Source organism: Puma concolor, chromosome B1, assembly GCF_028749965.1.
Source record: "Puma concolor isolate L17-30 chromosome B1, mPumCon1.1.hap2, whole genome shotgun sequence".
NCBI lineage: Eukaryota > Metazoa > Chordata > Mammalia > Carnivora > Felidae > Puma > Puma concolor.
The window spans coordinates 34,116,467-34,188,555 of NC_141670.1; the positions used below are offsets into that span (position 1 = coordinate 34,116,467).

Here is a 72,089-nt window from a genome sequence, read left to right on the forward strand (position 1 = left end):
GGCAATTACAGTAGTAGATGTTGTTGTGTTGTTGTATCGTGAGGAAGAGTACAGGATCTTGGTTCGGGTCCCGCTCTGCCACTTGCTGTATTATACAGGGATTGTGACTTTCTCATAAACCTTGATTATAGATAAAGTTAGGTTCCAAAGTCATGTAACGGGTAACTTCTAGCATTCTGCTTCGCTGGAGTTGACAAGGATCAGAGGCTATCATACATCTGAAAAGCATTTTGTAGACGTGCCCACAATACCGACTCCACACTTGGCCCTTCATCTCTTCCATGTTCGTGAGATGACCTTCCCTGGGCTACATGTTCCAGGACCATTGGACATTAATGGAGACCCCAACAGAAACGCAGGGAGGTTTATTCTGCTCTTCCCTAAAGTTGTTTAGATAACTGGTAGAGATAATATAGGTCCCTCCCCCCCCCCCACTCCTGTGCACCAGTGGTATCGCGAGATCTGTTAAATGTTAGCTACCAAGTAAGTGGACCCTTTGACTTTGCCACATACCCTCCGCAGATCCCCTCACTGTACAAAATCTGCAGACGCAGGTTTGGAGTTGGTGGAGAACGTCTGTGCAGCTGTCAGGATCATCATCCGCCAGATTCCCCCTTCAGTAAGTTACTCTGAATAGAACTCTGTGTAAACTGTATGCGGGGTCCTGCTTTGTGTTTTGGTCTCCAAGTGCCTTCTCAGTTTGGAGGTTACTCTGCTGCCTCTCCTCCATCTTCTAACAGTTGGCCAGCCAGCCAGGATATGGAAAAACGAAACAAGCATGGGTAAAGGGGCCCTTCCCCAGGGAAAGCCTCTTTCTTGTCCTTGGGGGAAATCCCAAGCTGGCCAGTCACCTCTATGTGGAGAGACTTGTCCCGGCTTTTTGACCAGCACATGAGTATAAGGACGCCCCCCAAAAGCCCAAGGGATTGTTAGATATCCTATTGGAGGGGGCGCCTGGGTGGCGCAGTCGGTTAAGCGTCCGACTTCAGCCAGGTCACGATCTCGCGGTCCGCGAGTTCGAGCCCCGCGTCGGGCTCTGGGCTGATGGCTCGGAGCCTGGAGCCTGTTTCCGGTTCTGTGTCTCCCTCTCTCTTTGCCCCTCGCCCGTTCATGCTCTGTCTCTCTCTGTCCCAAAAATAAATAAACGTTGAAAAAAAATTTTAAAAAGATATCCTATTGGAAATGGTGGAGGAAAGGATGGAAGGGAAAAGTGAAAGTGAACAAATTGTTGCTGCAGTGTTCGGCCATTGTTCTGTCTATTACAAGACATCACAGGGAAGGGATTACATGAGACAGCACTTTGAGAGCGATCTCCCTGTCTCCTTGCTAGGTAATCGTTGCTTTCAACACTCCCTTGGGTGATGTTCAATTTAAAGCGCCCCAAGCAGTGAATCCTTTGAGTTCAGTTACAGATTTGGGGAGCCAGGTGGGACCTCTGGCCTAACCCCTTAGGGTTCCCCCAGCTCCCAGTAAGCAATGCAGTGGGCAGCCGCAGCTCAGCTGGTCCAGCTCATCTATGTTGCAGGAGCCGGTGGTGGGGGGCATCGGAGAATCCTCCTTGGCACTTGATTTGTCTAGTCTGTGTACCTTGGTTCACTGAACAGGTTCAGTGGCCACTCTGGAGCTTTTAATAAGAGAATCCCTTCAGAGAGGTGAGAGGCAGTTACCCTACAAATCAGCTTTAGGGTTTTGCCCTTATCTAAAGCAGTGGGGGGTAAGGGAGATCTCTGGGGAAGTGTTTTAAGAGAAATACCCTTTTACGGAAAAAAAGAGAGAAAGAAAGAAAGAAAGAAAGAAAGAAAGAAAGAAAGAAAGAAAGACAGAAAGAAAGAAAGAAGAGAGAGAAAGAAAGAAAGAAAGAAAGAAAAGAGAGAGAAAGAAAGAAAGAAAGAAAGAAAGAAAGAAAGAAATTAAGAAAGTAAGGAAGAAAGAACAAAAGAAAGAGAAGGAAGGAAGGAAGGAAGGAAGGAAGGAAGGATGGAAGGAAGGAAGCAAACAAGCAAGCGAGACAGAGAGAAAGCCCCCCTTTGGTAAATGGACTGGCAGATTGAATACTTCTGTTCAGGCAGAGCCTAGAAATTCCCAGATGAAGAATGTCAAAAGAAAGTTTTAAGAAGATTACACTGAGGATGCCTTTAACACTCAAATGGCCTAAATGAAGATCTTTTAAAAGATATCTAATGAGTGTATACGCACACCCAAATTGAGAAAGCCAGCTATTAGACTAAACAACCTGAGCAGGATGCATATTTTCATTGGTACTTGGAAGCTTCTAAAAATACTCACAGGATGAAATGGAACCAGATGGGTATAGCAACCTACAATGGCTTTTGGGTTGACATCCCTTGAGGTATTGAAAGCAACTGTCCTTACCTTGCAACTCTTTGCAAAAACTAGAAATGAGGCCCCAGCAACAATACAGTTTTTCAACATGGCTGGGAACTCTTATCTAGATCATTCCCCATTCCTAAGACTTTAAAAAAAGGGAAAAAGAGGCCTTTTAAAATACAAAAGGCCAGAAAAGCACCTGATGAGGTTTTGGGGCGATGGTGGGGCAGTTTGGAGCCAAAGGCCAAGAAAGAATTCTTGAGACATCCTTGGTGCAAAAAAAGGTGATTTTATTATATGTAGAGCACCTGCCTAAGGAATGTGGTGAAAACCTCAAGGGAAGGCAACCTGGCTCTATGCGCATGTGCGACATTCCTCATGACTCTGTAACAGAGACCACCCATTCAGACTGTATGTTATCCTATACGGGAGACTTTAGGGTCTTAGCCCGCTGAGCCCCTGCTGCTTCCTGGAAAGAAAAACCTCGGTGTCCCCCAGGGACTCGCTATGTGTGACTCACCACTACAATTAAAGCACAGGGACAGGATTTGGGGGCAGGAAGAGCTATCCCAGGACCCTGAGGAGAGACTGATTATATACCTGGGAGTTGGGGAGGTAAAGTCAAGAGGAAGTTTTCCAAGAGATTTTCATACGCTAAAGAAGACACAGATGACTGGAGGCCTAGCTATTGTTAAGCTAAGGTTATTTTTCCCTCTAGCAAAACGTTAGCCTTAAGACAGTAAGGAGTTCCTGGAGAAAGCTTTACTCTGCCTTCCTCAAGTAGTTGTCAATGGCCTGCAGGTTATAAGGAAATTTCATTGTATCTGCCATTTCCTTCTTGCCTTCGGTCCCTGCGTCACTATGGAGGGGTGATGTTGGGGCTCCAGGAAACTGAGTCTGTTTCTGGTTCTTACTGGAGCACCAGGAAGATGTTACTGTAACTGTTTCACTTCCAGGACCATAATGCCTCTACTCCCGGGTTTTCTAGTCACTAAGGGCAGAAAAGGAATTACACATGTGGAAGATGATATCTTTCCTTGCTTTACGAAAATCTCTTTTCAACCCAGAATCCTCACTATCCTTTCTGCTTTCCAATTTAATTGTTTCAAAGACGGTCGTGTAGAAATACGAGCAGATGGTGTTAGTACCGGAACCAGGAGGAAAAGATAATTCGGTCCCCACCTACTTAGGCCAAGGATGCAAGGTCTTCCTAAGAGGAAGAGAGAAGGGAGCAAAGTCCTTCTGGGTGATCAGAGTATGCCAGTCTTCACATTAGCATGGATCATTCCATCTTTTTGTTTGTTTGCTTGCGTGCTTGCTTGTTTTATTTTTGAGAGACAGTGTGCAAAGTAGGGAGGGGGCAGAGAGAGAGAGGGAGAGAGAGAATCCCAAGCGGAACATCCAGAACTGACAGCGCAGAGCCCGACGCGGGGCTCGAACTCAAGAACTGTGAGGTCGTTGCAGGGATCCATTCTCGCCACAACCTTGAGAAGGAAGTAGCATTGAAAAACCAAAGACAGTTGATCTTTCCTAAGCATGTGGGACAAATCCTGGCACCCTTGAGTACAGGATCTTTAATATAAGTTTTCACTTAATGGAAACATTTCTAAACTGTCGTGCATTTGCAATTGCTTCTGGAGCAGACACAGCCATACCGATCCTTCAAGCCAAAGACGGACGATAAGGTGCCTGAACACTGAGGCACTGCCTCCACTGTTTAGCCTGCACCTAGAAAAGAACCGCTCAGAGCTGGTGCTGAGTCAGCGCCTCCAGGGATGCTATTAAAGGCTAATGGCAAGGGGCATACGGAGCGCAGGTTTTAACTTGGCTGGATATATTCCTTCTCTCTGTCCTCTGCACACGATGCACACATGTTGGAATTTCACCTAGTCACGTCTCTACCTCCACTTCCGGTAACAGAACAACCAAAAGCACAAACTTAAAGTGGGAACGTAATCTCCAAGAGCAGACAGACGGGTCGTCAGATTCAACATTTTTAAATATTTTCGTATATTTGAAACAAGGAATTCCACCACTGAGAATCACTCTAAGAAAATTGTCCGAGGTAGCAAACGGGTTTGAGGCAGCAAGATGTTAATTACATTATTTTTAAAGGAAAAGGTTAAAACCAAATTATCCCCCAAATACGAAAGTAGCTATGGAACCTGCTACACTGAGTGACATATTAAACCATTATTTTAAATTACCTGTGCAATGAAGTTTGGTACTATGGGAAGTCTCTACATTATGATACTAGAACAAAAGTAAAGCTATATACAAAATGATCAAAATCTGAATAGAACCTCACAAACCTATTTGGAATGAAAAACAAAAACAGAAAAAAAAACCCAAAATATTTGGAGAAGCTTTTCTTTTCCTATGTATTTATTTATTCATTTATTTACATTTTAGAGAGGGGGGATGGGGAAAGGTAGAGAGAAAGACAATCTTTTTTTGTTTGTTTATTTAGAGAGGGAGAGAAGGAGGGAGGGAGAGACAGAGAGAGAGACAGAGAGAGCATGAGTGGAGGAGGGGCAGAGAGAGAAGGAGAGAGAAATCTCAAGCAGGCTCCCTGACCCAGGTTTCAAGTTCATGAACCATGAGATCATGACCTGAGCCAAAATAAGTGTCAGATGCTCAACCGACTGAGCCACCCAGGTGCCCCTAGAGAAAGAAGCTTTTCTATACGTGCTGGGAAATGGGCGGTTTCTATCTCTTTCTTTCTGTATTTCTTGATTCTTAAGTAGTGGTTGCTATTTTGTTTTTAATAATTTAAACATTATATAATCAATACCAAAATATCAAAATATTTTACAAAATTATTGACAGGGCTTCCCTCCCCTAAACTGAGCTCTCCTTTAGGATGTGGGCTGGTCATCATCATATCCCAAGACCCCAGCGTAATTCTTCGAAACGACTAGCTACTAAATATGTGTTTGCACACTGAATTAATGGTTAGAGGAGGATCACTTAAAAAATAAGCAGAGCATGTGAACCACAAGCCATCAACAGCCGAGTCTTAGAATAAAAGGAGGAAAAATAGCGATTAGTCTTTTAAAACCAAAACCCCTTTAAAGCCTCAAGGTTCCCTTTTCTAACTTATCATATTCCTACCTGTGGTAAGTAGATACCATGACAGGAATGAAAGAAAGTGATTTGCTTTTAAGCTTAGTAAATACATTTTTACATAAGGAGGCAGAGAGATTTTGTTATCGCCTTTCAGGTACTGTATTTACATAAGAGTTTAGTTTCTTGCTTAGGTTTTGCTATTATAACCAGCCAATAACCCTCTGGCACAAAATTATTAGCTAGTTTAAAACCTGCTACATTCCATTAGGTTCTTTGTACAGGTATATCTCGTCTTACTGCACTTCGCAGGTATTGTGTGGGGTTTTTTTGGTTTTTTTTTTTTACAAGTTGAAGGTTTGTGGCCACCTCGCACCAATAAAGGCTATTGGTGCCGTTTTTTCCAACAGCATTGGCTGACTTCATGTCTCTGTGTTACATTTTTATTGTAATATTGTAATTCCTGCAATATTTCAAATTTTTTTCATTATTATTATATTTGTTATGGTTACCTGTAATCAGTGATTATGACTGGCTAAAAGCTCAATAACGATTACCTGTTTTTAGCAATAAAGTATTTTTTTTTCAACGTTTATTTATTTGTGAGACAGAGAGAGACAGAGCATGAACGGGGGAGGGGCAGAGAGAGAGGGAGACACAGAATCGGAAACAGGCTCCAGGCTCTGAGCCATCAGCCCAGAGCCCGACGCGGGGCTCGAACTCATGGACCGTGAGATCATGACCTGAGCCGAAGTCGGCCGCTTAACCGACTGAGCCACCCAGGCGCCCCAATAAAGTATTTTTTAATTAAAGTAGGTATGTTGTTTCTTTAGACGTAATGCTATTGCACACCTAATAGACTATACAGTACAGTGTAAACATGATTTTTATGTTCATTGAAAATCCAACAGATGTATCTGACTCACTCTATTGCCACATTCACTACATTGCGGTGTTGTGGAACTGAACCCACAATATTTCCTAGGTATATGCATAATACAACGTGGTCTTTCCTTTCCGCATGCAAAATCTGAATCTAAAAGCAATAGGTGATCAGCAGAGGCTTATTGGGTCTAATCAAGCTGATTCGCCATTTGCATAATCTAATGTAGTTAACAAGCAGACGAGGGCTTATTAAGTACCAAGGGCTAGAAGATCACTTTGTCATCCAGGTTCAGTGAGGATGGGCACTGTCCATCTTCATAACGGATCCTTCAATTTCTGTGCTCCATCCTGCACCCCCCCCCCCAGCCCTCCATCTGGCATAAAAACTAAAATTAAGATATGATATTATGCCTTCCTTGACATCTGGGGAAACACCAGAGGGCCTGGATTGGCCTAACTATGAGTTTCCCTCTCTACCCTTATTTCCGTGGGTCAGGCCCCCTTGGTTAACAGGACCAGACAGGCACAGTTCCTGCTTATCTCCTGAATAGCAAGCTTCAGTTCCCTATGAACCTACAGAATTACCCAAACAAGCCAATCACATACTTCCATGGGAACCGGGGCGGGGGGGGGGGGGGGCTCGGGGTGGTGGTGGAGAGTACCCCATCCCCTGGATACTACTAAGCCTACCTCTCACAATCCCTGGTTCACTCCATGCCCAAGTGCAACCCTTGGGTGTTTGGGTGTGGGGTGCATGCCATGGGCATTCTCCAGCTCTGGGTTGTGAGTATCTGTGACATAAATTGTTGTTGATCTCATCTTTCCAGTGTATGGGGTTATGTTTCAGCCATCCCCATAACAATAGGGCAGTAATCTCTCCCTCACCAATGGGGTAAGTAATAGGCATTATTAAGCACTCAGCACAGACATCTCCAGTAACAGTTACATCAGGTATTTGGGCTAACATAGCCTTCTCGATTAGAGGTAACCTGATCAGAAATTTTCGTTTTTCTCCTCTCTAGGACAACCTATCCCCCCTGTATTTTATTATTTTTTTCTGCTGCAATTATCACACACTAGCATTTTACATTATGCATTTGTTTACTTATTTCCTCATTTTTATTGTCTGTCTCCTGCCCACCTGAATGTCAAGTTCCATAAGGGCAAGTAATTGTTCAATAAGTTATTCCCAGGACTTGTAACTGTGCTTGCTTCAGAGCAAGTGTCCAATAAATATTTGTTAAAAATTTTTTTTAACGTTTATTTATTTTTGAGACAGAGAGAGACATAGCATGAATGGGGGAGGGTCAGAGAGAGAGGGAGACACAGAATCCGAAACAGGCTCCAGGCTCTGAACTGTCAGCACAGAGCCCGACGCGGGGCTCGAACTCACGGACCGCGAGATCATGACCTGAGCCGAAGTCGGCCGCTTAACCGACTGAGCCACCCAGGCGCACCTAAATATTTGTTAATATTGGTTAAATGAGTAAATTTAAATTAAAGACTGTTTACAGTTTTTCTAGGAAGAATTCTGTTACTTATTAACCTAGAATTGTGGTACAGATTTTTCACTTTAGAAAAGTTTTCAGTAACCCGTATGAGCCCTCCTTACACACTATTATCAGGAAGTCCATCGTATTTCTCTTTTACCCCCACTCCCAAAAATCATTCAATAACTTTTACAGCTTTACATAGTTGATAGAATGGCATGCCCTTCCAAGATATTGGACATAGAATGAGGATTGGATTCTGACTGGTCTGTTATTGCAATTGTATAGTTATTGATCTGAAACTTGTCCTTACTGTAGAAGCATTTTTATAGGCCCTGGACCTTCCCTACACTTCCCTACGATGGTGTTTCAGATAGGGCATTAAGGTTCTTAGGTCACATGGGCTTAGTTAGATGCTGTTCACATTGACTTGTTCCTTCCAGAGTAACTAGATCTAAAGGCGATAACAGTTCTATACTGCTCCAAACCTAACTCTTCTCAGTCAAACTTAAATCTTTATCTAAAGCCCAGCTCTCCAGCTTACATTCCCTTTTCTCGCGTGTGACGTAATTCAGAGGCCCGAAGCATTCCCTGAGTTGCCTCACACAATTCGGGAGGCTGGCAACTCCAAACTCTGCGGGGTATGCCAGCGGGCTGGAGCCCCAAAACAGCTGATGTTAGCTCAAGTCTGAAAGCAGTCTGCTGGCAGAATGCCATCTCTCTCAAGGAAGGTCAGTCTTTTTTCTATGAAGGCCTTTAACAAATTGGATGAGGCCCACGCATCATATTATGGTGGGTAATCTGCTTTACTCAAGTCTATTGATTTAAGTGTTAATCTCATCTGAAAAAATACCTTCACAGAAACAGAATATTGTTTCACCAAGTATCTGGGTACTACAGTCTAGCCAAGTTGACACATGCAGTTAATCATCACAGGGCATAGAGGTTGCGATTTGACCTTTTCCTCCTTAGAAAACCCACTGCTCTTTATTTACATCGTCACGTTTGCCACAGAGATCTACTGCATACCAAATGGGTATTGCAACTTTTTAACCATTAAAAAGAGAGAGTGAAAGGACTTGTTATATACTAATCCACTATTCCTAGAAAAATGTGTCCTACATTTGCATATCAAAGAAGGCCCTCCAAGTGATCCTTTGTAGGACAAGGAGGGCCAGCTTCTCCGGATTAGAAATCCTGAACCCATTCTACAAAGTAAGGGATACCCCCCATGTATGGGGGGGCTCCCCAAAGTATGGGAGCACCCCCCCATAATGCCTGAAGATGTGACAGGTTAGTAGAAATGAACTAAAAACAGCTGGAATTGAGCACCAGATGCTGATTGCAAGTCTTGAGTAAATATTTTTGTTTTTTGTTGTTTTTTGAGTAGACTCTGAGACCGAAATATGCTTCTTTTGAGCAGGTTGGGATCAATATAAGCCAGGAAGAACAAAAACTATATATTTCTCTTTCTGTATCTAACTTATTTCATTAATATAACTTTCCAGGTCCATCCATGTTTGTCATAAATAGTAGGATTTCCTTCTTTTTTAAGATTGAAAACTACTATATTGTGTATATATATATATATATATATATACACAAATTTTTCATTATGCATTCATCCATCAATAGACATTTAGGTTGTTTCTGTACATTGGAGGAACTCTAAGATTAATGGTGGGGGTCTTACTTTCAAACAAACTATATGGAAGAACATTGTTTGACGAGAGTAACTGTTCAACTAATTGATCAATTTTATATCTAAGTCATTTTACAAATTCTGTTTCTGTGTCACATGTTGCTGGGTTCCTAAGAAGTGTTCGGTAAGTTTGATAGGATCAAAATACAGGACAAAGCGATCTTTTCTGATTTCTCTGCCAACGTAACTAAGCAAAATTGTTAACCCATGCTCTTATCAATGTGTGATCATTTATACACTACATGTATCAATGCAAACCATCCAATTATTCATATATTCAATTAATTTTTGGATTACACAGGTGGCTTAATAGGTCAAGAATGAAGCCATATCTGAGAGTGCCTTAAGAAGAGAGGAGATAAATGTAACTAAATGTCAAGGAACTGAGAGAAAAGTGTTTGAAGAAATTAAAATTCAGAATATCGTTTAAAAATATTGATGGTTAATTTTATGTGTGACCTTGGCTGAGCCATAATGCCCACATATTTGGTCAAACATTATTCTGGATATTTCTATGAAGATATTTTTGATGAGCTTTACATTTAAATCAGCAGACTTTTTGCAACCACTTTACTGAAGTATGATTGACGTGTAAAAAAAAGCTGTACATATTTAATGTATACAAGTTGATAAATTTGGATATAAGTCTACATCTATGATATCATCACCACTATCCAGGACATAGACCTATCTAACTCCTCTTATAATTTTGTGGTAGGGTCCCCTCCCTAAGGAGAAGAAAAAAAGAGAGAGAGAAAAGAAAAAAAAAAAAAAAAAACAACTTCAAGGTAACCTGGCTATGCGCCTACGTGACAACATCCCTCATGTCCTTGTAAATTGAGACTACTTAATCAGACTACATGTTTGTGTGTGTTACCATATATGGAAGACAAAGAAATAGAAAATGTATAAAAAAAAACTATGCTGCTGGTCGTTTGGGGCTCAGTTCTTTGGGTGTGAAACCAATGAGTGGTTCCGGCATGAATAAAGTTGCTTCCTGGAAAGAAAAGCCTCAGTGTCACGACTCTCTGTGCGAAAATCCTGCTACCATTTCCTCCCACTCCCACTCCCATTACCATTATATTATTATTATTATTATTATTATTATTATTTTCCCAAGGAGTTTATTTGGGCATACCTGGGGAGAGGGAGGCTCTGCATCTTAAAGAAAGTGTTGGGGCTCTTGGTGGTGAAGCTGTGTCTTGTGCTGGTGATGCAGGGTCCAGGGGGGCAGTGGGAACTTGATTGCCAGTTCGGAGTTTGACCGGGTAGGAGAGCAGGATAACAAATTAGAGCCTTCACAGGCTGTTTTGCAAAACCAAGAGGGCCCGACATGCCTCCATTTAAGTCCCATGCACTGGTGCCAAAGCTGGATTAGAACACTAAGAAATGGAACATCTGAGAAAGTGATGAAAATAAAGAGGAGGGTGTTGTAATTGATGTGGCAATGGACAAAATGCCCCCTGCCTTCTGACCCCTAAGACAAAGGAAACATTAAATAGGAATCACCCCCAAACTCCTAGGAGAAAACTTGCATTCTTTCTCTGTCTTTTCAAGTTGAAAATCTTTTCCTGTCTTTGAAGATAACAAAAACGCTGCCCACAGAGACTAAGGAAAAAGAAGGGAGGGGGCTTTTAAAACGTAGAAATTCCCTTGTCAATTGCTTTGTAATGCACCACCACAACTAACTAAATACCAAATACATCCAAGTGTTCCAAAAGGGACTTGTATGGTTAAAAGCTGTGCTTTTAATCCTTTTGTTTTTTAGCAAGTGCTGCGGGAGGTCATTGAGAAGCCGTGACCACAAGATGACCCTTGAGGTGGACTCATTTCATTTGTCCTGGTATAATGCCATCAGTCATCATTTTGAAATGTAAGCATGTATGTCACAGAAATAATCAAATTCCTTTGTCAATTGCAATGTAATGAACTCTCACCACGTTTTTAATTGTGGCAATTTTTAAGTCTTTGGTCATTTGCAGACAATTATCGTTTCACTCTGATGCTTCGGAAAAAAATGTATTCCTACAAAAGTGCTTCATCTTCTGGGGCGCCTGGGTGGCTCAGTTGGTTGAGCATCTTGATTTCGGCTCAGGTCACGATCCAGTGGTTGTGGGATCGAGCCCTTCACTGAGCTCCACGTTGAGCTTAAAAATTGCTTCCTTCAGCGACATTCATAGAAATGACTTTAACAAGTACAGGTTTCTGATAACGAAGATCAATTTGCTTTCAGGTAGGAGGGACAATGATGAACTTTTCAGCTGCTCCCACAAGGCTGCCTGCACAGATACAGAATATGTGACGGGATAGTAGCTGGGACCCATCCCTGTTCTTCCTCCATCAGTAAAATGGGCCCATTACATTGATAGTAGAATGTTAACTAGTGAAGATTTGCCTCTGAAGCAGGACACCTTACAGACTTTGCTGGGCCATCTCTGAGGGCTAAGATGGGCAATAAACCCATGAAAAACTCAAGGCCCAGGCACCACTGTAAGGTTTTGGGAGTCATCTGGTCAGGTAAAATGGATGTTGTACCAAAAGTTGTGATTGATAAGGTCCAAGTTCATACAACCCTTAAGAATGTGAAAGAGGTTGGGGTGTCTGGGTGGCTCAGTTGGTTAAGTGACCAACTTTGGCTCAGGTCACGATCTTTCAGTTTGTGAGTTCGAGCCCCGTGTCAGGCTCTGTGCTGAGAGCTCAGAGCCTGGAGCCACTTCACATTTTATGTCTCCCCCTCTCTCTACCCTTCCCCTGCTCACGCTTTCTGTCTCTCAGTCTCCCAATAATAAATAAACGTTAAAAAAAAGTTAAAAAAAAAAAAAGGAATGTGAAAGAGGTGCAAGTCTTTGTAGGGATTTGGGGGTTTGGGAAGATTTTTAATCCACACCTGGCACAGTGCCCCCATCCCTTGTGCTGTCTGATAAAGAAAGGGCATGTGTGGGACTGGGAATCAGAGCAACAAGCTGCCTTTGAGAAGGCAACAATACCAACAAAGCAGATTAAAGTTCTGGGGTCCCCTAAGCAGGGTTAACATTTGAGTTAGCTGTGTCTTTGAATTTAGAAGGTATGGGCCAGACCCTCTGGTAGAGACAATAAGGGAGGAATGCCCCCAGAATTTTGGCCCCAGCTCTGGAAGGGGGTAGAAACCCAATATCCCTTCTGGGAGTGTTCGTGGCACTCCTCCAGCTAAAGCCTTTCACAAAGCCACCAGTAGGCTGAGCTCAGAGCAGTCTGGCTGGCGATCAATCCCTCAGGAGCCCTAAACATTAACCCTTTGCACTGACAATTGGGCTATTATAAAGGGATTATTCCTATGGCTTGGACAACTGAGGAGTGAAAGATCATAAATAAGCCCTTCTAGGGACAAGATCTGTGGAAAGACTTTGGGGTCTATCTACAAGAGCCTAAGGCAGCTGTCAGTGTTTTTCATATTTCCGCTCATAAGACACTGAGAGCCCCTGGTAATTAGGAAGTTGATGTCCTAGCTCGGGTATGAGTCCTAGCTATTGACCCCATCAGTACATACGGTAGATTGGGTATGTAAAAAGAGCGGCTACCATGGTGCCCAAATAAGATGGCATATTGCCAGGAATCCCAATTGCCCTTGAAGAATAGTGACTTGGTTAATGTAGTAACAGCATGTCTTGTGCGTTTTAAACAATGCCCAAGGCAACCAACCAAAAGAATCCTGAGTTTCCAACCAGTGAGGGATTGGCATACTGATTTTGTTGGCCCTTTCCTTCTGAGTAAGGGATCTAAATATGCCTTGATTTGTGTGGACACTACATCCAGCCTAACCTAAGCTTTTCTCTATTATGGTGCAGACTAGGCTGCCACCATTAGAGGATTATAAAAGGTATATACCACCTATGGATACCTTCATTGACAAGACAGTCCTTAAGGAATACATTTCAAAAGCCATAACATGAAAGACTGCTTTTATATTCCCTATAACCCACAAGCAAAAGGGTTGGCCGAGAAGAAAAAATGGAATATTAAAGCAGTAGGTTAAATTATTGACAGGTAAAAACCATCTCGGCCAGGTAGACTGAAGTATTGGTCCAGGCTTGAATACATGTGAATAATCACCCACTAGGTCCTGTTGCCCCACATTTCAAGCAGGGGACCCTTGCCAAGGCACCCAATACTGTGAAGGTATGGAGGTTATGGGAAACAACCATGGTTATGGAGGTTTCCACCATGGATAACCATGCTGCAAGATCATTCTGGAATTTACAGTGGGAGGTCTTGCTGAGATGGGTGAGTTATTCACACCCCCAGGTCAAGGGGAACTACTCAGTCTCCACAAGGATCCCAATGTCCTACTTCAGGCTGGACCTGCTAAAATGTCTTATACCTGAAATGGAGCACACATCATTGAAAGAGGGAAAAAGGCGGGGCTCCCGTCTGGCATATCCCACCCCTAGCCTATCACTTCATGCCTGATAATGCTGCTTCCCTTAGCCAACATGTACACTAGGCAAAGCCAAGTCAGGTTCCTAAAACTACTAGCCTCCCTCTTTTTAAGGCCAATGGATACTATATTCCACTAGTATGATCAGTTGGCAGCCATCTTTGTCTCCTTGATTTGCCTGGAGGATAGTATAGCGCACATAGAAGCCTTTACTAAATTCACCCAGCAAGCCATAACCGCTAGCCAATGAAACCCATCCTTACTGAACACTGAAATGTCTCTCATGAGAAAAACTGCTTTCCAAAACGAATAGCCTAAGACATTAGATAGATAGATAGATAGATAGATAGATAGATAGATATAGATATATATGCCTCCAGGAGACATCTGCACCATTATCTAAACAGAATGTTGTGTGTTCATACCTAAGTCACATGGGGACACAAGTAAACATCCTGAGTGATCCGACCCGCAGTTTAAGGAACTTGATAAATCAATGGTTCAGATCATGGGGCTCTTAAGGGAAAAAGCTGTCACTGATTTGGGGCATCATTATTTAATCTCTGTTTTCTTATGTATGTGCCTGTATTGTGGCCGTAGCAGCTGCCTTCAGTGCAACCAGACAGCCATCGAAAGGGCCACTTCCATGCTCGGGAAGCCCCTTGTTGACCATGCAGGGCCATGGCAGAAGAGGGTGGCATGTGAGATTGTAAGAGCTGGCCACAAGGGGTGGAGTGTTGGGGAAGGTCATCAAAAAGATGTGACTGCCGGTTGCCCTGTGAACGGGACCCGGGCAATCAGAAGCTTCACACCCTCTCTTCTATCCTTGGAATGTGGGTTCCACCTGCCTTTCCCATTCCCAGAAGCTGCTCCAAGGACACAGCTTTGAGATAGTGATGTGGCGAGGAGAACATCTGCAGAGTGTACATGACTGAACCCCACGAAGGTCTCTTTATGAACGTTTAAGATTGGGGGGGGCAGGTGCGAGGATCCATTTGTCTTGCTGCTACTCAAGACGAGCCTTGTATGCAAGTTCCCTTTGCTTCTTACAACTGCCACCTACTAGCGTGGAGTGGCCTGCCTCTTTCTTTGGTCTCTCCCAGCCCTCCATGTTCAGGGACCAGTTTCGGATTACACCCAGGGAGCTCCTGAGGAGGTTACAACCCAACAATTTTGTTGATTGTTTCTTTTGCCATCCAGAAGTTTTTAAATTTGCTGTAGTCCAACTCATTATTTTTTGGCTTTTGCTGATGGTGCTTTTGGTGTCACATCCAAAAAGTCATTGCCAGGACCACTGTTAATGAGCTTGTCCCCTGTGTTTTCTTCTAGGACTTTCATGGTTTCAGGTCTTGTACACATCTTTAATCCTTTTCTTGCATTTATTTTGTGTGTATGATGTACAATCAGGGTCCAACTTCATTCTTCTGCATGTGATTGTCCGGTTTTCCCCATACCCTTTACTGAAGAGTCTAAGCTGTCTCCACTGAGTATTCTTGGTTCCTTTGCCAAATAACAGTTGACCACTTATGTGAGGGTTTATAAATGGATTACACTGGAGTTATAGATTATAAGTGGCTACACATACGGAAACAGCTAAAAAATATTGGCAGCTAATGAAAACAGTACACACACTATGAAAAATATTTCTTCTAAGAAAAAAAAAAAGAGCCAAGTCTCCTGCTCTAGGTGAGGGACTTGAAGAGCATGTTGGATGTTGGGATCCATAAATCTGCAGCGCAGTGCCATCCACATACGTATTAGAAAACATCAGAACTAGAAAGATATCTTTCCATCCAAGTTGAATATAGATAAAATAACCAGCTTGGAGTCTATGAAAGTATGTAGAGAATTAAGGCAATGGAATGCTCTCATTTAATCAAAAAGCGTGAATGTTAAAATAATTTTATGAAAGGAACAGAAACGATTGAGGAGGCATATGCTGGCCTCCAAAATGTATTTTTAAAAATCTCTGAACGGAAAGAGAAAGGCATGGGAAGGAACCACACTCAAACATGCAAAGAGAGCTGCCTGTAACGAGAAAAACAAGCGAAAGAAGACCATGTAAGCTGGCAATGTGAGCATAGGGACCAAATATTTCTGCTCCGGACACTCCAAAGTCCCCTGGAGAGGTAGAGAACACAGGGCTGTTTAGATGTCCTGCAGGACAGTTGGTATACCGCTGCTTGTCACACTCTTGGCGATTATTCAAGAGCTATAGGCAGTTAAAGAGGTCTTCCATTTAGGTGATGAAACCTAATATATCTGAAGTGGTGTGCCACTTGCTCAAACTGGCTTGGATCAAACTATTACAATTTTGAAAATTCGTCTACGCAGCCCTTTTCCAGAGCACATGCTTATTCCTAGCAGGTTGGGCCAAATGGGCTATATGCCACTTCACATAGACATAGACAAAATTAGGTATGTATGTATACCCATATATTAGTATATGTGTGTTAGGGTGTGGCTACGGGTGTGGAGAGGAAGAATTACAGATAAAGAGACAGCTAGATCGCTAGATGATAAATAGGTAGCCAGATAACATACATATGAAAAATAATAAATAGATGTTAGAGAGATAGATACATATATAGAAGATAGATGATAGATAGATAGATGATAGATGATAGATATAGGGGTCCATATATAACACAAATTGCCAATATCATGGTGACTTGATATCCAATATCACCAATATCATGGTGACTTGTATTTTCTTTATATATTTGTGATCCCTTAATATTTTCTAATATAAGCACAATTATTTTTATAACATAGGAAGAAATCAAAACTTTTTTTTTTTTTTTTTTTTTTTTTTTTAATTTTTTTTTTCAACGTTTATTTATTTTTGGGACAGAGAGAGACAGAGCATGAACGGGGGAGGGGCAGAGAGAGAGGGAGACACAGAATCGGAAACAGGCTCCAGGCTCTGAGCCATCAGCCCAGAGCCCGACGCGGGGCTCGAACTCACGGACCGCGAGATCGTGACCTGGCTGAAGTCGGACGCTTAACCGACTGCGCCACCCAGGCGCCCCTCAAAACTTTTTTTAAATGTTTCAAAGCTGAAGAATTTTAGAGTGATGAACAGGTCAAGAACGAAGTTATCTCTGCAAACAGCATAAGAAGAGAGACGATAAATGCAACTGAACATCCAGAAACTGAGAGATAAGCTAAGGTTTTCTATCAGATTACGTGAACATCGTAATCACGTGTGATGATGGCAGGAACTGGGTGCGAAAGAGGAAACACTGTGAAGTGTGTACTAAATTGTAGGTGAAAAGGGAGAAATAGCGTGGAGGCTAAGGACATGTAGAGGGGCTGCCTGACTGCAAGGAAAAAGACATGCTTGCAGCATGTACAAGAGTTGAGCATTTGCAAATGGCAGTGGGAAACTTAGGAAAACTAACCACACTGCTGCATTCCTAGGAGGTAAAAGAATGAGGATTGTCTACAAAGAAGCTACAGATATGCACCCTTCTTGGAGTGGCTGGATCAAGTGAAGAGATGTTCAAACTATGCAGGTTTTGTAAACAGTGAAACTCATTCTGGAAGGCATGTTGGAGAGCTTGCATGACAGAGCAGTGGCGAGGTGACAAGATAGTGGAGAAATTTTTAGACAAGAGGATAGAAAAATATTCACCAAAGTACTTTCCATTTGGAAAGATAACCAAGGATACCAGGACTTGACAGAGAAATGTACAATTCCAGGAGACAAGATGCAATTGTAGGAGAAAAATAAGAAGAATGCAGAAATGGGAGATGAGAGTTTTCATGTAAAAATATTGCCTTGAATTATCTTCATGTATCACAGAAACTTCCAGAATAATCTCAAATGTCTAAAGCATGCATTTCCTAATGAACCATTGCCAGAATTGCTTGACATACCTTAGCTTCTGGGTACACACCTTAGAATGTGTTTACTGTAGGAAAGGTATTTATCAGGAACAGTGATACCTTGTGAATGAGATCAGAACAGTAGAATAAATAGAATGAAACACAAACCACAGAATCCAAGGAGCTATAAGAATGTTCTACATTGTTATTGCTTGTTCCTGGGAAATAAGCTGAGTGGCAGAGAGTAAGGAAATTTATAGCAAAAAAGCTGATTAGGAGAAGCACTGGTCTGCAGATGAAACCTGTCTATGCATGTAAATAAGTCATAATGAAATTACTGGCCCAGAGACCTAAGGAAATATATCAGCAATTTACCTGTGTCAAACTTTGTAAATGGCCCTTTCATTAAAGTGAGAACAAGTGAAGGTAAATTTTCAACGGATGTTAGAATCAATCATGAAGCTTTGTATTTAAAAGTCTTGTATAGGAATAGTAATAGACAAATAAGAGAATCAAAGTAGACAATCCAGGAATGAACCAGAATATATTTTAAAATTTAGTGCAAAATAAGGTTACAATTTCATATGTTTAGAATGCTCAATAAATGAATAAATGATATTAATTAGTAGGTTTACTAATTAGTAAGTCTACTAATATAGAAAAGGAAAGTATTACCTTAGAATTTCTGTCTAATATGAATTCCAGATTGCTTAAAGATTGATATATAAAATATGAACATAAATAAACATTTTTTCACCCATCAAATTGGCAAAATTAAAAAAAAATTAACATGTATTCATTTTTGAGAGACAGACGGAGACAGAGCATGGGTGGGGAGGGGTAGAGAGAGAGACAGAGAATCCTTAGCAGGCTCCAGGCTCTGAGCTGCCAGCACACAGCCCAATGCGGGGCTCAAACTCACGGACCGCAAGATCATGACCTGAGCTGAAGGTGGACACTTAACTGACTGAGCCACCCAGGCACCTCGGCAATTTTTTTTTTAAAAATAATAATGCTTTATATTGCCAAGGGTACAACCGTTGAAAAAAGTTCAATACTTTGTGCATGTTGTACACATTACTAATATTTTCTTGAGTTATATTCCAAAGTATAAAAATCTTCTTATGCTGAGGGCATGATGATTCCTGGGCTTTAAAATACATGGCCAAGTATCCTTCCTGTGATGTTAATTCATGTTGAATACAGAAAAACGTAATGTACCAACAAGCAAAAAAGAAAAATAAAGGGCTTTTAAAGGTCCTATTTCCCCAAACCAGAGACAAGTTATCACTCCAGGGTATATTCTTCTAGAAAATTCTTCTACACATCTATTTATCTACACATGTGTATTGCTTTTTCCAAAGTGAGATCATGATATTAAGTTTTATGGCATTCCTGTCATTTACAAATTTATTGTGAGAATCTTTAAATTAATGGGTACAGTTCTGAAGCGCTTGTACTGATCCATTGTATGGACATGCGGTTTAGCTAATGCCCTTTTGTTGGGATTGTTTCTAAAATTTCACTGTGACACTGTTACAGGGCATGTTCACGTATGAGCATGTGAACACTTTTACTGCTTGGAGACAGACACAGTTGAACTAGAACATCTCTTGTTACTTCAGCTACTGGCAAATTGGATTGCAGTCTTGGTTAGCTGAGCTATTGTTTCCTGGGAAAGTATATCTACATCTATCTATGATATATCTGTCTTTAGTATATCGATGGATTGATCGATATACATGTGTTTGTATATGCATATCTGTACCCACAACATCAGAGCGAATTAGTAATCTATAAATTAGTCCCACTCTTGCCAAAATGGGCAACAACATTCACTGGAAACAAAAATGTGCAGTTGACTCTTGAACTGTGCAGAGGGTTAGGGGTACCGACCCCCTGTGTAGTCAAAACTCCCCATACACCCTTCGACTCCCCCAAACCTTAACGAACAGCCTGCTGTTAACTGGAAGCCTTAGAGATCATATACACAGTTGCTTAAAACATATTTCGTATGTTATATGTATTATATACTGTGTTCTGACAATAAAGTAAGCTCGAGAAACGAAAATATTATTAAGAAAATAAAGAAGGGAGAGAAGATATATTTCCGGTACTGTACTATATTTATCAAAATAAATCTGTGCATAAGTGAGCCCAGAAGTCACATCTGTGTTGTTCAAAGGTCAACTGTATTTAGTGGCAAATCTATCTGTGGTCAGTGTAGCACACTCATGCGGTCCCTAGCAACGCGACCTGATGGTCATCTGCAAATTTGCGATCAACTAATTCTTAGCAGAGTGATATTTTCCAGAAGCATGTCTTATTTTACTTCCGTTTAGAAACCTTACATACACCTTCTGTGAAGGTGTGGGATTTAGAACATTTCAAAAGAACCCTGAAAAGTGGGAGCTACAGAGAAATCTTACTGACTTTTTCAAAACTTTGGCTTTTCTTAGAGAAGTCAGTTAATTAGCAGGTGAATGCGTTTCTCTGTTCCATTTATTAACTGAAAATGACACTTTTAATGCTTCATTGGTTTTCGTATCTTTTTTTTTTGAGATTCCTATTTTTTAACCAGTTTCATTCATTCACTTCATAAGTGATTACAGATTACCCTCTTGTTATAAGCACAGTGCCAGCTGCTTTGAAGAAACTCGAGCAAAGTAGGAAAACAGCTAATATATTACAGGTATCATTAACATAAATTTGCACAGGTCATACAGCAGCTCCTTGCTGGAGATCACACAGCCCGTCACAAATAAGCCTGAGAATTTAGTTCGCATATGCCCAGCACTCAAGTGCAGAACATTCTCCTTCTCTGAGACTTTATAATCAAGGGTAGGCAATCCTAGATAGCATACCGCAGATGGGAGAAGATGGCAGGGAAGAGGCAATATCGCCATTGGTCATGTTTGGGTTAGTCTCTCTGTCCAGGCAGGATGCACTTGTCATAAGAAGATACAATGCTTAGAGAGGAAGAAGCAGGCTGAGGACATAAGCAACCGTTCCAGTGGTTGCTAACAACCTGGATACAAGCCTGAAGGTTGAGAGAGAGGAGCCGATGAGGAAATGAGGAGAAGATATTTAGAATTTAGAACTAATGAAAAGTAAAAGGGACGGGAAGTCCAGGGAGGCTGGTCGGGGCAAAGTTAGCACACAGTGTGTGTGGGGAGAAGAGAATTTGAAATCAGTGGAGGAGATGGAGAAGATAGAACCAGGAAGGGAAAAACTGAGCTGTGAAAATCAAACCCACTTTTCACACCACGACATACCATTTTTCACCCCAACAGAGTGCTGCTGAATGCACCAGGGATCTGAGCTACCGAATGACAAGTTCGGTGGGAAGAATCCTTAGGGAGCCTTTGAGCTAAACCCACTTATTTTCCTAAGAAAGCTGAAGTTGGTGAGGCCAAGTCACTTAAAAAAAAAAATCCCACCATCAGTTTTTGCCAAAAAAGGAAATAAACTTAGTTTTCCTACCTCTCAATCAAGAACTTTTTTTTTTTCCCCTTCAAACCTCTGCTCCAGTTATAGCCTTTCTCATCTGTTAATTTAGGCAGAAACGGACGAGGGCCAGGGCATGAGATTTGTCAGCGTAGACTGAGAGAGGTTGGCATCCCTTAGCACTGTGATAGATAAAGGATTTGAAGGCCTTGTGCTTAGAGGTAGAGCTCACGTAAAAAAGTGCACTAGAATATTCAGAAGCTCATCTTACAAAACAAATCTCTCCGAGCCATCTGTTCCCACCAATTGTGGATGGAAAAGAGGAACAGGGCTGGCCGCATCTGACATAAGAGGGTGTGGCTTGAACCAGATTACAAAGCGAGTCGTGACTAATGCACACTTGTCGTTATCGTTTCTCGTTAAAGCCAGATCTCAGACTGAATTGTGTATTACTCATCACCGTCTCCAAGAGCCCTACGTGCTTATTATCATGGTTCTGTGCGCCTTACTATTGCTCCAGCATTGTTTCAGCCTGCTAATCTTTACTTCTCATAAACTTCAGATGGCATTTTGAGATCAGAGCTAGAGACTCGCGAGACATCCAGGTAGATCATTTGGGCTTAGGCTACCCACAGACTTGAGTTTTATTCTGTTCCAGCCTAATAATCTGTGCTGTCACCCCTGGGTTCTGTCTAGCCCATTCTTCCAGAAAGGAGATTTGGTGAATTGGAGCAAAAGGTTTTATTCAGTGGAACAGTATCTATTTTGGCCAAATTAGAAAGATAGCGATGCACATAAGAGCGTAATTTAGCTCATAATGAGATAATTCGGTAACAACCTGCAATACCGAATAGAAATAGAGAGCTTTTCTAGTTTTTTTTTTCCAATGCTCTCTGTGAAAATGTGTGATTCTTTTGATATTACGAGTTGTTTCCACCAAAACGGTGGGGCAGAGGTGGTCATTGAAGGCACCAGTTACGACAGATCAGCTTTCTCGACTGTAAGACCTATCAGAAACTTCAATGTTACTATATCTGGTGACATGCCGAGATAGTATCTAGAATTGCCAGAAGATATTTGGTCATGGAACTCTTTTTTTTTTTTTTTAGTGGAAGAATAGTTTCCATCTATTCCAGTTATCTTTTGCTGTGTAATATACCATCTCACACCCACCGATACTTATAAAACGATCATATATGAGTGTTGTTATCCCTCACATTTCTGGGATTTGCCTGGGCTAGGCAGTTCTTGCTTGGGATCTCTCATACAATCGCAGTGTGACAGCAGCTGGGGCTTGAAACACGAGAAGGATCATTTTCTCCGTGTCTGGAGGTCAGTGCTGGCCGTTGCCTGGGACCCAAGCTGGGTATCAGCTGGGCCACATGCCTAACGTCTCCCTACATGGCCTGGACATTCCCTCCGAGCACTGCCTCTCAGTTCCAAGGGCAAGTGTCCCAAGAGAGACCTGGGGGGAAGTTGTATCTATAACCTGCCCTAAAAAAGCATGCAGTAAAATTTCTACCATATTCTATTTATTAGAGGCAAGTCACTAAGAGTAGGGAATTAGACTCTTCTTCATGGAAGGAATGTCAAAGAATTTGAAGACATGTTTTAAAACCACCATATTATTTCAGGTAGCATTTCTTACAGTATGGTTTGGGAAACTCTCTTTCAGATAGTTTTTGAACTAATCAGTATGAGTGCAAAGCCTTGAGCATTACGATACTAACACTTCACATATGAGTCATAGTAGCTGGTATAACAAAATGGGTCTAAAAAGTAGAAATAACACATACTTAGGTGATTTAACACCCCTGTGATCCCATACCACACAAAGGGTGAGTAAATTCAAAGTGCTATTTCCTTGTATGCTGGATTGGATTTTCCCACGAGCTGATCAAACCCGAGAATCCTTCTTGTACTTTGACCCCATATCCAGACCATACATCTAAACGTGCCAGGACAGCCCCCATTTACCCCTGTTGTCTTTGCCTACCTATTGGTATTACCACTTTTTACTCTCAATATGGCTTGATTTGGATGGTAAATTATATAATGACTCATCTGTACCTACACTCTTTATAAATATATACACATACATATATATATACACACATACATACATATTTTATATACATATATATATATATATATATATATATATATATATATAACTTATTGTCAAATTGGTTTCCATACAACACCCAGTGCTCATCCCAACAGGTGCCCTCCTTAATGCCCATCACCCACTTTCCCCTCTCCACACCCCCCCATCAACCCTCAGTTTGTTCTCAGTATTCAAGAGTCTCTTATGGTTTTCCTCCTTCCATCTCTGTAACTTTTTTTTTTTTTTTGCCCCCTTCCCCTCCCCCTGGTCTTCTGTTAAATTTCTCAAGATCCACATATGAGTGAAAACATGGTATCTGTCTGACGTATTTCACTTAGCATAACACTCTCCAGTTCTATCCATGTTGCTACAAAAAGCCATATTTCATTCTTTCTCATTGCCAAGTAGTATTCCATTGTGTATATAAACCACATCTTCTTTATCCATTCATCAGTGGTGGACATTTAGGCTCTTTCCATAATTTGGCTATTGTTGAAAGTGCTGCTATAAACATTGGGGTACAAGTGCCCCTGTGCATCAGCACTCCTGTATCCCTTGGGTCAATTCCTAGCAGTGCTGTTGCTGGGTCATAGGGTAGATCTATTTTTAATTTTTTGAGGAACCTCCACACTGTTTTCCAGAGCGGCTGCACCAGTTTGCATTCCCACCAACGGTGGAAGAGGGTTCCCGTTTCTCCACATCCTCCCAGCATCTGTTGTTTGCTGAGTTGTTAATTTTAGTCACTCTGACCAGCGTGAGGTGGTATCTCAGCGTGGCTTTGATTTTTATTTCCCTGATGATGAGTGATGTTGAGCATCTTTTCATGCACCTATTGGCCATCTGGATGTCTTCTTTAGAAAACTGTCTATTGATGTCTTCTGCCCATTTCTTCACTGGATTTTTTGTTTTTCAGGTGTGGAGTTTGGTGAGTTCTTTATAGATTTTGGATACTAGACCTTTGTCCGATATGTCATTTGCAAATATCTTTTCCCATTCCATTGGTTGCCTTTTAGTTTTGTTGATTGTTTCCTTTGCAGTGCAGAATTTTTTATTTTCATGAGGTCCCAATAGTTCATTTTTGCCTTTAATTCCCTTGCCTTTGGAGATGTGTCAAGTAAGAAATTGCTGCGGCTGAGGTCAGAGAGGTTTTTCCCTGCTTTCTCCTCTAGGGTTTTGATGGTTTCCTCTTTCACATTCAGGTCCTTCATCCATTTTGAGTTTATTTTTGTGAATGGTGTAAGAAAGTGGTCTAGTTTCATTCTTCTGCATGTTGCTGTCCAGTTCTCCTAGCACCATTGTTAAAGAGACTGTCTTTTTTTTCCATTGGATATTCTTTCCTGCTTTGTCAAAGATTAGTTGGCCATACATTTCTGGGTCTAATTCTGGAATCTCTATTCTATTCCATTGGTCTACGTGTCTGTTTTTGTGCCAATACCATGCTGTCTTGATGATGACAGCTTTGTAGTAGAGGCTAAAGTCTGGGATTGTGATGCCTCCACTTTGGTTTTCTTCTTCAATATTACTTTGGCTCTTCGGGGTCTTTTGTGGTTCCATACAAATTTTAGGATTGCTTGTTCTAGCTTCGAGAAGAATGCTGGTGCAATTTTTATTGGGATTGCATTGAATGTGCAGATAGCTTTGGGTGGTATTGACATTTTAACAATATTTATCATTCCAATCCATGAGCATGGAATGTTTTTCCATTTCTTTGTATCTTCTTCAATTTCCTTCATAAGCTTTCTATAGTTTTCAGCATACAGATCTTTTACATCTTTGATTAAGTTTATTCCTACGTATTTTATAACTCTTGGTGCAATTGTGAATGGGATCTGTTTCTTTATTCGTCTTTCTGTTGCTTCATTATTGGTGTATAAAAGTGAAACTGATTTCTGTATATTAATTTTGGATCCTGCGACTTTGCTGAATTCATGTTATCAGTGCTAGCAGACTTTTGGTGGAGTCTATCAGGTTTTCCGTGTATAGTATCATGTCATCTGCAAAAAGTGAAAGCTTGACTTCATCTTTGCCAATTTTGATGCCTTTGATTTCCTTTTGTCTGATTGCTGATGCTAGAACTTCCGACGCTATCTTAAACAACAGCCTCCTTCTCTCTTCCTTCCCCTAGGCTGGTTACTCTGGTTAGTGGTCTGTCTAAACAGGTATATTTAATCCATTCTCTTGATACATGTTCTACATCTCCTTCTTTACACTCCTTTGTCTCTCTCTGGAATAATCAAGCCATATACTTTCTCTGTCTGGGTAACTTTATCTGTGTTTCGTTTTCCCCGCCTCCTTCTTTATTTTCCTTTCTCTCTCTCTGGATTAAGCCTTTTAGTCTCCCCGACTAGTCAATTTTATTCTTTCTCCACCCCCCACCCCAGTTCCTGTCCTTTCTCTCTTTGTGCTCTTCCATCAGCACCACCCCCCATCCTCGTCTTTACTTGTAGTCGGTGTTTTGGGGTTTTTTGTTTTTAGTCTTTAGTTTTTTGTTTTTGTTTATTTGTTTGTGTGTTTGCATGTTTTTGTCTCCTGTTTGTCTATCTGTTTTCCTTTCCAGGGCTACTCCAAGGAAAAAAATCAAAGCACACCTGGTGGGGGGTCCAAAATATCACTATGAGTAGGGTAATAAAATAACCAAAATACAACAACAGAGAGCAAGTAACAATCTCTGAAAAAACACCTCCTGGACAGTGTATGACCGTCCTTTAATATAGCAATGCTTATAGGTGCGGAGCACACAACAAGCTTTTAAAATGCATAAGGGACAGAAAACTAGCCAAAATGAGCAAACTCTTAATCAGATACTTGCCAGCTTTTCTACTCACATGTAGTTTTTATGTCATGTTCATTCCCCCCTTTCTCAATTTCTATGGCTATGCCTGGTCTTCTGTAATGTTCCAGTGTATAAATTGGCTCCCCGGGGCACCCGGGTGGCTCAGTCTGTTGAGCGTCTGACTACGGCTCAGGTCACGATCTCGCAGTGTGAGTTCGAGCCCCGTGTCGGGCTCTGTGCTGACAGCTCGGAGCCTGGAGTCTGCTTCAGATTCTGTGTCTCCCTCTCTCTCTGCCCCTCCCCCACTCATGCTCTGTCTCTCTCTCTGTCAAAAATAAACATAAACATTAAAAAAAATTTAAAAAAAATTGGCCCCCCTAAGCCTAAGCTTTTTCTCCTAAGGAATATTTTACGTGTCTCATTTAGACTAATCTTTCCAAAACATGACTTCCATCTTTTCTGTAGTCTTCACGAATTTCCCCTGCATCTAGCCACCCTAAGTTCTTCACAGCAGTTCAACCAGTGTTACCACCCATAGACTCAATCTGTCTCATACCAGAATTTTGTCAATCCTAAATAGCGTGGCACGTAAGATGTAAACTATTGTCTCTATTCTGTTCCACACCTGGTAGACCTTATTAGTAGAAATTGTTGCCCCTTCTAGACTAAGGAATAAAATGGTCTAATCATACCTGCTAGATTTCTGTGACAGTTTCAGTGTCCCTTTGGTCATCCAGACATTTCTATTTCCAGAAAAGAGTTCTAGATACAAGTTATTTGGCTGATAACCCCCTTCTCCAACCTAACCAAGTCTTGGCCTCCCTCCACTGTCCTCTGTTTCTGATTTGGGATTTTGTTTACTTTTTGGCAGGGAGAGAGGTCCTTGTGCCTGTCGCAGTCTCACTTTAAGCCTGGAGCTCTGCTCGAGACCCAAATCAGTGTGAGAGATCTTACATCCATGGGCAGTTCTCACAAATAATAATTGCCTCCTTAATTTCTTGCAGAAATCTGAAAATTAACCTTTGCCTGAAGTCCCCACCATTTTGTTCTGAATGCCTGATTCATTGGCCACCTGAGTTATTTGCCAAGTCATATACTATCTTTTTCACCCACTTGTATCTCTGGAGTCAGTCTTGTAGGCAAGTCACTTTCCCCAGCAGCTTTTTTGCCAAAGTCAGTGCAAACACACCGTATTTTGTACCTAAATCTGTAGTGATAACACTGTTTAAATTTATTCCAGAATAGGTGGCCCCACATAACTTATCTTCCTCTAGGTGCTCCCCCTTCCTTCCTGTCGTTCCCAAAGCAAATCTGTTTTATCCAGGCTAGTCTGGAAGTCCTTTTCTCACTTATATGTAGAATCTAAAAAAAAAAAAGTTTAAAAATAAATCAAACTCATAGTGACAGTAGAATGGTGGTAACCAGAGGTGAGAAGGTGGGAGAAAAGTAATAATACGAGTAAATTCTGGAGACCTAATATACAGCATGGTGACTAGATTTAACGCTAATGAGCCATAAACTTGCAATTTGCCAAGAGGGTAGGTCTCCAGTGTTTTTACCACAAGAAAAAAAAAGGTAGCAGTGAGAGGTGATGGATATATTAATTAGTCTGATTGTGGCAATGAGCTCATAATGTATGCATATCTCAGAACATCTTGCTATGCACCTTAGATATATGCAAATTTTCTTTGTCAAAAAAGCTAACAAAAATCAAAATAAACTAAAATTACTTTATACCTTGTTACTCGCTCACCTCCCCTACTCAGATATCATCAAAAGACAGACCTTCCCTGACTTATAGTGCATTGGCTTATGATTTTTTGACTTACAAGGGCATTAAAGTGGTACACCATCGGTAGAAATTGTACATTGAGTTTCGAATTTAGCTTTTTCCCCAGACTATTGCCACGTGATGCAATATTTCCTCATGATGCTGGGTGGTGGCCGCAAGCCACAGCCCCTGGTCAGCCACCCAGATCACAATGGCAAACGACCAATATACCGACAATCATTCCAGACTCAGGCAATTATTGCGTTATTTCACTTCCAGTACAGTATTCAATAAATTACATGAGGTATTCGATACTTTAGTATAAAACAGTCTCTGTGTTAGATGAGTTTGCTTAACTGTGGGCTCACGTAAATGTTCTCAGCACGTTTAAGGCTAATCTATGATGTTGGGTAGGTTAAGTGTATTAAATGCATTTTTTCCAACTTGGGATATTTTCAGTGTACAATGGTTTATTGCAAAAACTGAAGATCAAACAACACAAATCTCAAGAGATATTAGAGAATTCTTAGAACTTAATAGAAATGTGACCTCGCTCCCACGGACAAAACTCTATGTTCTCTAGAAGGTTAAATTGATAAACACAGAAAGAGTTCTGGAATCATTCAAGTTGGCCTAAAAGAGAGAATGGCAAAGAGCCAAGGATTACTGAGCCAAGACGTCAGTCTCAGTGGGAGTCTAAAGTTTGGGGCACTTTTTTTTCCCTCGAAGATAAACTTTTAAAAGGGAGAAAAAGAGTGAGAATACTGAGTAGGCAAAATGGTAAGGGATGATACAAACGGAGTATTAACAAAGGCAAAACATTACAGAAGGGAGAGGGTGGAAATACCAAAGATAAAATCCCAACATTACAATTTGTATCGTGGCATTTACCTTCGTTGAAAGTAAAATCAGTGATTTTGAACCCCTATTTTGTTCGTAACACCCTCAGAAAATTTGAGGACGTCAGTGGATTTTATCCCAGATGAATGCAAAAGAGAAAATTTCTGCATAGATTTTTATGTGGGAGACACTGACTCCTGAAGTCCGTTTAGGGATCCGGTTTCAAAATCAATGTTCTAGAACGTACACTGATTCTTGATACCAAAGGTAGACTATAATAATGTTGGCAAGGAGGTTGTTCTTACCCTGCTGTCGTTCTCATCATCACCCCCTCGAATTAACCAGCCAGGACGAGGGAGGCCTTGCCTCCAAAGGGCCGCCTACATTTCTTTTCTTTGTCGGGAAGCCTCACTTCCTGAGAAGGCAAGGCGCCTTGTCCTGGAACATTTCACCCACTTCCCAGAATACTAACCTCCTATTGCATTTTTTGGTAATTTTCAAAGCCTGAGAAGTTCACTAGGGATGGCGAGGAAGCCAGGAAAATGGAGTAGGCTTTGCCTGGAAGTTTTAGGCTCTGACCTCAGAGCAACAGACTGTGTGGCCTTAGGTAATTCACTTAACCTCTCTCCGTCTCAGTTTTCTCGTGTCGAAAATAATACAGCCAGTAAGATGATTTTTAATTTCCCTTTCTGGACTTTAGATGCCTCTAGGAGGAGGTGAGACGAGACTTGGGTTTGGAGGTTCTGGTAGGATTAATAAACGGGGGAGAAAGTCCATTCTGCACTTTTGGTAAACCTTTATTAAATCTCCAAAGTGTTTTAGGGGCTGGCTTTAAAATTTTCTATAAAGAAACAGACATATGAGGTTAACTTTATATAAAGGGTGGGGGGTGTTATTTTGGAGCAGGAATGCCTTCCATTTGTAATACACTGTAGCACATCTCTTGAAAATAGACAAGTCACCAAGATGTTTCTTCATTCTGTTATCTCTGTGGGGCCATATTCTCAGGTAATACACATCAGGCCATAGACATTTCTGTTTTGTAGGAATATTCCCAATATGTCACACTAAGGAATGCTGGGCTCCCGCTTTGTCTTACTTTTCTGAATTTCACTCTTCATGTGTCCACAGAGCAATAGAAGCATACGGCTGTGACTATTAAGGTGATGAAAACACAAGCTCGTTGAGAAGGTACTACACCTTTGTAAATTTCACATATGCGTTTATATGTTATACATACTTAAGTATAGTTATATATAAACTATATACATGTATTCACATATCTATTTATATCAAATTATATATTAACATATTCACATTTATGTCTTCACCTAAAATATACCAGCTTCCTGAATAGATACCAAGATGAAGCAAAATATCTTTCCCGGCATTGAAGAGCTCACAATCTGTTATAAAATTCAAACATTTTCTGATCTTTCTTGTCCAGTGTTACTTGAAACGTTATTCCATTTATTTAGTTATTTGTCATTTTGAAAATGTTTACACTAACATTTAATTGGACTTAGGCTCACGGGATACATATTTGGTAATGAATTCTGAGCTTTGCTTTGCCTATATAGGCTAAAAGAGGCAATAAAATTCAAAGGAAGGGCTTTTTTTTTTTTTACATTTTTCTTTTCTTTTCCTTTTTCTCCCCTTCACTTCTTTCCTGTAAGTATTCTATCCTTCCTGTGTGAGTCTAAGAAATCAAATATCAAACTACTAATTTTAAAACTCTCCAAGGGGCACCTGGGTGGCTCAGTCGGTTATGTGTCGGACATGATCTCACGTCATGATCTCACAGTTGGTGGGTTCGAGCCCTGCCTCGGGCTACCTGCTGACAATGCAGAGCGTGTTTGGGATTCTCTCTCTCCCACTCTCTCTGTCCCTCCCCCGCTCATGCCCTCTCTCTCTCTCTCAAAATACATAAACTTAAAAAAAAAAAATCTTCAAGATTTCAGTCAAGTCTTCATGTTCTAAGGTCTCTTATAATGTGTTTGTAATTTTACATACTGTTGGCATAAGCAGTAGCCTACACCGGCACATTCGTTTTCAGCAAATGAGTATATTGAAAACTAATTCCTATGGCCACAATGAACGAAGACCATCCATGTAACCACTAAGCACTATATGAGATCATACATAACATGCTGGCAATAAGACCCCAAAGTTGGATTTTCTTGACATGCCAGCATTTTTAGGCACGGTGCTAGAGCCGGGACCAGTAAAACTAATGGAAAGCCAGCATGAAATCAACTGTAAAAGTCAGATAAAAACAGTGGCTTGATTCTAAGACAATCCAGGTTCCAAAATGAAATGGAAGGTGCTGGGATTTCATGAACATTTTCAAAAAAGTAACCCTGAAAATTTATGAGGAAATTTATGAAGTTGGAAGTTAGTTCCCCTAAGGTTTGTGTCCGTAATTCTTGGCTCAGGCTGATTTAAAATGTCTACACTCTGCTCACAGGCTCTGCAGGCACCATGTCCCATCACGTTTCAAACAGCAAATGATTCCACAGAGCCCTGTTGGTTCCGAATCAATGTTTCTCTTTATTAACTAATTGTTGTTATTACTAGTAATAATCATGTAGTGAAATTGCTCAAGTTTCATAAGTGAGCTAAGCTCATAGTTCTGGAAGAACTCCCAGAATGAATAGTTAAGCTAAATATGTAGTGCTTGCCAATCACAAAGGAAACCAATGGAATATAAGAAACACATGGTGGTAACACAGGGCAGAATTGTATGCACTTCTAGTATTCATTTCCTGTTTCTTGCTGAGGATGCACAGCTATGTCCAGGCCTAGGACAAAATGTATCAGCGAGCAATGACTTTTTTGTAATCCTTACTCCGTGATCGGCAATCTTCCCATCAGCCGTTCCATTTTGGGGGTGGTTTCTTCCACAATACCTTAAGAACGGAGTGTCCTTGTGAAGCTAGTGACTATCTATTGATTACCTATTATATAAGGGGAATGTTCTAGAGGCTATAGATAAAACAGAGCTATGGGTACGTGGCTGGCTCCCTGGTAGAACATGTGACTCACTCTCAGGGTTGTGAGTTTGAGTCCCACGTTGGTGTAGAGATTACTTAAAAATAAAATATTAACAACAACAACAACAAAAAACAGAGGTGAATAGGACATAATCCCTACTATCATTTAACATTGCAACCTGAGATATAAAATAAGATAAATTTGAAAAGACGCTAAAGGCTGAATGCAGTAATTATTGTAAAAGAGATTCATGCCACACTAGATATTAGATTTGCTTAGTTCCTAGATAACAGTTGCGTGTCAGATTACTATAAACCCATTCCCTTCTTCCATTAGTACTGTTCCATCAAATCAAACTATTTCTAGTAACCCATTTCGTACTAATAATATTTACTAAACATTCATATTACTCATAAAAATAAATGACAATAAAGAAAACATAAGGTATGTATATTTAGGAGAATTTTTTACTGCGTGGCTAGACTGAACAAATGCTTTTTAAATATGAATCCAATTACATTTAGAGTAAATATGGGTGGGTAGGTAGTTGAGTGAAATCGAAGTGATAATATTATATAGCTGATAATTCAACTGATAGAAATACAAAGCACTAGAAAAAATGTGCCTGACGGAAACATAACGCATTAATTTTACATGAATTTGGTGAGGTGACCATCAAACAATTGAAAATGCAAGCCATGACCCAAGAAGAGTCAAATTTGGCATTGAACAAATTTGAGAGTTGATAGACATATTAGAATTTGTGGGAATGGATAATAATCTTAAGGGAGAAAGTGTAAAAAAGAGAAGATAGTTGTAGAATGCATTTAGTGTAAAAGTGAACTGGGAGGCTAGAAAGAAAAATGACTTCGGTGGAAGGGCGTGGGATGTAACGCAAAAATGAGGACAGCCATTATCACAGAGGACAAAGCAGGGGCTAGGGCCACAAAGAGAGGAATGACGAATGGCAGGAAATGCAACGGAGAAGCCACAGGACATAAAGTTTGGGAACAGGGGGCGAAGAGGAATAATGAGAGGTTAAATATTGAAAGGGGAATGAGGAAATACTACTCCAGAAATGTAGGGTCCAAGGAAGAGGAAAGTATCACGGTAATATAAGGTAGAAAGAGAGGAAAGGCTGGGGCGCCTGGGTGGCGCAGGCGGTTAAGCCTCCGACTTCAGCCAGGTCACGATCTCGCGCTCCGTGAGTTCGAGCCCCTCGTCGGGCTCTGGGCTGATGGCTCGGAGCCTGGAGCCTGTTTCCGGTTCTGTGTCTCCCTCTCTCTCTGCCCCTCCCCCGTTCATGCTCTGTCTCTCTCTGTCCCAAAAATAAATAAAAAACGTTGAAAAAAAATTAAAAAAAAAAAAAAAAAGAAAGAGAGGAAAGGAGGGTTTATATTAGGAGGGTGGGGCACGAATATGTCTCAAGGCAACAAGCCCATGAAAAGGGAGAGAGAGAAGAAGCTGAACAGAGAGGATATGATGACTTAGCAGGTTCCAGAGGAGCAGAAGAAGATGAGATTCAGTCAAGTTAATCTGAGAGGAGAGATTTTTTTGGCAGGAGCAAAGAGAGATAGGGAAGATGAAAATTCAGGGAAATAGCCAGCTAAAACGTAGAAAACTTAATGCAGCCCTCCAGTGGATGGACCCAATCATGCTTGTTAATAGAGAGAAGGCATCTATTCACAGGGGCTGAAAAGGAGGAGTGGAGACTGGAGGTAAGTGGATAAGGTATGACATAACCATTTTAAATAATACAATAGGAAGACTGAAAAGGTTAAATTCAAAAATTATAGAACAGCAATGACACCCAGACTGGCATGGAATACTTCAGTGGGTAATAGTCAAGTCTGGATCTGTATTCTGAAGTTACCCACTTCTCTTTGAGAAGCTTATTTTAAACACTGGGTGTATTATAGAAATAAGACTCACAGTTCGATGTATTTGTTTGTATTTTTTTTAAATATAATATGACCTCAGCTCAGTGAAGGAATGCCGTATCAGGCAGGTTTGAATCAATTTCACAACATTAAAATGGTCTGGTTTTGTCAGTTTCTTACAATTATGATCAGTGAGTGGTCTGGCTTTTTTTTTGAATTTTTTTTAATGTTTTTATTTATTTTTGCGACAGAGAGAGACAGAACATGAGCAGGGGAGGGGCAGAGAGAGAGGGAGACACAGAATCCGAAGACATCGGGCTGTCAGCACAGAGCCCGATGCGGGGCTCGAACCCACGGACCGTGAGATCACGACCTGAGCCAAAGTCAGACGCTTAACCGACTGAGCCACCCAGGCGCCCCTGGTCTAGCTATTTTAAGGCAGTTATAACTTAAAATGAGCCTCTGCAGGCATGTTAATGCTCAACTGCTTTCAGGGTCTGTTTTTATGTAATTATTCACTTATGCCACAATAGTCAGATACATCTCTGAAAACAAATGCTTTTATATTTTAATTGAAAAAGAAAAGAGCCGGTCGGTGCAGGCCACAGAAAAGTTTTACTGTATGCCTTCTCACCAGCAATCATCCATCTTAACATAAACCAGATTTTTGCCAAGATCAGTGTTTCTTCAAAATGAAGCTAGAAATAGATTTGTAAGTGTGCTCTTGTACCTCTACATAGGTTCTTAAATGATTTTGAGCAGTTATGCATTTATTTAGAGGAAATAAATCAACTGTAATAAATGAATGTTTACCAAAATGATTGTTTTACAGTGCATTGAGTTGGGATATTTATAAAGTTATTTCACAAAAAACACTTTTATTTAAAAAAATTTTAACATGTACTTATTTTTGAGAGACAGAGCACGAGCAGGGGAGGGGCAGAGAGAGAGGGAGACACAGAACCTGAAGCGGGCTCCAGACTGAACTGTCAGTACAGATCCCTATGGGGGGATTGAACCCACAGACTGTGAGATCATGACCTGAGCCGAAGTCAGAAGCTTCTCCAACTGAGCCACCCAGGTGCCTTCAGAATAACTTTTAAATAGTTTGGAATTCTGTATATAGAACCCTATATATACTACTATGATCCTATAGAACTATATATATGGTCCTATATATAAACTATATGTGGTTTAGACACCAGTCACATGTGGAGACAAAATGAAAGTGTGCAATATTTTTTACACAGGTGAGCCAACACAATGTACCTAATTGCAGAAGTAATTATCAGATTAATCTGTAATAGATAAGTTGTATAACATTTTTATACCTTAAAATTTTTTTAGGGGCTCCTGGGTGGCTCAGTCAAGTGTTCAGCTTTGGCTCAGGTCATGATCTCAAGGTTCATGAGTTCCAGCCCCATGTCTGGCTCTGTGCTGACAGCTCAGAACCTGGATCGTGCTTCAGATTCTCTCCCTCTCACTCTGCCCCTCCCCTGCTTATGCACTCTCTCTCTCTCTCAAAAAATGAATAAGTAAACGCTAAAAAACTTTTTAATGTTTTTAGAACAATCTTCAGGTGAAATAACATTTTCAAAATAAAATTCTATAGAAACAAAATAAATACTTCAGTAGGATCAGTATCTTTGGGATACTTCCCACAGCGATATTTGACAGTAAAAACAAAGAAAATAAGCAGTTTGAGTTGAGTTGTCAAAAGTTGAGCAGCAAAAGTTTACAGTTTACCCTTCCATAAATCATTTTAATTTTTGTTCTAATAAAAACCATAAGACTAGTAACATCATTTCCACTTTACACACTGAGGTTGTCAAAAGTTATGTAAGTATTCATCGGGTGAACCAGACTTTTGAAGGGATTTTTTGATAGGCACCCTGACAATGGCTGCGGGAGATTCAGATATGGAAAGAGAGAAGGAAAGGAGGGAGGCATCAGAAGCTCAGGTAGCAATAAAAGATCTGGGGAGTAGGAGCTTAGGTGGTCCACCCATGTTAATCAATCACTGGGGAAGAGAAAACTATGTGGAAAGACTTGGATGTAGATTTCCATCAAGTTTTCTAACACATTGGTGAAATGTGTTAGACGCTATTTTGCCTAGACTCTGCTGCCTCGTCAATGCTCCATTCTTTCATAGTGCTGACTTCCAACGAATCCCTGAGAGTATGTTGGCTTAACAGTATCATCTAATGACAGTAAGTAATAAAGAGTTCATAAAAGAAATATTTGCATGCTTTGAGTAGGGAGACCATGCCTCCTTCTTCATCCTGCTGAATTTTGCAGCCCTATTCCTGCCTATCAATTCGCTCTGCAGCGATGAGGTGTATGGACATATTCCCCAGGAGTCTTCAACCGTCCATAGCCTGGCCACCTCAAACTATAGCAGTTTTCTCAGTGTGGAGGAGATTTTAGTGGGGGCTGTATCCCACCCCGCATTCCTACTTTCACTCTTCATGTGTTATCACTTTCACATCCAAGAGAGAGCAAATGAACACTGGACAGCCCCTTCCAAAGAATTTTCCAATTTTATGTATCCATCACTATAGTTAAGAGTTAAGGTTTAGTCTTAGGAGCACAAATTGTGCAATTCTATTTCCATTACAGACCAGTGCTTATCACTGTGGAAGTTACTGCCAGTTGGAGGTTTTAACCAATAGTATTTAAGACCATGTTAAAGACCATGCCTCTCTGTTGCTCCAAAGATCTGATTCATTATGGTGTACTATTATGCCTAGGTGTGTTTAACATCTAACTACAACATTTCCTGAAAGTGAAAAAAAATCAAAGATCAATTAAGTTTCACACTTTGAGTTGAAATCTCAATAAAATACACTTCTGATTACGTTATCTATATATTTCATATAGGCAGTTGAGACAGTTTCTAGACTAGTGGCTCTCAACCCTGGCTACACGTTGGAATCATCTAGAGAGCTATTAAAGATGCCAACACCCAGATGTCACCCCGAGCCAATTAAATCGCATATTTCACGGGGAAGGCCTGGACTTTGGTGTTTGTTAAAAGCTCCCTGAGCATTAGCTCAGCCATTGATCTCGGGCTTTTGGTCCATAAATCGACATGGTTAAAAGCAAAGTAAAGGGGAGGTTTCCTTTAGGATGGTTGTCTTATTTCTTTGCTTACACCTTTCTTTTTGTAAAAAAATGTCTTTTTCAATAAGTTGTCCTCATTTTCCTACTTTACCATTGTGACTCCCTTCTTGAGTATTGCTGAAGATTTTTATAATAGGAAGTGATTCATTTTTTGATAAATGCTAAAAGGAAGAAAAAGACTATTCTGTAAGTCAAAGACATGCTACCCGTGCAAACTGGAAACCAAAATATAAGAATGTCAGGCTTAAAGCAGAAAAAGCTGTTCAACACTTGAACATAAGACCTGAAACTATAAAACTCCTAGAAGACATGGGCAGTAAGCTCCTTTGACATAAGTCTTGACGATGATTTTTTTTGGGGGGGGATTTGACACCAAGAGCAAAGGCAACAAAAGCAAAAATAAACAAGTGGGACTACATTGAACTAAAAAGCTTCTACAGCAAAAAGGAAATGAAAAAAACAAAAGTGAACACAACCTACTGAATGGGGGAAAATATATGCAAGTCATATATCTGATAAAGAATTCATATCTATAAAGGTCTTATATAATTCAGTAGTAAAAAACAAGAACAAAAAACAACAAAACGATCTAATTAATATGGGGAGAGGATTTGAGTAGACCTTTTTTTTTTCTTTTCTTCCTAAACAAGATATACAGAGGGCCAACAGGTGCATGATAAGGTGCTCAACGTCACTGGTCATCAGAGAAGTGCAAATCAAAGCCACAATGTCCTATCATCTTACACCTGTTTAATGGCTACTATGACAAAAGACAAGAAATAATAAGCGTTGGGGAGGATGTAGAGAAAAGGGAACACTTGTGCACCCTCCGCTATGACAAACTATATGTCGTTTCCACAAAACATAAAAAATAGAACTACCATGTGATCCGGCAATTCCACTTTGGGGAATTTTCTTAGGTCAACGAAAACACTAACTCAACAAGATATCTGCACTTTTCTGTTCATTGCATCATCGTGTGTAATAGCCAAGACATGGAAATAACCTATGTCCGCTGAAACGTGAATAGATCAAGAAATGTGGGATATGTACAAGCACACACACACATACACACACAGAGGAATATTATTCAGCCATAGAAAACAAGGAAGGAAGAAAACCTGGCTCTTTGCCATAACATGGATGGACCTTAAGGGCATTATGCTAAGCGAAGTCAGTTTTCTCTAAAGAGAGAACAAAAATAGATACAGAGAACAGATTGCTGGTTGCCAGAGGTGGGGGTTGAGAGGTGGGTGAAATGGATGAAAATTGCCAAAATGTACAAACTTCCAGTTATAAAATGAGTAAATCGTGGGGATGTAATGTGAAGCGTGGTGGCTACAGTTAATAATACCGTGCTGTGCATTTGAAAGTTAAGAGTAGATCTTAAAAGTTCTTATCACAAGAAAAAAATTATAATTACGTGTGGTGATGGATGTTAACTGAATTTATTGTGGTGATCATTTCACAACGTATACATATATCAAACTGTTATGTTGTACACCTGAAACTCGTGTTATATTTCAATTAGATGTCAATAAATACGTTTCAAAAACCCACAAGGGGTCTTATAGGAAAAACTGACCAACAGTTTGAGGAGTAGTATTTGGGAAGATTTAAGTATTGCCTTCTCTAACACTGTCCAATCAATAGCCTTATGTCTACAACATCAAGATCAAATATTACCGTTCATTCTCCTAGACAGTAAGTATTTATTTAGCCTCTGTACTATACATTCCAGAGTGGACTAAGTCACTTTAATGAGGAACCTCAGGTAATCATGAAAGGCACAGGTAAAGTTATTTCAGATTTATTTAGAGCCTTGATGGAGAATGAAGGGAAACAAAGCTGATCTTTATAAACCACGCTCTCAAACCTATCTATTCAAACCTATCTATTCAAACCTAATCTATTTTACCTTGATTTCTCAGATTCCCATGTTGTCTTTGTCAAAATCATAGAGCAGAGCATTGTCTCAAAAAAAAAAAAATGCAGAATACAGAGGAAGTACAGGCAGTGGCTAAGTGTCCTTGATGCAAACGCCCAGCCCCCACCCATCTTTGAACTCACACCATAAATAAGCGGTTAGGTTAAAAATAATTGAGCTTGATGTTGTCTTAATCTACTTTGCTTCGGTAAATTCACAGTGTCCTTAAAAGACATTGTTTTTATCTGTCGAGATCCTGTGCTTACCAAGACCCATGCCCTGACCACATAAGCCCACGCTGGCTTCTTCCTCTAATGAATATCTAAAGTACGTACTGCTTCCAACACTCATTTGGCATTTAGAGCGATTTGTTTCTTAACATCAGTGATCTTTCCACGGAGTGTCTTACTACAGCTCCACCACATACTAGTTAGAGTTACCCAACATCTCTTTGCCTCAGTTTCCTCCTGTATGTAATAATGATACCTGCCTCGTTCATGTATTGTGAAAATTAAATGAGTTACTATACTTCAAGCTCTTAGAACAGAGCCTGGCACATAGTGCCCAGCATAAGCCATAGTTGAACTAACAGAAGTCCTAGTAAATTACACTGGAGACTCTCTAAAAGTGTATGTTACCCCATAGTGTTTATCACAGTGTGGGATAGTTGGTTTGTATTTGTTGATTCACACTGTACAGGAATCATTAGACCTAGTTTCTGGGGAACTAAGAAGGATTAATACATCTGTGTCCCTTCCTTTCTTTCTCTTTCTTTCTTTCTTTCTTTCTTTCTTTCTTTCTTTCTTTCTCTCTTTCTTTTCTTTTCTTTCTTTCTTTCTTTTGTTCTTTCTTTCTTTTTCTTTTCTTTTCTTTTTTTCTTTCCTTCCTTCCTTCCTTCTTTCTTTCTTGGGAGAGGGGTAGAGGGAGAGAGAGACACATTCTTAAGCAGGCTGCACACTTAGTGCTTAGCCAACTGAGCCACCCAGGCGCCCCTTTATGTCAATTTTAAAACTGATTTTTTAGTGCAGAAGAAGCACTTGTTTGAGAGGCTTAGTCTCAAGGTGAATGGTTGTCTCTCATTAGAATCCAGTTGTAATTAACATGTCTGATCACATTTAAAATGGATAAATATATCTTGATCTCTGATTACAATACTTCGATCCCATGGGGATGCCTGCCTGGGTGGCTCAGTCAGTTAATCGTCCATCTCTTGATTTCAACTCAGGTCATGATCTCGTGATCTTGAAACCTGCTTGGGATTCTCTCTCTCCTCTCTACCCCTTCCCCACTCAAGCTCACTCTGTCGGTCTGTCTCTCTCTTTCTCTCTCAAATAAATAAATAAATAGGCCTATAAAAAAGAGTAATGTGCAGACGACACAGCAAATTACTGGTTAATACAGATAATTAAAAATAGAGTTCACTTGTTGATCTATGATGCTATAGATATGGCCCAGCCTAATATCAGAGATGAAATTAAACATCTACCAATAACCAAATATATAGTTAGAAAAATTACAGAAATAAAACTTTCCTTTTATTACAACTGATACCTAACATATATTATAATTTTTTTTTCCAACGTTTATTTATTTTTGGGACAGAGAGAGACAGAGCATGAACGGGGGAGGGGCAGAGAGAGAGGGAGACACAGAATCGGAAACAGGCTCCAGGCTCTGAGCCATCAGCCCAGAGCCCGACGCGGGGCTCGAACTCACGGACCGCGAGATCGTGACCTGGCTGAAGTTGGACGCTTAACCGACTGCGCCACCCAGGCACCCCTAACATATATTATAAATGCAACTTCTTCTTCGCCTGTGCCTGGCCCCTCTCTCACTTTAACTTTTCAAATACAATTACTGATATAAAAGAGGAAAAAGGCAAAATAGGAAAAACAGTGTTAAAATGCAAAAAATTAATTACATATAATTATACATCAGAGAAAATCTTAAGTGTGTTCTATATACAGTAATTATGTGTTAAATAGCATCAGTTAAAATATTCAGATATCCTTTTTTTTAAACTTTTGCAACATTTACTTGGTGGAGACTCTAAACTTTCTGTGTCAAATGCTTGATATATATGTACATATACATATATGTACATATATGTCTCTGCCATATAGGAATTATTCCCTCTTTCTCATTTTAAGAAGAGAAAATAGGCTCAGAGAGATTAAGTAACCAGCCACAAAAGCTGTAATGAGAATTTGAAGGCCAGCTTGTAATCTCATCCCGGTTTTCAACAGACTACATTTCCCTTTTTTTTTTTTTTAAGTTTATTTATTTATTTGAGAGAGACAAAGCGCGAGTCGGGGAAGGGCGGAGAGAGAGAGAATCTCAAGCAAGCTCTGCGCTGCCAGCACAGAGCCAGACATGGGGTTCAAACTCATGAAACAGTGGGGCTCAAACGCACAAAACCATGAGATCATGACCTGAGCTGAAACCAAGAGTCAGATACTTAACAGATTGAGCCACCCAGGCGCCGGGACCACATTTCGCCCGCAAGATGTTTTTCCTTCTGGAGGCAGGATACTTAAGCATTTAGTCTTTTTACCATTTATCCAAATCTATTCAGAACAAAATAGGTAAAAGGAGAACTGGCTTTTTTTTTAGGTTTTAATTCCAGTAAACATACAGTGTAATATTAGTCTCCGGTTGCTTCCGTATCTTGGCTATTGGAAGTAATTCTGCTATAAACAGGGGTGTATGTATCCTTTGAATTAGTATTTTTGTATTCTTTGGGTAAATACCCTGCAGTACAATTGCTGGGTCACATGGTAGCTTTATTTTTAACTTTTTGAGGAACCTCCATACTGTTTTCCAGAATGGCTGCACAGTTTACATTCCCACCAACAGTGCACAAGGGTTCCTTTTTCTCCACATCCTCGCCAACACCTGTTGTTTCTTGTGTTGTTGATCTTAGCCATTCTGACAGGGGGGAGGTGGTAGCTCATGGTGGTTTGGGTCTGTATTTCCCTGATGATCAGTGATGCTTCAGTTATGCTTTAAATTGAACTATGAGAAATAACTAGTGTGCTTAAAGCCTATAAAGTCATTAGGAACAGTAATAGAAGCGAGCATAAGAGTTTGTTCTGTGATTCTTTGTGTGTGTGTGTGTGTGTGTGTGTGTGTGTGTGTATGTTGAAGAGGTGATGAAGGGAGAGCAAGAATTAGCTAAGAAGTCAAGCCACTGATATTTTCGCCCAGGAATTACCATTGACTTGCTAGGTGATTTGGACAAGTGACTCTCAAGTCTCTTCTTTGTAAAATGGAAATAGTAATATACTATTTAGCTATCCCACAGTTCATAAAGAAAAAGATTTGGTAGCACTGTGGAAAGTTAAAGACAGTCTAGAAATGAATGTGAAGTGATATATTAATATGAAGGGAGTATTCTACTCTTAATTTATTTTTTTGCAAAATTTTAAAAAATGTTTATATATTTTGAGAGAGAGAGAGAACAGGGGAGGGACAGAAAGAGAGGGAGACAGAGAATCCCAAGTAAACTAGGTGCTGTCGGCTCAGAGCCCAATGCAGAGCTCAAACTCAAAATGACCTGAGCTGAAATCAGGAGTCTGACACTTACCTGATGAAGCCACCCAGGTGCCCCCCAAGTTTAATTTCTTTTTTTTTATTATTTTTTTAATGTTTATTTATTTTTGAAAAACAGAGACGAAGCGTGAGTGGGGGAGGAGCAGAGAGAGTGGGAGACACAGAATCCGAGGCAGACTCCAGGCTCTGAGCTGTCAGCACAGAGCCCGACGTGGGGCTCGAACTCACGAACCACGAGATCATGACCTGAGCTGAAATCAAGAGTCAGAAGCTTAACCGACTGAGCCCCCCAGGCGCCCCTCAAATGAGTTTCCATAAAAGTAGGAAAGACTTTGGTCTGTTGTTGGTAAGCCATAAACTATTACTAGGCACCCAGTGCCTCGGCATAATAGGCCTCTTCTGTGTCTGCATCAACCTGCCTTCCCTCAAAAGTTATAATTCAGTGAATATTCACTGCTCCGTTGTTTTCGTATAACTGCTAGCCAAGTCATTTCTTTTTTTTCTTTTTTTTTTTAATGTTTATTCATTTTTGAGAGACAGAGTGAGACAGAGCACGAGCGGGCGAGGGGCAGAGAGAGAGGGAGACACAGAATCCGAAGCAGGCTCCAGGCTCCCAGCTGCCAGCACAGAGCCCAACGTGGGGCTCGAACTCACGAACCGTCAGATCATGACCTGAGCTGAAGTCAAAGGCTTCCCCGACTGAGCCACCCAGGCGCCCCAGGTCGTTTCTCGTTCTTGTCATTCACTTTATTTTAGATGCTACCATTCTTGATGATTTCAACTTAAAAGTACGTCTCTCACTGAGTCTGCATCTCTCTCCCTTTTACTCCCTCCTCGTTGTGGGCTTGCACACACGTACACTTTTCCATGTACACACACATACACAACGTTCCCCCACACTAATGGCCCCCCTTCCCTCAAAACAGGAAAAAACGTCAGAAATTTGTAGCTAATGATAAGTAGTCATTAAAAGAGGGGTTTTTTTAATCCTTATGCCTAAGGTTGCAAACAAAACAGAATTGTTTTGAGATTAAAACAAGACAGACCTGAAACGGGGGGGAAAAATTCTAACAAAAGAGACTAGATTTCTTACTTTCTTCTATGAGAAGCTTCTGCCCCTTGGAAACCATTTGTGATACTGTATTCATAAGCCATGTTAATAAAAGACTTCACAAAATTGCTGGCATAATTAGTAACAGACATTAATCATCATTCTTCCTCTAATTTACCTCAGTGATCTTATCACCAGTCAGACCCAAGACCTGGCCTTTACAGCCCCCCGGCTTGTCCTCACTAACCTTTGTCTTACGTTTTCCTCTGAGCCCTTCTTTCCAGCTTTTCTCTTGACACAGGTAAATACACCTGAAACCAATGCCCAGGTATGGCCACTACCTTGATCAGACCTCCCATCCGCCCAGATCCCCTAGACCATTTGAGCTAAACCAGACTCTTGTCTGCACAGAGGGACCTGTGGTCATCATGGGATGATCTCTGGAAGGACTGCCATTACCTCTTCCTCATTATAATACCAAAATCTCAGCCCAAGGAGGAGCCTCGGCCTCATTTGCATAGCATACAATGCACATAGAGGATGTTTCCTTAAGGTGCATGTGTGCGATTACGTCTGCCTCTGCATAGGATGACAAGGCTTCCCTATCTAAATATTCATCCTCAACCTAAACAAAAAGAACCCATTCACCCTCTTTCTGGGAGTCACAGTTTTGGAAGTCATTCCCCCCCCCCCACATCTCCTTATTTGATGCAAATAAAAGTTTTCTTTGTGGGACAACTCAACCTGGTGTGGTTTCTGACTCAGCAAGGAGCAAACTCAGGTTGGTTCAGTTACAATCCCGTGTATCAACAAACATTTATGCATTTTTCCAAAAAAGCCGATTTTAATGTTTATTTATTTTTGAGAAAGGAAGAAAGAGAGTGGGGAGGGGCAGAGAGAGAGAGGGAAACACAGAATCCGAAGCAGGCTCCAGGCTCCAGGCTGTCAGCACAGAGCCCGACACAGGGCTCGAACTCATAAACTGCAGGATTATGACCTGAGCCAATGTCAGACGCTTCACCAACTGAGCCACCCAAGCGTCCCCAGTCCTGTCTATTTTTTAACGTATCAGAAAACTATTTGATAGACGGTGTCCATCCTGAAGAGCATACTTGCCAGGATACTCCAGAAATTCTAACATTTAGGGTGCACCTGTTAGTATATGCTTTCTGTCACCCAGGAGTAGCATTAAAATATTTTCAGACCCCATAGGTCTCATTTTATGGCTTATTACATGGGATAACTGGGTGTGTGTTGGGGGGATTAGCTGCACATGAAATGACTGAGCTATTCAAGGAAAGGAGTCGAGCTGAGGCATCGACAAACAGCCCTAAGGAAACAGATGCATTATTTTAACACAGAAGAAGGTGGGGGCAACCATTTAAATTTTGTTTATCAACTTATCTGAGAAACTATTACATCCTAAAATTAGACCTGGCCTTCCTGAGAGGGGGAAGAAAAGGTTCAAATCAAGAAAATTCTAGTGATAAAAAAATATAATCTCCACTAAAGTGCAAATGAAGCAGGCAACGTTAGATTGCATACTAGAGGGGATTAAAGAGCAAGCTTGAGTAATTCTTCTGAGTTCAAAATTCATCCTAAACCTAAACAGAATTGAAGGATGCGCACAGGAAAAGAAAATCATAAAGAGGAACAAAGAACTTACTTATTCGATGAAATATGAATGTAATAGGAAGTTAACATGTAGCAAAAAACAAAAAAACCAAAGACACAGATATTCAGTGAAGTATTTATGATAGTTACAAACGGGAGCGTAAGTATTCATTATTAAAATATTAGTTAAAATATAGAATAGTGAGATATTGAAATACTACAAAGATATTTAAATGGCGTCACGGAAGGCATGTAATGTATCACCATTGTATTGCTAAATTAAAAAGAAAATACCAAATAGCATTGTGTGATTCAAATTATACACAAACATTTTATATATCCCAAGAAAAAAAATGGAAATACAGAAAAAGATTAACAGTAGCTCATTATAGATGGATCGAAATCTGAGAAAAATTTCTTTCCTTGTCCTTTATTTCTTACCTGTTTTGTTCTTCCAAATTAACTATCATAAGTATGTGTTCTGCTTTTCATTGAAATCACATGGGCTTTTCTTTTTTTTTAAAGAGTAGAATTCTGAGAGTGAAACAAATAAATGCCCGATTACTCTCTGAAGGCTGCAGACTGGAAAGCTAAGTCCCTTTACTTCTCTCCGGTCCTCTCAGGGTATTGAGGTGAGTTACAAACAGTTGGAAAATATCGCCTCAGTAATTGTCAGGGTATTAGATGAAAAAATGTATGTAATGGCCTCATAATTGCGTTTGGCTCTGAGGGCAGAACATGCTTGGACGATTGGCTCTGATATGGTACATTACTGAACAGCCCTGGAGATATGTAGCTTTTTACTTTCCAATTGGTAATGGAATATCACAGAGCAGATGCCTATTTGCTGTGGGAGAAGAGCAAATAATTATAGTCAAGTGAAAGAAAATGTAGAATAAATGACCACAATTACATGCTCTGTTCGTGCCCTCAGCCCTCCCCCCCCCCCCCCATTCCAGTCACATTCATCTGGAAACTTCTAAAAGACAATAACCGATTTAGCCTGTGGTCATTTAAATCCATCATCTGACATCCCACTAACTTGCCAAACATATGTTCCTTTGAATTGTTGGCTTCTGGGCACACAAACTTAACTGTGCTATAACTTCTTCACAATCTTGGAAATACATGTGGTGCTTCCAACAAGAAGCTCTAGGAAAAACACTGAATTTCTTCTTTTCAAAGTTTAGTACAAAGAACAGAGCCATTCAGTGAGGCTACTTTTAGTCAGAATTACCACTTATCAGCGTTAAAAATGGTGCCATACCATTAAATAAACCTAAAAATTTTTTTTAAAAGCATTTAAAAAATTGTGCCATATTATTTAAAGTTAGGGTTTATTGTATCACCTGAAAAGAAAGCTCAGATGTTATGCAAAGATATTATGAAAATGAAAACAAAAATTAACTGGAATGACTATTAATATGTGTTTCTTCCTATATTAAAAATGACTAGTACAAGCACTTAAAAATTCAGTTGTATGGACACTATATCTACTTTTGTTGGGTGTACTAATCAATTAAATACATATTTGAGTGTAGTGTGAGGCACAAATTGCATGCTATGGGAGAATACAAAGAGGAAACTCCCATGTTTCTACACTTAAGGACTTTCAACATAGCTGAGATGACAAGATATAAGGATAGAAATAAAGGTCCCTGACAACGCAGATAGTGTCTGTTTTGGACCCAAAGAATGAAAGGGACCTTTACGCTACGGAAATTCCGAGAAAGAACGTTTTGGTCTCGGAGGTCAAGAAAGGCTTTCTGGTTCAGGTCCAATGTAAACTGGGCGTTAGATCATAAATAGGACTCAGCTATATGAGGAAAAAGGCTTGGTTGCCCTTTCTGAAGAGTGGAAAATCCTGAGCAAAGGTATTTTCCTTGGAAATGAGGTCATTGTGTAGTCTGGGTGAAGCAGAGAGTTCATGGAACAGATGGGATGAAAACGATGCTTGAAAGACTGATTGCAGCCAGATCATAAGAGCTACAGAGAATACCAAACTAAATAATTATCACTTTGGGCATGGATAATGAGCACTTAGGGTGGTATGAAAACAGGGATACGATATAATAAATTCAATGGGCACCAGGTATGGACTACTATAACAAGTGCCTTTCTCCATTCTGGCTCCTCTAACAAAATAGCAGACTAGGTGCCTAATAAACAGAACATTTCTCACAGTTCTCAAGGCTGGAAGTCTGAGATTGAGGCACCGTGATTGGGTCAAGGTCCCATTCCAGTTGCAGTGTTCTTGTTCTGTCCTCACATGGCAGGAGGAGAGAGCAAGCTCTCTGAGGCCTCTTTTCACAAAGGCACTGATTCCCGAGTATAAAATCCCATCGGGAGGTGATATTTCAAGATGACAGCACCGGCAATTCATGAACTTGCCTCTTCCTGTGAACGTATTACATCCACAATTGCATATACAACAATTTCCTCCACAAAAACACCTAAACGCTGGCTGAACAGATCTTCCAACAACAGAGGACAAAGGCCACGTGGATAGGTGGGAGAGGCAGAGGCACTGTCTCGGCAAAAGCCCTTAGCTAGCCCCAGCACGGTGACCCAGGATCAGGAGGGCCTCACCAGCATAGAGCTTCTCACTAAGCTGTGAGGGATTTGTGCCCCACATCGGCCACCCTCAGTCCTTGGGACTTGCACGGGAAAGATGAGCCCCCAAAATATCTGGCTTTGAAAACCCATGGGGCTTAGATCCAGGAGATCTACGGGGCCATAAGAAACGCGGATTCCACTCGTAAATGGCGTGTATACAGACTCACTAGCCCTGGGACCCAGTGCAAAAGCAGCAGGTTGAAAAACACCTAGACTATGAATAAAGGAGATTAATTTGTTAATCTTAAAACATCTGCAGGAGGGGGAAAAAAAGCCTGGTGGGACTCTCGCTGGGGAAGGAGGCTGTGGTGGGCACCATTTTTGCATTCTCCCTCTACCTTGAGGGCGCCAGCACTGGTCGTTGCATTTTGGCCATGTCTCTCCACCTTGCCAGTGATGATGAGTATGCCCTTCTTCCCCTGTGCCCATGGCCTTGCCTGTGCCCACGGCAGATGCGCCCTGCTCCTGAGCTCACCCGTAGCCCCACTGAAGCTGGCAGACACATGCAGTCTACACGAGAGCACCTTGTTCTTGTGGCCAGAGGGGCTTGCATTTCTGGGCCTTGTGGGTCTGAAACAGAGAGATAGTTCTTAGCAGGCTACCTTCCCCAAGGCACTACAGAGATCGCAGACTAAAGCGCGCCATCATTATTCCTGTGCAAAAGGCCTATTTACTTGTCCTGAAGCTTCAACCTGAGGAGCAGGCGTCAGGTTTCCCATGTATCTAGAGGCTATATGGAAATAGCCTCTGAGACTCTCAGGGAACCCAGGCTGAGGGACACCATTTTTATCTCTCCCTCAGCCTTGCCACAGCTCACTGGCATCTTCCAGAAAGGAGCTCAAACATCCATTTGGAGACCTGAATTTTTTTCCAGTTGTTGTCAATGGGATACCTACAGACACCTGGTCTGGAGGCCAGCAGGGTTTATGATTTCAGTCTCACCGAACAGTATATATTTGCTTTGAAAGCTGCTGTCTCAGGGTCTGGCTTCCAATCAGCCTAAAAATAGGTGCTGCCCGAGATCTCTTCTCTGGAACACTGACGGATCCTCACACACACCCTCAACAACTGGGACCTATTAAAAATTAATCAGGTTGGAGAGCCAATCAAGAATTAGGGCAATGTTACATGATAACGTTTGTCTTCTATTTATGGCCATCGCTTCAAAACTGGAGGGGTATCTGCTGCATCTAATACGTAGAAACCACAGAGAACTGTGCAAAATGAGGAAACAGAGAAGTATGTTCCAAATGAAAGAACAAGACAAAACCCCAGAAAAGACTTAATGAAATGAAGATAAGGAATTTAACTGATAAAGAGTTCAAAGTAATGGCCGGAAAGATGCTCACTACACTAAGGAGAAGAATGGCTGAACACAGTGAGAACTTTAACAAAAAGATAGAAAATATAAGAAAGTACCAAACAGAAATCATAGAGCTGGAGGATATAATAACTTAACTGAAAAATACACTAGAGGGGTTCAGCAGCAAATAGATGAAGCAAAGGAAAGGAATGGTGATCTGGAAGACAGGGCGGCAGAACTCACCAAAACAGAGCAACAAAAAGAGAAAAAAATATTTTTAAAAACTGAAGATAGCTCAAGGGACCTCTTAAAACATCAAGTGGAGTAACACCCATGTTAAACAGGTCCCAGAAAAAAAAGAGAGAGGAAGGGACAGAAAACTTATGATGAAATAATGACTGGAAACCTCCCTATGCTGGGGAAAGAAACAGACATCCACATTCAGGAAACCCAGAAAGCTCCAAAGAAAATGACCCTAAACAAATCCACATGAAGACACACTATCATTAAAATGTCAAAAGTTAAATGGGGCACTCGGGTGGCTCAGTTGGTTAAGTGTCCGACTTCGGCTCAGGTCGTGATCTCACAGCTCGTGAGTTCGAGCCCCACACCAGGCTCTGTGCTGACAGCTCGGAGCCTGGAGCCTGCTTCGGATTCCGTGTCTCCCTCTCTCTCTCTCTCTGCCCCTCCCCTGCTCACACCACTCTGTCTCTTTCTGTCTCAAAAATAAATACACATTAAAAAAAATTTTTTTTAATGTCAAAAGTTAAAGACAGAATATTAAAAACAGCAAGAGAAAAAGGACCTGTTACCTATAAGGTAACCCTCATAAAATTATAGTCAGATTTCTCAGCAGACACTGTGCAGGCTAAAAGGGAGCAGCACCATATATTCAAAGAGCTATAAGGAAAACAAACAAACGAACAAAACCTTCAAACCAAGAATACGCTACCCAGTGAGGTTATTCAGAATTGAAGAAGAGATAAGGAGTTGTTCAAGCAAGGAAAAGCTAAAGGAGTTTATGACCACAAACCAGGCACTTAAGAAACATTAAAGGAACTTTGTTAAGCTGAAAAGAAAGAGCCCTGATTACTAACAAGAAAACATATGACAATAAATAATAAAACAAACTCACTAGTAAAGGTAAACATATAGTAAAGGATTATTAAGCTTATTAGGCTGGTATGAATGTTAAAAAGCAAAAAGCAGAAAAAATAACTATAACCATAATAATGAGTTAAGGGATTCCAAGATGAAAAGATATAAAATGAGACATCAAAGATATCCCATTTACAACTGTGTCAAAAATAATAAAATGTCTAAGAGTAAATTTTACCAAGGAGGTGAAAAATCTGTATCCTGAAAGCTATGTAATATTGGTGAAATAAATTGAAGATGACACAAATAAATGGAAAGCTATTCCATGCTAATAGATTAGAATAATTAATATTGTTAAAATGTCTATATTATCCAAAGCAAACTACAAGTTCAATGCAATTCCTATCAAATTCTAATGGCATTTTTCACAGAAATAGAACAAAAAAATCCTAAAATTTTTATGAAACCACAAAAGACTCCAAAGAGTGCAGTCTTAAGAAAGAAGTACAAAGCTGAAGGTATTGTGCGCTCAGATTTCAAACTATGTTACAAAGTGACAGTAATCAAAATGGTATGGCATTTCCTTAAAAACAGGGACATATGGGGCGCCTGGGTGGCTCAGTCGGTTAAGCGTCCAACTTCGGCTCAGGTCATGATCTCACAGCTCGTGGGTTCGAGCCCCGCATCGGGCTCTGTGCTGATAGCTCAGAGCCTGGAGCCTGCTTTGGATTCTGTGTCTCCCTCTCTCTCTCTGCCCCTCCCCTGCTCATGCTGTCTCTCTGTCTCTGAAAAATAAATAAATGTAAAAAAAATTTTTTTTTAAAAAAACAGGGACATAGATCAATGGAGCAAAATAGTTGCCCGTAAATAAAGACCTGCGTATATGGTCAATTAGTTTATGACAAAGGAGGCAAGAATATAGAATGGAGAAAAGATTGTCTCTTCAATAAATAGGCTAGGAAAACTGGACAGCCACATGTAAAAGAATAAAACCAGACTTCTAACATACCATCTGCAAAAAAGTAACTCAAAATGGATTAAAGACTTGAACATAAGGCCTGAAACCAGAAAACTCCTAGAGAAAACATAGGTAGTGAGTTCCTTGACATCAGTCTTGGTGATGATTTTTTGGAGCTGACTGCAAAGACAAGAGCAACAAAAGCAAATATAAACAGGTGGGATGATATCAAACTATAAAGCTTCTGCACCGTGAAGGAAACCATCAACAAATGAAAAGGCAAACTGCTGGGTGGGAGAATATATTTGCAAGTCACATATCCAATAAAGGGTTAATACCCCAAATACATAAAGAACTATGGGGCGCCTGGGTGGCTCAGTCGGTTAAGCGGCTGACTTCGGCTCAGGTCATGATCTCGCGGTCCGTGAGTTTCAGCCCCGCGTCCGGCTCTGTGCTGACAGCTCAGAGCCTGGAGCCTGTTTCAGATTCTGTGTCTTCCTCTCTCTGACCCTCCCTATTCATGCTCTGTCTCTCCCTGTCTCAAAAATAAATAAAACGTTAAAAAAATTAAAAAAAGAAAAAGAACTCATACAACTCAGTAGCAAACAAACAAACAAACGATCTAATTAAACATGGGCAAAGGATCTGAACAGAGTTTTCCTAAGGAGACATGCAAATGGCCAACAAGCACATGAAAGGATCCTTAGCATCATTTATTATCAGAGAAATGCACATCAAAACTTCAATGAGATATAATTCACACCTGTCAGATTGGCTATTGTGAAACAGACAAGAAATGACAAAGGTTGACGAGGACATGCAGGAAGCGAAACACTCGTGAACTGTTGGTGAGAATACTAATCGGTGTAGCCACTACGGAAATCAGTTTGGGGTTCCTCAAAAAAAAAAAAAAAAAAAAAAGAATTACCATTTGATCCACCAATTCCACTTAGCTATTTATCCAAAGAAAATAAAAACAGTAATTCGAAAAGACATACGCACCCCTATTGTCATGGCCACATTATTTACAATAGCCAAGATATATTAACAACCTAAGTGTACATGGATGGATAAACGGATAAAGAGATGAGTTATACACGTACAATGGAATACTACGCAGACATAAAAAAGGATGAAATCTCGCCATTTGTGAGAACATGGATGCACCTCCAAGGTATAATGCTAAATGAAATAAGCCCAACAAACACAAATACCATTACGATTTCACTTACATGTGGAGTCTAAAAACCCACCAAACAAATAAAACGAAACTCCCGGATACAGAGAATAGGTTGGTGGTTGTCAGTGGTGAGGGGGTTGGGAGGATGGGCGACATGGGTGAAAGGTGTCAAAAAGGACAAAGTTCCATATGTGAAAAAACAACAAGTCATGATATGTAAAGGAGAGCTTAGTGACTACAGTCAGTTTTATTGGGTTGCATACTTAAAAGTTGCTAAGAAAATAAACCTTAAAATTTCCCATCACAAGAAGAAAGAAAAATTTTATAACTTGGCAAGGTGACAGATGATAACTAGACTCATTGTGGCAATTGTTTCATAATATGTATAAATACCGTTATTATGTTTTACACACGAAACTAATATAACATTGTGTATGTCAATTACACTTCACTTAAAATAAAGGATCTTATTGGAACCCCTAGAATTTCACCGTAACACTCATGTAGTCTCGGTTTTTTCTACGAAACTCAAAACATATGCATCTGAGATGCTATGGAAAAGCTTTGAATATCACCTCAGAATGAACTTCACAATAGACACTCCAAGCCTACTTTTTAATCAGGTTAGCTTTTATTTTTATGTTTTCAAATGATGAGTCTGTGTTTATACATTTAAATGCGTGTCCACACCACACTTAATACACAGCAGGGTCCCAAACAAATAACACTAAATATTTTGAAATCAGAAAGGACTGTACTTTTATGTAATTCTGTGTACTTTCATGTCATACATTACTGCAATAAATTATTTTTTTAATAAACAGAAAAATTTTTAATAGGTATGTGTGGTAAATAGAAAAACAAAGACGTTTAAATATTTAGAAGAAACCATGAATGGAAGATTAGAAGACACATTACAAGTAGACTGGGGGTAAGATCATTTTTAAATTGTGAGGTCCCATTGTGTATAAGTATACCAATTTCCTGAAAATTGTATTACAAATACTTTACAGCTTAAAAATCTCCCGCAGCGAGTAGGGAGATGAACTAAACCAGTCAAGGAGGCAATTCAGCACCAAAAACACACATGCCAATTGTTAGAGGCTTCCCAGGCTTGGACACGACTCCTTCCTTATGGCACAGATTTGATGGAAAAAAGTACATATGAGATTGTGGCAAGTTTCAAAGATTAATCTCCTCTCTTATGTGCCACTAGCATAAGCCAAGGGAAATATAGTAGCATCCAATCCAAACTGATAGAATCTATATATTAGGTCAGCGCTCTATCAAAAGCAGGGAACACAGGCGGTAAGGACCTGGCTCCCGAGCACAGGACAGGAGGGCATATAGATGCAGATTTGACTGGGCCCAAACAGAACTCAGGGGCCAACAGTGTATGCGGCACCTCACAAACTCTGGAAGCCAGTCCCCAGATATACCAGGACCCACACGTGTAGTCATGCACACAAACGAGCCTTCCACCAGAAATCCCCAGAAGCCAGCTTCTGAAATTTGACAGATCATCAGAATCACCTGGGATGTTTTCAAAAACACAGCTTCTTGAATCCCAATCTGGATGATTTTTATTGAGTTAAGTCTGCGGTGGGGCCACGGCATCATATTTTATAAACATCTACAGGGGATGTGATGAGCAGCCAGGTGTGAGAGCATACTGCCTTAAGATGCTCCACTCCAGATTTGTTCTTTGGACTGAAATATTTTCAGTTTCCTCTCTTCTAACACCTGTCAGACCTCCATAAGCACACAGTTTTCCAGGCAGACTTCATTCTCAGCTCCACTTCTCAGCTTTGGACCAATCCGAAATCCAATTATTACTTTCTCTCTTACACCAACCACACAAGGTCAAGGCTCAACTTTTATCTGTTCAAGTAGAAACAACTTTCTTGACTTCCTACTTTCTTGGCTAGTTGAGTCAAGTAGGCTCAACTTTTATCTGTCTCAAGTAGAAACATGAGCAGTGACTAACCAAGATGAATAACCTAGAAAGTCAGCCATAAAACAAAACTAAAGTCAAGAACTATATGAAGATGGAATGAAATGCCAGGTAGACAAGCAAGAAGAAAGAGGCTATACCCACCTGAGGGGAGGGGCATAGCATCCAATACTCAGGCAGACATAAGTAGGAGTTTTGTAGGAAATGGAGATTATAAGTCTATATGTGGAGATTTTATAAATATACATGGGGAAAGTGTTGTGTCAGTCGGGATCTCCAACTTTTTCTATCAAAGGGCTTAAGGAAGGCAGAGGATGCAAATTCTTTCAAAATCTCACCCTGGAAATTTACAGATGTACTTCTTTATTCTCAGAATTATTGAGCAGATAACTGTTTACTGGAAATACATGCATGTACACACACACACACACACACACACACACACACACACACACACACCTCCTGAAGAACACACATCAAATCTCATAGACTATAGAATATAAACTCCTAAGTAGGGAAAAAATTTTTTTTTCTGTCCCATAATCTACAGTGATGCTTTTGAGATAGATACCTCGATGTCAGGGCTTCCTTGTGCATTGTAGAATGTTCAGCAGCAACTCTGCCTTCTACCCCTGGATGCCAATACCACCAACCCTCTCCCTTTATGACCACCGAAAATGACTTCAAACATTGCCAAATGTCCCCTCTGGGGCAAAATTGTGCCCAACTGAGAACTACTCCACTAAGTTGATACATCAAGATGGTAGGTGAAACTCAACTCTGTCAATAATTACATTTAAATAAACTAAATACTTCATTAGAAGTCAAATTTTTAGATTAGAAAAAAAATAAGACCAACTGTATGCTCTCTTAAAGAAATTAACTTTTAATGTAATGAAAAAAAATCTAAAAGTAAAAAATAGGAAAAAATGCCTTATACAAATGCAAATAATAAAAAAAATAGCTGTAGCTTACAGATCTTTATATTTCTCCTTTCGTATCAGGATCTTTAAAAATTATTTTCAGCACTTTCTTGTCCAAAATATTCCAGATTTGGAGTTAGTAATATTGAATCCTTACTCTCTCAATTGTGCGGGGAATAGTGCTAGCCTAGTACTAGGTTTACAGAGTGAACAAAATCACTTTTTTCAGGAGAGTGTATGAGAATTCTTTGTACTACCTTTACAACTTTTTGGTAAACCTACCATTATTTCAAACTAAAAAAGTTAAAAAACAAAAACAGGCAGTCCTGTGTCCCGTCGGTTCTGATTCGTTTATGTCCTATAGACAACTGTAACTAAATTTGGAGAATGATGATAGTACATAAATAGTACAAAAATGCTCAAGGTAAACAAATAAATCCTCACCAGGAGCTCAGGAGATAGCTAAAGAAACAGAGAGACAAGCCGATCTGAGCAGACACAGAGGCAAACTATGACTTTACTTCATTAGTTCCAGCTATCAATGCATTCCTGGTGAAAATTAGCAAGTCACTCAGGCCTTTACCAGCTACTGGGAGGCTGACAAGCTGGTTGTGCTTATGTTGAATATACAGGCGTCACAACTTCAGTGCCCTTCCCTATATGTTGCTGCCACCTAGTGATCAAATCTTTCCATGAAGTGTAGAGAATAATTGTAAAAATAAGAATCCAGATTCCCATCTTAAGAAGCTAGAAATATAAGGATCAATTAAACCCAAAAGAAGTAGGATAAATACTAAATAGTAAACAGAAGTCAATAACATTAAAAATGGACAAACAATGGAGAAATTCACTAGGGCAAGAGCTGGGTTTTTGATCAATTAAAAGATCAATAAAATTGATAAACTTATGGCCAAACTGATCACAAAAAAGGAAGAGGAGACACAAATTATCAATATCAGGAATCAAATAGATGTCAGCACTGCAGATATTATAAACATCCAAAAGGAACTGGGGGTGACTACAAACAATTGTATGCCAGTAAACCTGAAAATCCAGATGAAATGGACAAATTCCATGAAATATAAAAATGACCAAAATTGATACAAGAAGAAAAAGCCAATCTCAAATAATCCTATACCTATCAAAGAATTTGAAATAATTAGATAGATAGATAGATAGATAGATAGATAGATAGATGATAGAGAGATGATAGATAGATAGATAGATAGATAGATAGATAGATAGATAGATAGATATAGAGAGATGTATACATCAGTATATGCATCTATATACTTTTCCTCAGACTTGTAGGTAACTCAAATGATATTACTGATGAATTCTACCAAACATTTAAAGAAATAAGACCAACCTTACACAAACTCCTCCAGAAAATAGATTAAGAAGCACTTCCCAACTCATTTTATGAGAACAGAATTACTTTTGACCTAAAGCCAGACAAAGATACAACAGGAAAGAAAAACTCAGACTAACATCTGTCATGAACACAAATGGAAAACAAAAAAAACATTAACTATTGGCAATCTAATCTAGCAATGGTATAATATAACCTAGTGTAAAAAGAATAATACGTTATGACCAGCCACAGTTTATTCCAGGAAGGCAACATTGGCTCAACATTCCAATGCCAATCAGTGTAATTCATCATATTAACAAATTGAAGGAAACACATGTGATATTTTTAATAGATGGAGAAAAAGCTTTTGACAATATTTAACACCCATTATTAAGGACATTTATGAAAACTTTATAGCTAACGTTATACTTCCCTAAAATAAGCAAGAATATCTGCTCACACTTATTAGCAGATAGAAGTTTTAGACAGCACAATAAGGCAAAAAATTAAAAGGCTTGCAAGTTGAAAAATAAAGAGTAAAACTGTCTTTATTTATAGAAGAAAAAATAATGTAGGTAGAAAACCTTAAACGATCTTCAGTAAAAGTAATATGACTAAAGTTAAGTTCAACAAGTTCATATTTAGAATACTTATTTACAATATTTACAATATTTATTACATACTTATAATTATCAACAAATAATTCAAAGTGAAATTTTAAAGACACAATATACAATAGCAACAAAAATCATGAAATAAATAGGATAAATTTTTAAAAATATGTATGAAATTGATACACTCAATATTAATGTTATAAGACTTGGACAAGAGAAATTAAAGGGACCTAAATAAATTGAGAAATAAACCATATTTATACAAAATTGTTACAATGTCAATTATCCTGACATATAAGTATTTCCTACTCTTATTGTCAGTAACAAATTTTTATGATTGTCGTATATACTTACATTATCACATGACAAAAATGAAATGACTCAGACAAATACTAAAAATCATTCTTATACCAGGCATGGCTAGAGGCTTATGCTTTTTTATGATAAATCAACTCTTCTAAAGTTCTTGAACTGTGTGCCAAGGCATAAGAGGTTGCCACAACAAACTCACAGTATATTTTAGCTTTTCTAGGCAAACACAGTGACTCTGTATCTATCTGATGTGAAATATACCAGTTAGAAGTAGCTTACAATTTCAACAATGGCTTGTGCTACTTTCCTTTGATGATGCGTCTTTGTGAAGACATCTACAGTGGACATCACTGTAGAGCAGGAAATGAGAATGATGGTGTCCAAACTCATTCCAGGCTTTAAGAAGCTTAGACAGGCCTAATATTAATTGTGGTTATTTAAAGTGAAATGAAAGTACCAGCTTATCCTTTTAATAAACATGGATCATGCTTTTCAAATTGCTATTAGGTTGTCAGCACATAATGCTTATTATGTTGTTTGTACCTAACTACTCAATAAGCAGAACTTTTAAGTATTTCTTTAGTCATGGGGACACCCTGAAAATGATTGGGCTACAAAAGATGCAGTGAATCAAGAATATCTGAGAACTATGGAACCAATAATTTTTAAAGTATATCTGTTAGGAGGGTGCCTGGGTGGCTCAGCCGGATAAAGTGTCTGACTTTTGATTTCAGCTCAGTTCATGATCTCACCATTCGTGGGATTGAGCCCCACATTGGGCTCTGAGCTGACAGTGTGGAACCTGCTTAGGATTCTCTCTTTCTGCCTCTCTCTCTGCTCCTCCCCTGATCACTCTCTCTCAAAAAATAAATAAATAAATTTTCTGGGGTACCTGGGGGGCTTAGTCGGTTAACCATCTGACTTCGGCTCAGATCATGATCTCACGGCTCGTGTGTTCTAGGCCCAAGTCAGGCTCTGTGCTTATAGCTCAGAGCCTGGAGCTTGCTTTGGATTCTGTGTCCCCCTCTCTTTTTCTGCCCCTCCCCTGCTCGCACTCTGTCTCTCCCTCTTTCAAAAATAAATAAACATTAAAAAGAAGAAATAAACTTTAAAAGCATAGCTATCAGTGATTAGTACAATCAAATCTGTACTACTTTAGAACAGAAGCAAATTTTTCTCTGAAGGATCACACATTAAATAATGTAGGCTTCGCAGTCCATATTTGGTCTCCATCACATATTGTTCTTCATTTGCATGCTTGTTTGTGTTTGCAGCCCTTTAAAAAGTAAAACTAATTCTTGGGACACCTGGGCGGCTCAATCAGTTAAGCTTCTGACTTTGGCTCAGATCATGATCCCGCAGTTCCTGAGTCTGAGCCCGTGTCGGGCTCTGTCCTGACAGCCCAGAGCCTGGAACCTGCTTTGGATTTTGTATCTCCCTCTCTCTCTCTGCCCCTCCCCTGCTCCCACTCTGTCTCTGTCTCTGTCTCTGTCTCTGTCTCTCTCTCTCTCTCTCTCTCATAAATAAATAAATATTTAAAAAGGTTTGTTTGTTTTTTTTTAAGTAAAAATAATTCTTACCTCACAGGTCATTCAAAAACCAAGCTACCGGCCAGTTAGAGAGCACAGGCTTCAGTTAGCCAGCCCCTGCTTTGGAAGCTTGAGAAATGCGGCTCATTTTATGGCTCTTGTTTGGTACAAATTTTGTGATCCAACATAATAAAAACACTGATGCTGGAAATTGCAAAATGCTTTTAGTATGACCGAATGCTAAGATATTATTTTTTACATTTTAACGTCACCGATATTGGTTATTGTTATTCTTGCAATTGCTTCTGCCTAGGTGAGGGTCATCAGGAAGTTACCATTGCCTGAGACAGCATGAACTTGATCACAGACATCTGTGTTATTTCCACCTCATTTGTGTTCTATTGTTTGTGCTACACATGTTGAGTTTAATTACTGTTTAAAATATATTCAAAAAAGAAACAAGAGTGCGGCAAGAACATGGGAAAGCAAAAGAAAATCAAGGAAGTATGAGACCATGAATCCAATGCTTAGTCTCTGGAGATCAGAGGCTTAAAGAGTAGGGTATATTAAAACCTAAAAGGAAAGAAAAGAAAGATCCCAGTGCACACTCAATGAAAGAGAAGTACCTCAACATCCTTCTTGCTTATTCTTCCAATACAACACGCAGCTAGGCTCACCTTACCATGCCCTGGTTGATATCAACTATAAACTTTTCCATTAAAGCCAAACCTGACTTAATACAGTCAATGATGGACTGTCCATATGACAATTGTATCCCCGATACAACTGACTGTGTCATGACTGAAATTGATCAATTGGGGCAAAAGTATCCAGTGGCTCTAAGGATTGCCAAGGATCCAAGATTTGAACAATTACCAGGCACACACATAGCAACTATGTAGATGACTGCTTAGTACAGATAGTAACTCAGCACAAATGTTACATTGTGGCCACCATTGACCCCGGACCTTAAATGAAGGATTCAGAAAATCCCTGGAGTTCCCATCATATACATTTCTAACCACAGTTACAATATGGAGTGGATGCCAATGATTATGGAGCTCCTTGTTCTCATTCTTGAAAGATAGAGTTGACTTCCTCGGCCCTCCTTTGCCAACCCTTTCTGTTGCCAGTTCGTATAGCAATACGCTATAGCATTATTTACTCTACTTACATGGGGTTAAATTCTCTTTTTGATGTTGTTTTGAAATTGATATTTTGTGTCATTTTAAATTTTGTAGCGTCTTTTTATAAATCAGATGATTGCTCACAGAAAACCTATCTGCAAAAAAGTACATAGTAATTTGTCACTGATAACAAAATCTTACTGTCCAGAGGTGTTTTATTGACCTCCTCTTCAGCCAATGCGTGTGGGAAGGATCCCTACCACAGGGCTATGGGGATGGCCAAACCACGGTACATGATGCTGGATAGATGAGGTAAACAGCAGTGTATTCGTCATGCGTACTCACAGCCTGGGGCAGGGGGACGCTGTGCCATGCAGAACCACGTAGGGGTTGCATTTGGGAACAAAGTGAAAGACTGGGGACTGTGGGAAATAGACTTAGTATCAAGAAAGTAAGATGCTCCCTGATTCCTGGTGGAGGATGCGATTGGCTTGAACTTCACGGGCTGGCAGGGAAGTCAAGGAAAAGAAGCAACTGTCTGGTCTCTGTAATAGGAAACCTATTTGGCTATGGGTCCATCTCTACAGGAGCAGAGTGAGAAGGGAAACTTGCAGGTAAGCCATTCACGTTCCTCCCTCTCGTCTCCAAATATCAAGGCACACGTAATACTGGGCCTCACTTTCAGGTTTTAAGCCACAAGAGGCAAATAACCTAACAACATGGTTATGATCGTTCTATTTGTCTATGTAAATATAAAATATATACCTTTTCAATAGGTATAAAATGAAAAATTCTAAGTGGAAAACCAGGATTGTATCAGAGCTTAATTGAGAGTGTTTTTTTTTTCTCATAGGTACATGAGATTTATTTTATTTTATTTTATTTTATTTTATTTTTAATTTTTTTAACATTTATTTATTTTTGAGACAGAGAGACAGAGAGAGCATGAACAGGGGAGGATCAGAGAAAAAGGGAGGCACAGAATCTGAAACAAGCTCCAGGCTCTGAGCTGTCAGCACAGAGCCCAACGCGGGGCTCGAACTCGCGGACCACGAGATCATGACCTGAGCCGAAGTCGGACGCTTAACCGACTGAGCCACCCAGGCGCCCCAACAGTCCATTTTAAAGAAAGTGGAGTCCCAGACAGAATTGAAACATTGGTAGTTTGCGTCAGCACCATGTGGTACAACAAGTTTATGGAGACTGCGTTGTTTTGTTTAAATTTAATCTCACACACACACAGCATCATTAATTACATTTGCTGAAATGGTGCCTGGGAAGCTCTGTCAATTAAGTGTCTGACTTATGGTTTTGGCTCAGGTCATGATCTCACGATTTGTGAATTCAAGCCCTGCATTGGACTCCATGCTGGCAGTGCAGAGCCTACTGGGGGTTCTCTCTCTCTCTCTCTCTCTCTCTCTCTCTCTCTCAAAATAAATAAATAAACTTGAAAAAGAAAAAGCACATTCATAGCCAAACCAGAAGTTGTATAATAAGTAATGTTACAGTGAAAAATACCAGATATTACAATAACCTTGCTAAAAATTAGAAGCTACTGATAAGATCCTGGTTTTACACTTAATTAAAGCACTAGCATCAAAAGCAGTTTTGTATAAAGTCAGGGCTATGCTAGAACACAGAGAAAGTTGTTAATTTTATTAAAGTAAGCTTTAGGATAGCCAATGTTTAAAATATTTTGTTCAGGGGCGCCTGGGTGGCTCAGTCGGCTGAGCATCCGACTTTGGCTCAGGTCATGATCTCACGGTCCATGAGTTCGAGCCCCACCTCGGGCTCTTTGCTAATGGCTCAGAACCTGGAGTCTGCTTCAGATTCTCCGTCTCTCTCTCTCTCTCTGCCCCTCCCTCGTTCATGCTCTGTCTCTCTCTGTCTCAAAAATAAATAAACGTTAAAAAAATTAAAAAAATAAAATAAAATATTTTGTTCATAGAACTGAACTAACCAAACACACTTTCTATATTAGACTAGTGTTTACTGGTTGTACAAACAGAAAATTATTGACAATGAGAACAACTAATCCTGACAACAAAATTCAGTCGAAATTAAATTCTTCAATAACTAAACAATAGCAAATTGGGATAAACAAATTAATCATTCTCAAAATGACAGAATATAAACAAAAGAACTCAAGGAAAGACAAAAAGTAAATGTAAAAATAAACATACTCTGGTGAGTGGGGAAAAAGAATAAAAGTGTAAAACATCTGAAAGGACTTTGCAACAACATAAAGCACAAATATATAAGGTTAAGGTACACACACAGATAAATACATAAATATGTCCTGATGGCTTTTCATTCCTAACACAAACTTTTTTATATTTATATTTATATTTATATTTATATTTATATTTATATTTATAACACATATTTTATAATAAAATTCACAATTAGAAAAAATGTATGTTGATATATGTGCTTAAAAATATTTAAGTACTGCATTAGAGAATTAAGAAGAAGCTTTTGACTTTGATACATAGATAAGGAGGAAATAAAAATACAGAGACAGGCTTCATAGGAAAAAATAACTTAGTCAAATATGTCTAAAGCATAAGGAGGTAACACAGAAAAAATTCAAACAAAACATGCCAGTTATAAAAGTTAAGATAAATAAGTCAATCCCTCTAATAACATAAAGGAGAAAGAAATTCAGAAAGTGAATCTGAAACTCAATTTACTTTTAAAATCAAAACTTAAAATGATACGGATAACAAATTGCTAGCCAAACTCACACATGAAAAAAAGGACTTTAAAATATCAGTAATGTTAGTATATAATTTTGGTGCAATGTTAAAAGAATATGCCATAATCAAATAGGATATTGTCCGTCTCAGGGATAAAAGTATGATTTGATTATTTTTTAATTTTTAAAAAATGTTTATTTATTTTTGAGAGAGAGAGAGACAGAGTGTGAGTGGGGGAGGGACAGAGAGGGAGAGAGAGAGAGAGGGAGACACAGAATCTGAAGCAGGCTCCAGGCTCCCAGCTGTCAGCACAGAGCCTGACGCCAGGCTCGAACTCACGGACCGTGAGATCATGACCTGAGCCGAAGTCAGACACTTAACCGACTGAGCCACCCAGGCGCTCCTCTCTCTCTGACCCTAACCCTCATCTCTCTCTCTCAAAAAGGAATAAATGTTAAAAAATAAAAATAAAAAACAGTGTAACTTTATTAATTTACATATTCAATATAATTGGCCATAGTAATATTAAGTGTCACATTCACATTTCTGTTTAAAAAAAAAATCAAACTTGATATAGAAGAATTTTTTCTAAGCAGAAATTTTTTGGTGGAGGGAAATAAAACCTCAGGTAAAGACCTTGAATTCAGTAATAAAATAAAACACTACCACACACTTTGTAATTATCATCACATTTTCATATTTAATATTCACATTTTCTAGAATCTTTAGCAATTCATAAAAGCAAGTGAAAAGAAACATGATAGAAACACTAGAAACAAACTACTGAAACTGACACAAGAAACAATGTGAATCAAACCACAGTAAAAAAACCGCTGTGCATCCGCTAGGAGGGCTGTAATCTGGAAGGCAGATAAAAACAAATGCTGGTAAGGATGTGGAGAAATCGGAAGCCCCATACACTGCGGGTGGGAACATAAGATTTACAGACATTTAGAAGATCTACGATAGTTCTTTGAAAAAATTCAGCACAGAGTTACCATGTAATCCAGAAATTCCGCTCTTAGGTATGTATGTACCCGTGTGAAACGAAAATATATGTCCACACAAAAGCGTGTACAAAAATGTGCATAACAGCACTATCATAATAGCCAGAAAGTGGAGACAACCCAATGCCTGTCAAGCGATGAATGGGCAAACAAACATGGTGCATCTGTATACTGAAATACCTAACCATAAAACAGAATGAAGCTCTGATACATACATACATGCATGATCCTTGAAAACATTCTCAGTGAAAGAAATGGAACACAAAAGTCCACATACTTCATGATTTCACTCATATGAAATACCTAGAATGGACAGATGTATGGAAACAGAATACGGACTCTGCAGTGCCAGTGGGCAGAGAGGGGGTAGGGAACAGTGAGAGATTGGTCATGGATACGGGGTATCCTTTGGGAGTGACTAAAATGTTCTGGAATGAGTGGTGCTGGATGCATAACTTTGTGAATATCTTAAAACCCACTGAACTGTGCGCTTTAAAATAGAGAACTTGATAGTACGTGAATTCTTGCTCAATAAAGCTATCGTTAAAAAACAACCAAAACAACAATAAAAAACTATACCAGGACTCCACCTTCAGGCCAAGATGGAGCGATAGGGACTGAATTTAGTCTTGTGGCAGACACAAACAACCGGAAAAAATTCATTAAACTATAGTTTTCAAGAATTTAGATATTTGGCAATTGAGGACAGTGATCCCGGACTAAGAAACACGGAGGTGAGCCTTACCTTTGCTCCAACCTGGAGGGATTTCCTATGACACAGCACAAGAGGGAAGGCTCAGGCATTGTCCAGTAGTTTCCCTGAGTCGTGATGATGGAACTCGGAGTCTAAGGAGACCAAAACACCCAGAGTTCTAAGGGCAGAGTACTTGTCCTAAAGCATATGTCCATACAAAGCCTTATACATAATGCTTATAGCAGCTTTATTTGTAATAGCCAAAAAATTGGAAACAACTCAAATGTCCATCAGTAGGTGAGTGAACAAATATGTTGTGATACATACATACAATGAAATACTACTCCGCTTTAAAAGAAATTAATTATTAATACATACAAACAACATGGGTAGATCTCAAGATCTTTGGTGTCGAGTTTTAGCAATGTTTTGTTTCTTGATCTAGTTGCTGATTATGAGGGTATATTTGATGAAAATTCATGTGATAAGTATACTTTTCTAAATGTATGTTATATTTCAATAAAACAAATTTACAAATCAACGACTTTTGGGGATTTTGGCAATAGCTAGTTTAAAACTAATACAAATAAAGACCTCACTTGAAATAGGAAAACAATTACTCTCGGAATAAATTTAGTAAATTTATCCTCATGTGAAGATGTATGCAAACTTTGTCATAAAATGTAATTGAATATATGAATCAATTGAGTCATACTGTATTCCTAGGTGAAAATACTGAGCATCATAAAATGTAACTTTTTTCATATGATCTCATTGTCTCATTATCTCATTTAAGTCAACTCTAATCAAAATCTGAACACTACTTAATGTATTATGTCATCCTAAGATTCCTTTGAAAACAAACAAAAAAATGAGATAGAATTGTTGAGGAAAAACAAAACAAAACAAAACAAAAATGTTTTCCAGAAAGAAAATACAGGAGAGAGAACTTGCCCTACTCACTGATAGTTGTCACTGTTTTTGCAGGAACAGACCCCCTTCCTATGGGTAGGGACTCCCTCTCCAGCAAAGGCTGCCTCCCTAAAAGACATAAATGTAAAATCTTGGGGTGCCCAAGTGACTCGGTTGAGTGTCTGTCTACGGCTCAAGTCATGATCTCATGGTTCACAGGCTCGAGCCCCGTGTTGGGCTCCTCAGCCTGCTTCAGATTCTCTGTCTCCCTTTCTCTCTGCCTCTTCCCCCCCGCCTCAAAAATAAACATTAAAAAATGTAAAAATTTTATATTCTCAACCTCCGTAGCTCAAGTTGTGGTCAAATGGTTTACACCATGGTGATCAGACACACCCTCCCTCAGGGGGTCACCGGAAACGAATATTGTGTTGACAGGTAACAATAGAGGCAGCCACTCCTTTTGACGCCTAACAGCTACAGTGGCACCAGTTCCAGTGACAATGTGTCCAGCATCAGGAATACGTACTACCTGGGTCCCAGCAGTAGTAGAAGAGGGCTGGGGACTGATTGGAAACCTTCCTTCTGTCTGTGTGACTTGCATGCCTATTTCTCTAGCACCTCAAGAGATTCTGTCAGTTACCACTATCCTTTAATAACCCTTTCTTGCCTCTATAAACCCCCCATGGTTTTTGCATATAATAAGGTTTAGTGGGATTCTTTTTTTTTTTAATTTTTTTTTTTAACGTTTATTTATTTTTGAGACAGAGAGAGACAGAGCATGAACGGGGGAGGGTCAGAGAGAGAGGGAGACACAGAATCCGAAACAGGCTCCAGGCTCTGAGCAGTCAGCACAGAGCCCGGCGCGGGGCTCGAACTCACATACTGTGAGATCGTGACCTGAGCCGAAGTCTGACGCTTAACCGACTGAGCCACCCAGTCGCCCCAGGTTTAGTGGGATTCTTAACGTTATAAATTCGACTCATGTTTCCAACTAAGCTAACACAAAAGCTAGCACTGGAAATGATTGCAATCCGTAAGCTTTCTACCAGGGAAGTTGGTGAGGTTTAGGATTTACCTGGCCTCGTTCATGCTGACAACAGTGAAAAATCCTGGTACAGCTAAGGGCTGGAACTCTGGCAGCTAGTGACATGCACTGGCTGTCTGTGGTCACCTCTAATAAAAGGCCCAAGGAAGGCAAAACTTGGGAGTTTATGTGGCCAGCACATGGAAGAATACATAGGGCGTGAGATTTCAAGGGATTGGAGGTGAGCTGGTTGTTTCTAATTTAGGTGGACAACCTAAAGACAGAGAGTAACAACGTTAACGTCTAAGATTCTTAGCACAATACATAGATTTGAGAGGCGAGTTTTAATAACTCTAACACAGTTAGAATCTCTCACCTCTTGCACCCCAGTGCTGGGATAGCCAAAGAAATACACTTTGCAAATCTCACAAGCTATCATATGCCCATTTGATTATTTTCTGTTATTTTATCTTTCAAAGTGTTTTCTAAGATATTTGTTGTTATGTTTCACTCATGGTGTTTTCATTTTTCTTGATATTGTAAACGGAATATTTTATATTCACATGATAGCTTATTACAGAGGACGTCTACTAATCTTCCTATATAGGTATTATAATCATTCACTTAAATCTCTTGGTTCTAAATAGTTGTCAAAATAATTTATTCATTTTCCTGGTAGGTGCATTATCTACATATAATAAAAACTTTCTGTCATTCTTCTTAATATTTACATATGCTTTTGCCTGGAAAACGTATTGCTTTATTTATTTGTATACATCTTTTAATTCCAAGTATAGGAAAATAGTTTCCATTTTTAAATAGATGTTGAGTTTTTATTTTCAAATACCTTCCCAGCATCTTTTGAGTTTACCCTATTTTTATTTCACTTGGCCTATACATGTAGTGAAATATGTTAATTGATTTTCTATCAATGTTCTGTCTTAGTCTGGGCCACAGTATTTTATTAACAGCAAGTCTCCTTCTCAGGGGATAAACCTAAGTGATTTTAGGAAGGTTTCAGGAACCGACTGGAGTCCACACCTCCAGGTCCTTAGCACTTCCTAGTGCTGACCTGGCAAGAAACAGTAGGAGAAACCATCCTTTCCTGTTTTCACTTCAACCTGCCCTACGGCCAGAAAACACAGGAGCCAGGGTGTGAAATGAAAAAGAAAAAGAAAGAATAGCAATTTAAGAGAAGAAAAACCACCAACTTTGTTAGGGAGGGGTGGATTTTTTTAGTGTCCCTTCACCGAATAGAATCTATGGTGATTTTATAAGAATCAACTGACTTCCACTTTGCCTGTTACCTTATCTATCCGAGTTTTGTTCCTTGAAGATCGTACTTGACCTTTTATTTTAGCTATGTCCCAACTCTTATATTAGATTTCCAATATGACATATTCCACTTCTTGGAACAGCTAATCCCTGACCACTTGTGCTATCTGTGTAGGGCAGGACTGACATAGCAGGCAGAGTTCCCTAGGCATGCCTACCTGATAGAGAGAAATTTTTGATAGAACCACATGCACTCATGTTTGAAAATTATAGTGATTCTTTTTTTTTTTTTTTTAATTTTTTTTTTCCAACGTTTTTTATTTATTTTTGGGACAGAGAGAGACAGAGCATGAACGGGGGAGGGGCAGAGAGATAGGGAGACACAGAATCGGAAACAGGCTCCAGGCTCTGAGCCATCAGCCCAGAGCCCGACGCGGGGCTCGAACTCACGGACCGCGAGATCGTGACCTGGCTGAAGTCGGACGCTCAACCGACTGCGCCACCCAGGCGCCCTTATAGTGATTCTTAAAATCACCAGGCTACGTATTAAAAATGAATTATCTGTTCCTTTCTGACGGTCCAAGGTCACCTGTTCTTCTAGGCTCAGCTCATCTCACTGACCTTTTTTTTGACTCCTACAAAATGTACTGTTCTCCCTTTCCTCTGAACAGCCAGAAAATTCAGACTACTCGATCACATACATTTCAGCACTCGTGTATTTTTAGTGTCATCCAATTATATTATGATATAGTACTTCACTGCTTTCAAGTTTGGTCAATTAGATTTTGCCTCGATCAGCTTCTTTACCCTGACAAAATCCAACATCAAGTTGAGTATCTGATAGCCAGCAGTATATACGATAAAATAGAATCATTTGTTGATTCATAAAGTCTCAAAAGCATAAGAACAGACGGGAAACTTGGAAATTCATCTTTTCTACTTCACCACCTCTGTGTCCACATTGATGATTGAGGCGAATCAAAGTTTTAATACAAAGCACAAAAAAAAAATTAAATTGTCAGAACCTATAAAGAAATGAACTAAGTGGTATTTTTTTAAATTGAAGTCTAAATAAACAATAGTGATAACAAGTACAATGATTTTAATACCGTGTTCCCTGGAGTTCTGGGATTCTCTAAGGTGTATAAGGGGCTTTGGGGGAAAGGAAAAGGAAAGAAAACCGGGTAAACTTAGCACAGTCTAAGCCAGAATAGTTCCACTGTTGTTTGTTTTATGATTGGGGTTGTATGGAATATTTCTTCCATAAAAAGAGGCTCAGCTGATGAAACTAATTGATAACTTTAAAAACCACTCATTTGGTTAATTGCTTTTCTTTTAGGTGTAAAGAAAACGGGTCAGCTCGGACAAGTAATACACTGATGCTTGATAGTTACAGACTTAAGAGACAGATTTAGGAAACATTTATAAAGACCTGGCTGTTTGTTCAGTACCTCTATGCACCTGCATGCATCCAACATGTAGCCTCCAGTTTGGGGACAGAAAGATCTGTCCTACCAACTGGGGGAGGGATTAGATTATCAAGAAACATATTTACTGTACCTATCCCTTCTCATTCAGAAAGATGCTACTGTTATTTTTAAAACTTTAACGACGTTAGTTTTTAAAATGTTGTTTAAAAAATACTTCAAAACTAGGAAAGATGCCCTGGCATTTTAGACACGTAAATAATTTTGTTTAGAAAATATTAATCTGAACGCCACATGTGCTTGAGTTGTATATCTTTACCCCTTTAAACTGACATGTTACAGGGAACGATTTCTTTGCCATGGGTTTAGGCTTCATGGCGAAGCGATTTCTACCTAAGGAAGCCGCTTGAGGGCACCAAAGGCATTTCTCTCAAAGTCGGCATCCGTTTGGAGGAGACTGCTTTCCACCTCATTGTAAATTGAGAGGAAGTGGGTGGGGAAGCCCAAGGTCTGGGAAAATGACCATAATAATAGTACCTTTTGTTTACATAGCACCTTTCTTCAATTAGCTCAGCATGTTTGGATATGATTATTCAGCTGGGAGCTTCCAGTTGTGGGAAATGAGGCACAAGGCAAACACGTGGCCTAGGTGGGACAGAGGGTGAGACTCATTCTTATTCATTTCAAATGCTCATTCATTATTTTTACACTAAAAAGCTGATGTGTGGCCTTTCCTGGCCATTTCCTTAGAAACAATAAGTTGAGAAGTCAGAGTCCCAAACTCAAACACATTTAATGGAAAGCCTTAAGTTCTGCTAGCAAAAGAAATAACACTCCACACAGCCAAGAAGAGAACTATAATAGAATTCTTTTCAACTAAGTGTCGTTCTAAAGTGACAAATTGAATGCACCCATTCCAAAGCAAGTCACGAAAATAACATAGCTTCAATAATCCTCAGTTCCACTTTGCTTCTATTCCTCAAGCAAATCTACTCAAATTTGTATTGTAAATCACTCATCTTTTATCCATTCTCTGCCAAAAACTGACAAGAAAAATTGAACTTGTATGGAAAAACCTAAACTCTTGTCCCACATAAGAAAATGCTATTCAGGGGGCACCTGAGTGGCTCAGTGGGTTGAGCGTCAGACTTCAGCTCAGGTCATGATCTCCTCATTCAGGGGCTCGAGCCCCGCCTCAGCCTCTGTGCTGACAGCTCAGAGTCTGGAGCCTAATTCAGTTTCTGTGTCTTCCTCTCTCTCTGTCCCTCCCCCGCTCATGCTCCCTCCCTCTCTTAAAAATAAATAAACATTAAAAAATTTTTAAAAAAGAAAAGAAAATACTATTCAGGAGTTTAATGTGTTAGTGAAATGCTCCAACATGATTAAGTAGAGAAACATCTAGATAAAGGATCACTTAATTAACCGACAATTAGGTCTGGCTGAGTCACTGACTGAGAAGATTGCTATAGTGAAAGTTGCCAAGGAGAGCATTTGCAATGATTGATGTGCAATACATGATTAAGATGTTTTCTTCCTGCAGAGTCATTTAGGGTCTCGCCTGCTAATGGAAGGTCTCACGTGTGCTCCAAGTACTAAACACGTGCTAACTTTAACGTTTGAATCAGGCTGTGGGTGTTTACTCACATGTATGCCAGAGGCTGACTGTCCCTTTACAGGTTTAAACCCAACAGATTCAGCCTAGATGGTCATCTGTTTCACCAAATACATATTTTTCCTTGAAATTTCAGACGATGCTTGAATCTGGCTTTCTTAATCGTTCCAATGATTGTAACAGATGTCCGTTATATAAAGGGTTTCTCCAAGGTGTTGGGGGACTGAAATAATTGCAGTTAATGGATTTTCATGCTATGCAAATATCCAACTCAGAGACTCTGCAAATTGTGAAATGGAAAACAATCAAATCATGCTCCTTTCTCTCTCACTTACCTCTTTCCCTCCTCCAAGAGGTAGCGATTGATTGGATTTTATACCAATACATTATACCAGCGATTTATTGGATTTTAGGGAAAAACCATTCATTTGTACCTTATTTATTCGGACACCTGCCTCAGATGTCTATTTTTCTAGGACCGGTGCTGATTGACTTCTATAAACTGCCTATAACATTACACACTATATCTCAACATTGTATGAATATACAGGATGTAGCCCTGGAGACTGGGGGTTTTAAGGGCGTTTGATCGCCTGAATAGCTCAAGAATATATAAATCTAAAGGTATAAAAAGTAAAGTGGTACTGCCTTAGACTTGTGCTTACCACCAACAAATTCTTATTTTAAGTCATTGATTTCTCAAATTTTAAAGCTGGAGAGTCAAGCCACAGCGAGGTAAAGTAACCTGCTCATGCATAGCCAGTGGTAGATTAATTCTTTAAACTAGGTCTTCTATAGTAGTAGCCTTTATTGTATTGTTTTTTGTTTGTTTTTGTTTTTTTTTTTAATGTTTTTCAACGTTTTTTATTTATTTTTGGGACAGAGAGAGACAGAGCATGAACTGGGGAGGGGCAGAGAGAGAGGGAGACACAGAATCGGAAACAGGCCCCAGGCTCCGAGCCATCAGCCCAGAGCCCGACGTGGGGCTCGAACTCACGGACCGCGAGATCGTGACCTGGCTGAAGTCGGACGCTTAACCAACTGCGCCACCCAGGCGCCCCTGTATTGTTTTAATTAATCTTTATATTCCATGAAGATTTTTTTTTTAACTTCCAGGTAATAAGTAGGAGGAAAAAGCCAAATTTTCTTAAGGTAGAAGATAAATCAATTTATTGGATTCCATAAATATTTTTAAGGCACTACTCTGTGTCGTGTTCTGCTTTTAACACAGATGAAGAGGTAAAGTTTGACTTCCAAGATTTCAGAACTACTTCTTATATTTTCGAATCAATTTAGAGAAAATAAATCCTGGTACCCGCAGTTTCAAATTTCCTGATTAGCAGTGTTTTCACAACCGGAAAAAATCCATATGCAAAATTGAATAAAATATGGCATACCTCTTAAAACATTTTTTTCACTGTAGTTTTTCTCCACAGTTCTTCCATGTAAACATTCAAAGTGCAAATTTTACATGAAAGTGATTAAGAACATGATTTCACTAAAACTTCGAGAGCTTTAATCATTATCATTCACATATATATCATGTGTGACTTCCTGAATGTAGGGATTTTTCTTTTCTTTTTTTTTTTTTTTAATTTTTTTTTCAACGTTTATTTTATTTTTGGGACAGAGAGAGACAGAGCATGAACGGAGGAGGAGCAGAGAGAGAGGGAGAC

At 39.8% G+C, this 72,089-nt stretch overlaps 1 long non-coding RNA gene, 1 other non-coding gene and 1 pseudogene across 2 annotated transcripts; 2 read left to right on the forward strand and 1 right to left on the reverse strand.

Annotated features, from left to right (window-relative positions):
* Window positions 1-518: 518 nt before the first annotated feature.
* LOC147581560 (uncharacterized) lies at window positions 519-43,094 on the forward strand. The gene is made up of 3 exons (XR_015249700.1): window positions 519-619; window positions 11,240-11,344; window positions 42,249-43,094. It is a non-coding gene; the product is annotated as an uncharacterized LOC147581560 (long non-coding RNA).
* Window positions 33,859-33,943, reverse strand: TRNAQ-UUG (transfer RNA glutamine (anticodon UUG)). The gene has a single exon. It is a non-coding gene; the product is annotated as a tRNA-Gln (tRNA).
* A 4,691-nt stretch (window positions 43,095-47,785) lies between the features above and the next one.
* On the forward strand, window positions 47,786-59,717 carry LOC147581562 (rRNA-processing protein FCF1 homolog pseudogene; annotated as a pseudogene).
* The last annotated feature ends 12,372 nt before the right edge of the window (window positions 59,718-72,089 follow it).